Here is a 52,894-nt window from a genome sequence, read left to right as displayed (position 1 = left end):
TATATATATAAACATGCTTAATTATGAATAGAAGTAACACATTTTGCAAATTTCATAAATGGGATTGAGTGAAATGAATGATTTTTCGAACTTCATATTTTTAACAAAAATAGACATTATTTTATTGTCTATTTTAGACAATCATTATCTTTTTAAGGGTTATTTGATTATTTTATAACAATTTGACCAAAAATCAACTCAATTTCTAATAATCAACTAATATTTTTAATGAACGGTTAAAAGTGCAATCACAAAAAAAAAAAAAGAGTTGAGAAGTGCAACGTTTTCAAAAGTATACTCACACTCAAAATAGAGGGTGGCAAAGGTAATTAACCCTATAAAAAAACTAAAAACTCACAAAGGTAAAGAGAGAGGAAAAAAAAAAAAAAGACTATTTGTCACTTACTAGAGCTAAGAACGATGAAGTCTTCGCTTAATAACCTCATAAAATTCTTGAGGGAAAAAACTCAGTGGGTATGATAAAGAACATGGGAGAGAGATTGAAGAAGAAAGAAAGGAAAGAAAGGGATTGAAACATGAAAAGGCAATAAAAACTTTAAAAAGTGTTTCTCTAAGAACAAAAAAACAAAGAAATAACATTATCATACCCTGAATTACTCTTTAATTTATGGTGACCTCGTGACTTGAAGAAATCAATGGATATTAATCGCAGCAATACACAGAATCACTCTTTAATTTATGGTGAAAAGATAATATTACACATAGATCGAATCCTCCACTCTCATCATACCCTGCAGGAAATATATAGTACTACTTCCAAACCATGCACGCATATATGATACAGAGGCCTCCAATGCTTGATTCAGGACGATGAAGCACTTGTATGTAATGATACCAAGGAAGCGTAGACACCATCCTTGATACTCATCAAAGTGTCATGCCTTCCCTGCTCTGCAATCACACCATTCTTGACCACTGCTATAACATCAGCGTTCTTGATCGTGGATAACCGATGGGCTACGATCACAGTGGTTCTATTCACCATAACTTTCTCCAGTGCATCTTGAACTACTCGTTCAGATTCTGCATCCAGGGCACTGGTTGCTTCATCTAGCAGTAATATTTTCGGAGCCTTTATGATCGCACGAGCTATTGCCACTCGTTGCTTCTGTCCACCTGATAATTGGGTGCCTCGGTCACCTACAATAGTATCGTAACCCTGCAATGTTTTCCGAAAACAATCACTCCCACAAGCATTTATGATCATGATTGTTATTATTCCAGTTGACATCATATGGTAAGTAATTTGAACTAATCTTTCCTTGGAAATGCAGCCAATCAATTAGCAGCTTTAAAAATGCTGACAAAAGCTTATTATGACAAGTCTACTTACGAACCTGTTGTAAGCTACTGATGAACTTGTTGGCATTTGCCGATTCTGACGCAGCTAAAATCTCTGCCTCCGTAGCGATTCCTTCCTTTCCATATGCAATGTTGGCTCGGATAGTGTCGTCAAACAACAAAGGCTCCTGGCTGACTAGGCCCATTCGCTGTCTTAACCACTTGATTTGTAGCTTCTGGATTTCAACTCCGTCTAATGTTATGTAACCTGAATCAGGATCATAAAATCTCTGCAACAATGAGATCACTGTTGATTTCCCACTGCCACTTTCTCCAACTAGAGCAACTGTCTGGAAAATGAAATTTATACAATTAGATACAGAAGAGATTATGGTACCATGTGTAGTTCTGGTTCTAGTCTTAACAGCGCACGCTTGGTCTAGAAATGACTGCAATGAAAAACATTGAAGGAAACTGACATAGAGTTACCTTGCCAGAACGGATTTTTAAGCATAGATCTCTGAAAATTTGGACATCAGGTCTTGTGGGGTATTTGAAACTGACATGTTGAAACTCCATATCCCCTTTAAAATTTTCTATTGCTGTCCCAGAATCATCAGTAGAGTCTATTTTTGAGTTTCGGTCTAGAATTGCAAATATAGAAGCTGCAGCAGCCTTTGCTTTCATGATATCAGGACCGAGGGAACTTGTTTGAGAAATACCATATGATGCCATAGTGAGAGCAAAAAATACCTGCAAACCAACAAGAAGTAGATAGCTTATAACTGGTAACTTTAAGGAATCATTTACTTTTCATGTGCTCAGTTAGTGAACGTTGGAAACGGAAACTTGTAAATCCTGTCAGGGCAGAGAAGAGACTTACGCGAAAAACCTCAGAAAATGTTGTGTCGCGAGAATTGACAAGACGGGATCCAGCATAGAAACAGGTAGCATAGACTGCGTAGAGAAAGAGGAAAGATAGTCCAAATCCTATCCCACTTACCAACCCTTGCCTCATGCCTGTCTTCAATGGACCTAAACAAGCCTGTTGGTACAGTCCGGTCACTTTCGCTTCAGAACAGAAAGATGCAACTGTTCTAATATTCCGCACTGCATCATTTGCAACTTGACTTGCTTCCTCGTACATTTTCTGTAACCATCTAATCTTAATTACTGATATTGCGTGTCTATTTGCATGATATGTAGAATAATCTTACAGATTGACTAACCTTTGCATCTGCGCTGAAACCTTTCATGAATTTTTGTTGAATAAATCCATTAAGTCCTAGAAGAGGTAGCAAGGCAAGCATGATGAAAGCCAGTTGCCAACATGCTTGAAAGGCGATAAACAAAGCAACAACTGCAGTTCCAAGATTTTGAACTAGCATACCAAGTGCGTCTCCAACCAGACCTTTCACCATAGCTGCATCTGCGGAAAGTCTTGCACCAATTGCACCACTTGAATGTTCAGGTTGATCAAACCAGCCTACTTCCATATAAATCACTTTCTCAAAGCACATTGATCGAATCCTTTTTATCAATTTACAACCAGCCACTGCAAAAAGATAGTGCTTTACGGGCTGAACAATTAAAGATATCACGCCGATACCAACGAACATTAATGCCCAAAATGCTGAATCCTTTTTGAGTTTATCTGGTGGCTCAAAAAATGTCTTGATCATAGAAGAGACTAGTATTCCGAAAACAGGTAATATTGCACCAGCCACTATTGCAGCCAATGCAGCTAGCATTAACACTGGGATCTCTGGTTTGTTAAGATAGGCTAGGCGAAAAAGTGGGACTTCTGGAAGTGGTTCGGATGGCTCTGAATCAAGAATATAGGGTTCTGCTGTTGCTGTATCTGGAAGATCAATTCCAGTGGGCACACCAAATGCAGCTGAGAATGAGTGACGACTACTGTGTCCAAGGGATGAGCCTCGACTTATTGATCGTGGGAAAGATGAGCGTTTACTTGAATGTCTATCAGAGTCTGCTAAGCTTTCTGGCCCATCTGGATTATTTAGAACATCATTGTTTTTTGCTGTCCTCATTTCCTGCAATCTTATAAGCTGATAATATGCTCCCTCAGGATCTTTGGTCAGCTCCTTGTGGGAACCTGGTCAGTTAATGTGAATCAGGATGCAGTAATCTATGAGTGTGAGAGACAGAGAGGGAGGGGAACACTTTTTTGTCATTCTAAAATAAGGAATACTTATTAATCAAAAGGTGAAATAATCAAGAACAATTTGTTTTCCATTACATTATACATTAATCAAATTTGGTAACCAATTAAGAGAGAGCAATGCGAGCAAAAGCAGTACCTTTTTCAACAATTTTCCCGTGGTGAAGAACGGCAATTGCATCAGCATTCCTTACTGTACTCAAGCGATGAGCTACAACAACTGTGGTTCGGTTGATCATAATCCTGTCTAATGCCTCTTGCACAATTCTTTCAGATTCTGTATCAAGAGCACTTGTGGCTTCATCTAGAAGGAGTATTCTTGGATCTTTTAGAATTGCTCTAGCAATAGCAATTCTCTGTTTTTGGCCGCCAGATAGCTGAGTGCCATTCTCCCCAACCATCGTGTCAAGTCCCTGAAAGCATCTACTCTCGTTAGTTAACAATGACAAATCACCTAAGCACCCAGGTTTGTTGTCTTATAAAGTCTGAAAGCCACACACAATGGTTCCACTGATATTATATTAACTTAAAAGCTTTCTTGGAATAAAAAATCCAAATAAAAGAAAACAAATTTTAATTGCATCTCTATTTAAACCTGAGGAAGTTTATCTATGAACTTGGCAGCATTGGCAAGTTCAGCAGCAGTTTTGATTTCTTCACTAGTTGCACCATCCTTCCCATAGGCAATATTATCTTTAATGCTACAAGCAAACAACACAGGTTCTTGGCTGACCAGGCTTATTTTCTGTCTAATCCATTTGAGCTGGAACTCTTTGAGGTTAACGCCGTCTATTAGAACTTCGCCGGCGTGCGGGTCGTAGAACCTCTCAATCAAACCAATAACTGTAGATTTCCCACTTCCACTCTTTCCAACCAAAGCTGCAGATGTACCGGGAGGTATTGCGAGAGAGAAGCCATTGAATATTCGCTCATCAGGTCTTGCTGGATAACTGAAATGAATATCCTTAAGTTCTATATCTCCCTGAATATCATCTAGTGTCCGTCCGTTGCTGTTGTAAGAATCTATTTGTGACTTTCTATCAATTACCTCGAACAACTTAAACGCTGCAGCTCGCCCAGCAGAAAATGCACTTAAGCAAGAAGATGACTGTCCTAGAGACCTGACAAACAAAAAAATCAAAATGATTTAAGAAATAAAGTAAAATGTTCTTAACACAACTCATGAGAGATCGATCTTTCAGAAAAATGAAAAAGATGCAGACTGAAACTTACATGGAGCCGGTCAACACTGCAAAATTTACATTTACAACATCTCCTCCATTATATCCATCATTCAGAATCATTTTAGCACCGTACCATACAGCCAAAGCGTAAGTGGAGAATACAATAAGTGTAACCACACCAAAACCGACTCCTATAGCCAAGCCCTCTTGCACTCCAGTTTTGACAGCTTCGGTCAAAGACTTGTTGTATTGAACCACAGCTTGCTTCTCCCCTGTAAATGATACAACCTGCGTTGGAAATGGCCATCATGACCGTGGTTCTGAAATGAAGCGGCAAAGAAACTATTTCTTATCCAATTGCGCATACCGTTCTGATGGAACCAATTGACTGGTCCACGACATTTGCTGCATGTGAATAAGCAGTTTGCCCACGGGATGCCATCTTTGACACAGTAATGGCCATGACGGCACCAGATAGGACAAGAAGGGGGATGGAAGATGCCATGACAAGAGTAAGTTTCCATCCCTTACTAAAGGCTATGACAAAACCAGCAGTGAATGTTGTAAATAGCTGCAAGAACTTTCCCACCTGCAACAAAAATTAACAAGTAAGATGATACATCAGATTCTATTTCTAGCATATTTCTAAGAAAATATATGTCCATACCTTCTCACCCATGGCATCTTGAATGAGAATAGTGTCACCCGACATCCTCCCAATAATTTCTCCTGTGTTAGTTTCGTTATCGAAGAAGCCGATTTCTTGCCTGAGAATGGCTCCCAAGTACAAATTTCTTATTCGCACAGCCTGTCTCTCCCCGGTGACCATCCAACAAGATACCTCTGATACAAATCAAACTCAGGTATTTCAGTTCTCAATTTAGCTCTAAGCCTCTAACAACTTTTTTAAGGATGGAGCCATGACTGGTGAATAATAATGTGGACTTACGAAGGAATGCTGCAACCATGGCACCAAGTCCCAAGTAAACAAACTTCAGAGCTACCTGAGGATATGGAATATACGGATTGAGTTACAGCTAATAATGGGTTCCATAACAGGATAGGAATACATAGCGATCATCTTCCTTGAGGAGATTACCAGGCAATAGGTAAAGTTGGGTAGTATTACCAAGCAATAGGTAAATGCAAATAGTATTAGCGAGAGCAAGTTCCTTGAAAATCCAACCAGTCCAAATCACAAGTAGTGGTTAATCTACCTTGGAACAAAATTTTCTACACAGAATACTCACCCTCAGGTTGCAGAATGTTAGTGTGGAAGTAAGGTCAAGTTAAAGAACATAAATATATACTGCAATTTCATATGTATCAGATGATGCATCGATATGGATGAATTGTGTTGTTAGCAGAATATAGTTTCTATACCTGGGAAACTTCATGAGTCACTTCTTCAATGTTGTTACTAGTACTTCCAAACGCATTTACTACTTGTCCAAATAGTATCGTCATGATGGGCATGCAGGTTCCATTTCCAATTGCAGCAATGGTGCCGACAAACATTAATAGATAATCTGTGGGGTCAGCAAAGGAGAAAAGCTTGTAATATGGCACTACATTAGTGCTTTCCTTTTTCTCCTTGCTCTTTTCTGATTCTTGTTCGTTATCATTCTTTTCTGCGGCTTGGATCTCTGACTCCACAATTTCTGAATGGCTCGTTGTTGCTGCAGCCTGCTCAAACTTTCTATCTCCTAGCAAACCATTTTCATCAGCCATGTTGTCTCCAATGATTCTTTGCTATAGTTGACACGGGGTGCTTTGAAGAACCTTTATGGTCGGATTAGAGCTGCAAGAGAAACAATATCAAGTGCCTCAATTGCCAAATTCTTGATAAGAGCTAAAAGATGAATTCATTCCAACAATGCCTGACAAATCTTTATTTTCTGGAAGCCTATATCTTCCGAAGCACTATTGAATTTATGGAAAATAAATTATTTTGATTTGGAAACAAAACGCTGCAGCTGCTTAAATCCTAAATGTCAGAAAGGGAAATTCTGTGAAAGTTGTCACTGCTTAAAGCTCAAGCAGACAGGTATTATGAGAGCGGTAAAATAGAATGGAACCAAGCTGATTCTAATGCCAGAGAACCTCACCTGCCAAAAGATTCGAGGACAACTATGAGGAAAGGTTTTCAAACGGAACCAAGAGGCAAACCCAGGTAAGAGAAGAGAAAACAACAGTCAAGACCAGGTCAGGTTGCCACAGTCCACGTGGAAATTAAAAAATGCGGTTATATGAATCAACCCCATATATGCCATCCTTCACTGACTCCACTTTATAAGCAACATGGGCTCTATCAGAATATATATGCCAGGTCTGAGACTATATGGTTGAATTTTAGCTCGCTAGGTTTTCAAGATTGAGGGAATCATTTTAAGTTTTACGAGTAATAAATATATTCAAAGTGTAATATCAGAATTCGATCACATCCTGTGTCACTAGCCATTCTATTCCAGCTTGCTCCATATTTTGTCTAAATGCTTCCGACTACATTCGAAAAGATGATAGCTAGTTACCTGGGGGACCGCATGATATATATATATATATATATATATATATATATATATATATATATATTGATTGCGATCTTCCTACAACCTCACCCGAAACACTATATTTATCTATCTGTATAAAGAAAAAGACTGGTTTGGAAATTGTTCTTATCATTGTCCTATACATTGATCATAGCACATGCATAGTAGTTGATGCCCTCACATTATATACTTATATATATATGATCAATGTAGCACTGCACATGCAGGAGCTAGATAAAATACAAGAGCAAATTAATGATAATAAGAAAAGAATTAATTAGTCAAGAAGACATGGCCAGTGAGGGAAGAGATACGGCAGCGATGAGGCCAGCAGATTCGAATCTGGGATTATTCAACGAATTAGCATATTTTTAATGTCTATGCGGCCAATAGCATTGTTGCGTCCCATCATCATCAAAAGATACAGCATATATAATGAATTCTTAATTTTAATTACCATGGAGTTACGCAATAAATTTGCAGTTCAACTCTCTCTGTAGCCTCATTTGCAATAACCTAGAAGCCAATTTAGAACCTTGGATTAGGACATTAAAAAATAAAAAAAAAAGGAAGAAAGAAACACTCATCAGTATTAAATGGCAAACTCACTCTTGATAATGTCTTCAAGTTAATGGGTAACACATGGAGAGAGTTGCCGGGTTCTGAAGCCATATAAATGGGGAGCGTGTGCCTGAAGATTGAAGCCATAGATATGGGGAGCATGTGCCTGAAGAAGCTCACTGAGTATTTCAGAAAAGGATAAAGAGAACCTGGCAAAGGTTTAGCCAAAAACATTCCCGCATCGGCAATATTTTTGTCTTTTCGTACAACAGAATTAGAAGAAGAATCTGTTTCTATTGTTTATACGGATTTCTTACTGGCCGTCCGTCCTTTTTTTTTTTTTATTATTATAATTATAACATATACGGCTCAGTCTTTCACTGTAGACTCCAAAGTGGAGTCTACAGTAAAAAGAGTGAGCTGTTTTTTTTTTTAAAAAAACTGTTTTTTTTTTTAAATTTATTAATATTAATTTTTTTATTTAATTATCACACTCTTGACAAGAATCTTAAATTTAACGGGTTAATCTGATTTGATAGGTTAATCAAATTGATTCAATTTTTTTTTCTTTATTAGTTTTTTTTTTCAATTTTATCTTTTAATATTATAATTAACCCACAGTGAAAAGGCTAGATAGTTTTTTTTTTATTTATTTTTTAATGGATTTTTTTTTTGTTTAAATTAGTTTGTTAATGTTAAATTTTTTTTCTATTTAGTTATCAAACTTTTATGACACAGATTTCAGGTTTGACGGGTTAACTCAAATTATTTTTTTTCTAGTTTTTCGTTTGATTTAGTTTGTTAATGGTAATTTTGTTTTCTATTTAGTTATCAAACTTTCATAACACGAATCCCGAGTTTAGTGGGTTAACTCGTAAATGTTTTTTCCTATTCAATTATCAAACTTTCATGACATGAATTCCAGGTTTGACTGGTTAACCTGGTTTAAAGGGTTAACCCAGTTAATTCAGATTTTTTTTCTTTTTTTCCATTGGTTTTTTTTTCTTCCAATTTCATCTTTAAATATTGTAATTAACTATAATTAAAAGGCATCAACAATTTTTCTTCCAATTTCATGACATGAATTCCAGGTTTGATGGGTTAAACCAGTTGATTCAGATTTTTTTTTTCTTTTTCTTAAGTAGTTTTTTTCTTTGAATTTTATCTTTTAATATCAATTTGATTAAGAATTAAACTTTATGATTTGTTTTGTTTACTGTTCATTAGATTATTATGATCTCATGAGGGGATTTTATTATACCCCTCCTTGCAAAACATTATTTATCGGAATAATACTTTGCTTTACATATTTTTTTTTTCAATTAATCTTTTTTTTTAAAAAAATTTATTTTGTACTATTAATTTTTTTTCCTTTTTAATTATCACATTTTTATAGCACAACCTTGTAGCCAGACCCATATCTAAGGCTCTGGGTTTGATGTTGCAACCAAACTCATTTAAATTTGGGTCATGCAAGTTTAATAATATTATTAATAGTATAAATATAACTTTTGGGTCAGGCGTAACAGACACACCCAATACTCTTAGGTATAGCTTTGCAGAAAGATATAACACTCTTAGATTTTAATTGTTTTTTTGATATTTTTTATGTAAAAAAAAATTGACCCGCAGCATAGCGCAGGTCACGTTTCTAGTTCTATTCTTTAAAACGCCTTGTAAAAACACTATGTAGGTATTGTGTACATAGATTTATTTCACTATGAACCACACACTTTATATAGAGTGTTTGTACTGTGAACGACACTGAAGCACCAAGAGAAACGTTTTCTTTTCTTTCCAAAGTTGTTGGGTCTAGCCACTAAAGTAAATCCAAGGCTATTGGGTATGGATTGACAACCCGACCCAATGTTATCGGGTCTTGGCTACCCGATCTAATGCTATTGGGTCTGGCTTAACTGTTAAATTTTTTAAAAAAAAAATAATAAAAAAAAAATTAAACTCGTCAACAAGCCTATGGACTTTCTAAAAGTTAAACATACTTTTTTTTAGAAACTATTTTTTAACTATATGATAAAAAAAATGATCACATAATCAAGTTCAATTAGAAAAAAAAAAAAAAAAAAAGAGGTTCCCTGCCAAACCCGTGAACCGAGGCAACTAGGGTTACCTCGTTAAACTCGCAAATCAAGTCATTGACTCCATAAAGTTTGATAATCTAGCTTTATTTCTAAATCAATTTTTATTTAACTAATTTCTTTTTAAAAAATAGACTATACAACTATATTAAGATTTTTTTATATATAACAACTCGATGTTAGGATATTTTTTTGATACTGCGATAATTATATAAAAGATAAATTAAAATAAATTATTAACTCTAAGTCCACATAAAAACTGAATTAAAAAAAAAAAAAAAAAGATCAAAAAAACAAAAAACAACACTGTAAATTGTAATCCAAGTGTTTCCCCTTCTTTTTTTTTATAAATTGTCAACTCTGAACACGCACCCACCTACATACCTACGCACCCACCTTTTAGCTTGATAATTATACCTAATACTTAATTAATATACGATTTGGTTACATGGGAGGGTGCATTTTCAATATTATTGAAATAAGCTACAAGTTAAGAAGTGGAATCTTGAGTGCTTTAATAAGTTGAGATAATCAAGTTAGCTAACTGACAATTAATGCCTCAGGCTAATTAACTAATAAACTAAAAACCTAATTTCATGAGATATGGGTTGAAATTGTGGAAGAAATATAGATTGAAAGATAAAGGATCAAATTATAAGACTTGAAAAAACATGGGCAATCTCAAATTCGGGAAAGAAATGCTTTCTAGTTCATCTATTTTTGCATTTCATTCATTTCAGCCCTGCATTTTTAGGAATTTTGTTTTCAATCCAAGATTTTATTTTATTTATTTTTTAATCTCTAGATTAGAAAGAAAGAAAAACTCGTTGAAAAACGATGAAAAAAAGAGTTGTCATCTACCCACCTTCTAGCAAATAAAAATATGATCTTTGTGCCAATAAGTTATCTTTTTTAAATAAGATAAACAGAATTATTCATTTTTTAATTAGTATTTGATAATTATGTTTTCATATTTATTTTTTCAACGAAACATGTTTTTGTCTTCCATAAGTATATGTTTCTTGTATTTTAAGACACTAACTAAATGGATTTAATGGGGGGTTACAAAACCATGTATGTGTAGTAGCATGAAAGTCTTGAAACTTGCAGAGAGGTTTTTCAAATAAGTTTAATTATCATTTGAATAAGCAGTTTATCATCATACGAATCCAATAAAATAAACAAATTAAAAGAAAATGATATATTTGTTAGATTACCAGAGATTTTGACAAGATTTTAAAAAAGGATAATTCTAGAATTGAGTGAGGAGGGGAAAAGAACAATGACCATTATGACCTCCTGGTTTTTCCATGACAAATTGGTCAGTGAAAATTATCAACGGCGATGCTAGAAATTGTAGTGCTGCAGCCTGCAATTTTTAGGTGGACGATGCAATCTGGACGACGTGTGTTGCACGCATATTTTTTTTAAAAAAAGCTCCTGGGCTGCACATGATGTCATCTTTTATTATTATTATTATTATTATTATTATTATTATTATTATTATTATTATTTTGGTAGTAAAAAAAATCAAAAAAATGGATTAAATTCAGAAAATTGAAAAAAAAAAAAAAAACCAAACAATAGAACCAAATCTAAACAAAAAAAAAAAAAACCGAATCAAACCGAAAAAAACCGAACCAAACCGGTTTAGAACTGGTTTTTGTCCTAAAAAATCTAAACTGAACCAAACTAAAACTGGTCGGTTTGAATTAGTTTCAGTATTTTTATATAAAATTTTTTTTATTTATTTTTAATAAAAACTGATTTAATATCATTTTTTATTCTAAATAATTATGGTTTTATTTTTCACACATCCTCAAAGAACAATTATAGTTTTTGTTTTTATATAAAATATAATCATGGTTATAAAAAACAATGATTCTTCACGCAACCTTATGAAAAAATAATGAATAATTCTCAAACATTTTGACAATAGAGGTTTGATATTTAATAATCAATAGATAGATAAGACGTAAAGTTTTAGGAAATTTATGGACGATACGTCTGGCTTAGCCAGGCCTAAGCGTCTGGCCTTCATGTGTTTTTTCCCCTATAATCTCAATTAAAGTCGTGGCTTAACAGGCCTAAGCGTCTAGCTTTTATTTTATTTTCCTATAATTTCAATTAAAATTTATTAAAATAAGTTAATTAAAAATATATGTAGGAAAGGAAAGGGCACAATTTTTATATTGTTGTTTTTATCCATGTATCTATTTTATAATTATATAATTAAATAAAAATAGATTATATAAATAAAGTTATTAAATTTAATTAGATTTATAATTAAATTGACAGATTGATTAAGGTTAATCTAAAAGGTTATTGTGTTAATATTTATTAGAAAAAAGCTAATATTGTGTTGAATTTTTTTCCAATCAAACCAAGTTTAAATCGTGTCAAGGGGATCGTGTTTGGACATATTAAGTTAATTATATAACATCAGATCAACTCTACTTAATTTAATTTGGAATCTAAAGTAGGTAAGGGAACAAATTAAAAGGTCTCTAAATTAACTTTTGGGGCGGACTCGAGTTTAATAACACCATCAAAATATTCCCCACGACAATATACGAATAATGTATTATTCTATTTTTTATATATATATATCTTAGGAACATGATAAGATATTGTTTAAGAAATTAATATTTTAGTAAAAATTTCCAAAAATATTTAGCGTATTGATAAGATAAATAGGTTTTAATTAAAGAAATGTATTTTTATTTTTATTCCAAATGGTCTAAATTTGATTTGTTTTGCTTGCTTTCAATTTTTATTAAATAAAAAAATCAAACAAGAAAAATATTTGTTTTTGTAGATCTAGGGATAATATATATATATATATATATATATATATATATATATATATATATATATATATATATGAAGTTAAAGATTAAAACCGAAGTTTTTCCCTCAAAATTTTAATTTTTAAACCCTAAAAATGTTATGTATTCTGTAGTTTTGTAGCTTATTTTCTTTTAACTTGGAATGATGATTTCAATGGAATTTAATGGATATCAATCTAAATGAGTATTGTTCAATGATGATTTCAATGGAATCTAATGGATTGATGAGTATTGTTGAATCTAAATTTATAGATAATTTAATTTCAGGTCGGATTCGGATAAAATCTGAAAAGATAAGATTGGGTTTTAGAGAAGGTAATGGATAATGTTCAATGATTCCCACTGCCCTACCAGTTATGCAAAGGGTTTTATATTTTTCATCTCTCAAAAAGTAAATCTACTTGGAGAAATTCATTTTTTACCATGTGCTTAGGATTTTGAGACCAATCTACTCGGAGTAACAATTGTTAGAGCAAGTGAAGCAACTACTATCTTAGCCTATCATGTCTGTGACGGCGGAGGTTTTGGCCAAATTCTGGTTGGCGCAGCAGAGAGACACCCGTTGTGGTGCTCCATTGTCCAATTCTCCTCTTTTTGTCAGACCCATGTTTGCAAATACCACTAAAAGAGCTCGGATGATGGTGGTGTGCCGTTGCAGTGTTGGAGACCAAATCTTCTCTGTCACACCCTCAACTAATTACGAGTTTGATTATTTAGGACAGAGCACTAAAGGGGATTTGAATCTTAACTTTGACCATCTTGACACTTTTGGTAAATCTCTCTCTTTTGCAAATTCCCATGTAGGAATTGTTGTCCGCAAACAATGTCTGATTGCGTGTTTCTAGTGGAAATTTTTTTTTTTTTTTTGACTTGGTTAGTTAAAGCGTTGCACTTTTCGTGTTCATTCCATGCAGGAATGGATGGTCCGGCAACTTTACAAGGTCCAATTGAGGAGGTTGCTATGAAGGAGGCAGAGGAAGCTGAGGATTTGCTTAATGACTTGGGCATTTCGGTAACCCTTCTTTCGCTACCCTCTTATATTCTGTTGCTTTTCCAATGAAATGATCATAATTTATCCTCAAGTTTCTCTTTATTACTGTTTTCACATTTTTGTTTGCTGCTTCTTGTGCTCAATCTTCGATTTTGATTTATTTATTTGTATTAACCCCTTCTGCATTACTGAAATGTATTTACATGTGGTTTCTCAATCTAATTGAGAACAGCGCTTTGCGGTTTCAATATGTGAACTTCAATGCTCTTCCATTCCTGTCCTGGATGTCTACCAACTTTCGAGTTTCTCTTGTTAAGGTTCGTTGTTGTGATATCATCAGATGTTTTTCAGAGTCCCTCTTCAGCAAGGAATTCATCCCGAGGTATATTTTGCAGCCGTACTTTAAATCTGAGGTCAATTAGTGCCATTGGATATGACATGGACTACACTTTGATACATTACAATGTGAAGGTGAACATCACTTCTTCTCTCAACATCTATCCATGATTAGAGCATCAATGAAATAAAATTCTATCAATTCTACTTGTTTAGTTAGACTCGTAGTATTATATGGATTTGATCATTTGAGTTCTACTGGTGTGTATTTATTTATACTACTGCAGGCCTGGGAAGGGCGGGCTTATGATTATTGCTTGGGAAATTTACGAAGCATGGGTTTTCCAGTTGATGGGCTTGCATTTGATCCAGACTTGGTAATTAGAGGTCTTGTTATAGACAAAGAGAAAGGCAACCTAGTTAAAGCGGATCGATTTGGTTATGTAAAAAGGGCAATGCATGGCACCAGAATGTTGTCTACTCAAGATGTCAGGTGTGCTTTGAACTTTAAACCTCTTCATTTTGATTATTGACAATCCTCTTGATGGCATCCAAGGTGTTTGTTATATTGCAATGATGGATTCAACTTCCCATTCTTCACCTACAGAGTATAATGTTCTCTTCTAATCACACACCTCCTGCTAACATATAGGACGGCGAAATAAGCTTTTTTTGAGCCCCTTTTATCCCTGTACGTAGTTGAACATTGCTATTTGATGGTGCATATATAGCCTGCACTGCAGTCTGCTTGACCTATGATTTAGCTTCTTCAACATTTTTTATTTGATTTGGTATAACTGGAAAACACCGGTGTAATATTTTCCATAGTGGTGCTTAACTTTCTATTCATGGAAGTGAGATGTATGGGAGGGAACTGGTTGATCTGCGGAAGGAGAATCGATGGGTGTTCTTAAACACACTGTTCTCTGTTTCGGAAGCTGTGGCATACATGCAGGTGGGCTGTTTCAATCCATAGAAATTTTTGCCAAACTATAATTCTTTTCGTTTACATGCCATTGAGATGTTTTGTGGCAAATAATTTGTTCTTTCTATTCTGATGGATCTTTCTGCTTCCAACTATTTCTGTTGGTTTTTCTTTCTCTTGACTAGGTAAACAATCATATAATTTAGTTGGCAAGGTTTTTCATTTAGCATGTATACTGACATTTAAAGCAAGCTTGCATGAGTATGTGACAATGGTTTCTAATTTTCAACCCACATTTTAAAGAACTGCCAAACTTTTAATAAAAATAGTTGGAAATTCATGCAGAAAATGAGAAACTTTTTGAACTTTCAATTTATCTTTGATTAATAACTTAAACATTGGTGTAACAGGAAAGGAAACGAAAGGAGTAGAGAGCACAAAACAATTAGCCATCCAAGATGAATTAGTTAGACCGCAATTTCTTAAATTTTAGTGGTGAGAATTCTTCAAGCACAGACATAATGTACTCTGGTGCGTCACACACCCTGTTGTGTTAGAGGAAAGCTGTATGGAATTATGAATTTCCAGCTGACTGACAGGGCTGGTGTTTGACCAGAAATCTTATTGTATTCCATAAATTTCATCATTAATTGATGCCCCAAAAAAAGTAGCCCCTGAACATGGAGCATAGGGTAAAATGTGCCCTTCTATGGTTTCTATAACTAATTTTTAAATTTTTAGCAAACTATATAAACCATGAGACTGTTCGATTAATCCTTGTTCTTTTGTGATTTTGTATATTTATCATGTCATCACTTCGAGAGCTAGAGCATTATGTCAAGAAAGGCCAAAATGCAGTTTCTCTTTTCGAAGGGGGTCCCACTAGTTCTACCTCCGTTATTGTTACTGTCACTTTCATTGTCTTTTATGAACCTTCTAATTCACTGCATGCAACATTTCATTTGCTTGCGACAGCATGTTAATCTTTGGTAGCCTTGTCTGATTCCACTTCCAGATGGTTGTTAGATATGATGAAGGAGCTATATCAGCCGAAATATGCCCACCTGACTATAAAGGACTTTACAAGGCATGTTTTGTAGATTATCAATTGCAACAACTAAAGTGTCATTAGGTATTTGCGTACTTTTTTTTCATACTTGACATGATTTTCAGGCTGTTGGAAAGGCTCTATTTCGGGCACATGTAGAGGGTCAGCTTAAGGTAAATATTTTAATGGGAATTCATTTTCCATTGCTTTTGGTATTTTGGTCCACAAACATTGTGCTGATTGATGGCATTTATACAGAGTGAGATAATGTCAAAACCTGAATTGTTTGTGGAGCCTGACCCAGAATTACCTTTAGCACTGTTAGATCAAAAGGAGGTATTTCTTTGAACTCGCCATCTTTGATTAAGCACAACATTATTATGATCTTGTACTGGGTTCTGAGATTTTTGTGTGACAGGCTGGTAAAAAGCTTCTACTCATTACAAACTCTGATTATCATTACACGGACAAAATGATGAAGCATTCATTTAACAGATCCCTACCAAATGATATGGGCTGGCGAGATCTGTTTGACATAGTGAGTATGCCTTATTTGTCAGCCTTACTTCATGGCAAGTGACTGCTCTCTTCTAATTCTCTTAACAGAAGGCTCCTTAAAGTTTAAGGAGTAACTTGTACTAGACTTTCTTTCTTCCTAACAACATAGTATAAGTATCATTGGCATGACCAAAATTGAAAGATTCTCACCACCTTCCTTTCCCTTTTACCATACCAGTCCTAGGCGTAGACTTCTCGAATTGTTTACTCACAACACTAAATCGTTTTCTTGTTTGATTTTATGTTCAAGATATGGATCTTCTACACTTTGATGAAACCTTGGGTCACTTGTTAATTATGATTTCTTGTTATTCTCTACTTATGTAGGTGATAATATCTGCAAGAAAGCCAGAATTCTTTCAAATGTCTCGCCCGTTGTATGAGGTGGTGACTGGCGAGGGTTTAATGCGCCCATGCTTCAAAGCTTGCAAAGGTGGTTTATGCTTTGTTCATGTCCTTGTTTTATCACTATCCCAGTGCATTCTGTATGGTATATTTTTGTTGGATGAACAGATATTCCATAATTGTGTTCGGATCCTGTGGTGTGCACAAACACATATGCCTGTGATTTTGCTGCAAATACGGCCAAATATTGATTATAAGCAGGATCTTGTGCCTATGGATTTCAACAGCTATCATTAATTGATGCCGGACAGCTTAGGGGAAGTCCAGAATTTTTTTGCTGCAAATACATCATTGTTGGACAGGAAGTCTAGAAATTGTCCTGTCCATCGTTATTTTTGTAAGAACTAATTGTTCTTGTGCCATGAACCGACAACAAGACTTGTATTATTGCACAGTTCAATGGCCCTTGATCAACAATTTTATAAGTTTGTTATTTTCTTCCACAGGTGGATTGTACTCAGGTGGGAGTGCTCAGATGGTGGAAAACTCCTTAGATATCCATGGGGACGAAATATTATATGTAGGTGATCATATTTACACTGATGTGAGTCAATCAAAAGTCCACCAACTATGGCGAACAGCATTGATTTGTCAAGAGCTGGAAGAAGAGGTTGGAGTTGAGATTTTCTTGTACAGAAATTATAGATTGACTAAAAAATGGTAATGAAACTATTTTTAAAATCAGTAAAAGCAGCTTTTTCCGGGGTTGAGCCACAAGTAATGTATCATGTCACTTGTATAGTTTTTGTTTTAAGAACCGAGAATCTTTGGCATTTCTGATATCCCTGATTGATCCAATACTGATAAGTGTTTCCTTTTTGTTGTATTGAATTCTGGATCTGCAGCATAATGCTCTGATTCATAGTAGGGGTCATCGGGCCACACTGATTGAGCTAATTAATCAAAAGGAGGTGGTAGGGGATCTCTTTAATCAACTTCGGCTAGCTTTGCAAAGGCGAAATACAGGACGTCCTGCTCAAGTGAGCATGATTCCTTGCTTAAAATATTGCTCTCGTACTTTTTTAAGCATGTTTCAGTTTATATGTGCTGCATATAGATTCTTGTACCTGTAATGCTGTAATGTTTTGAATTAAAAAAAATTTAGAAAAAGGCAACCAAGTCCTTGGTGGTTTAGAAGTAAGTATAATTGAATAAGGGGTATTATTGTAATTGAATAAAACTTGATAAATATAAAAAGAAGAAAGAAAAAAAAGAAAAGAAAAAGAAAGAGGTATCTGATTTTGAGAGAAAGAGAGTTGCGGGAGAGAAAGGGAAAGAGAAAGAAGAAGAAAAGAAAGGAGAGAAGGATAAAGGAAGGAGAAGAGAAGTAGATGAAATAAGTTTAAAAGGTAAGATTTATGGTTTGAAGTGTATAATATGTTATTTAAACTTTAAATTTCGGTTTTGATTAATTTTAGAGTTTTGAAATTTGTGTTTTGAGTTTATTGATGAATTAATTTGAAGATTAGGGGTTAATTGTTGTGGGTAATTAATTATTAAATTGAATTTGAGAGATTGTAGATAAAAATGATGATTTTGAGTTATGGTTTTGTTTTAATGGTGAATTTGTGTTAGAAATCAGGGGATAACAGTAGGTAATCTGTGAAAAATTCTGGGTTTGAGGTTGAAGATGACGAAAATTCAGTTTGGTCCCTCAAATTGTGAAAATTACAGTTTAGTCCCCAAACTTTGGAAAATTACAAATTGGTCCCTGGAGCATATTCCGAGATTCTGAACAGAATAACATATGAATTATGGATGGAATTACTGTATAGATAAGAGAATTTAACACTTTCAATTTAGTCCTCTAATTTGACAAAAAAATACAATTTGACCCTAAAAAATTTGGTAAAATTCCAGAATGGTCCCTGGAGCATAATGATACATCCTGGATAGAATTGAGGATTAATTAAGGTCAGAATTTCAGTATATTCATTGATTTATGATAAAATTTAGTTTGGTCCTCCATTAGATGAAAATTACAATTTGGCCCTAAAAATATGAAAAAATTTCAGATTAATCCATAGCTGTAATATTAGCTTTTGCAGATTAGTTTGATGAATAATTAAGGGTTATTAAGTGAATTATTACCAATTTTATTAGTTGTTTTTATTATGGATTAAATTTCGAGAAAATCGTTAGATTTTTTGGTTTTTAGAAAAATAACTAGTTTGTCACGACCCGATTCCCAGATCCATGACCAGCACATAGGCAAGGTTCCCTTCCAAGGTTCCAAACCTATACGAACCCAAACTTACATACAATCCTATCCTTTCAAGAACTCAATCAGAGTTTAACGCAGCATTAACAACAAACTAACTTCATAATATAATTTAATTGTCTTAATACAAGAATTAATATAATTCATAGTTTTGGAGCACTAACTTGACATAAAAGGAAGGTACAAATTACAACCAAAAAGCAGGTTCGGAAGGTTCAACAAAAGTAACCTGCTATCAAGCTATAAGCCTGAAAAGAATAATAATGAGAGGGTGAGTTCAACAACTCAGTGAGTATATAATAATCAATATACACACACGAGGTAATACAACAATGAGAATATATATACAATTATGGCTCTAGGTTATTATAGGAGGTTTCTCAAATAGGCCATAACAAGAAGATCATATGGTAAAGTTCGTTAGAAAATCAAAATGCAATGAGCATAAGGCTCTGTACTGTGAGATGATCAGTCCAGACAGGTTGGTGACTCCCCCGACCAACTAGGATTCAGATACGATGTGCACAAAGACTAACACTACCCTGTTAGCATGAGTATTCTGACTGACATACCATAGGTTCATAATCATAATTAAACAAACATATTCATATCTTAAAGCTCAACTCATGACATCAATCAAATGAGGAGCTATCAATTCAGAAGTCAATTCAAAATATATACTGGTTCATATCAAGAATTCAGATTCAATAATTGATCATGCTTTTATCATAAGGATAATAATCAACATATATATATATATATATATATATATATATATATATATTATCAAGAAGCATGATCCAATTCATATTAACAAATCAAATATTTATAATATTTCTCATGCATATGGAAAATTATCCACTCACCTGACTTAAAAAGCAAACAGAAGCCAAAAGCAGACACCGAAGAAAATTCCTACGACATTCTGCCAGTAGAATATCAGGAATTATCTGAATACAAAGAGATATATTCAAGAATGACTCAAAATAACATTTAACCTATTTAATACACTTAACTAAGGGTGTATTCTGTAACCCTAAATGTTTTTGAACTAACTAGTTAATTTTCTTAAAAACCCAAAATTCAACGGTTTTCCCGAAATCTAATCCATAATAAAATAACTAATAAAATCGGTAATAATTCACTAAGTAACCCTTAATTATTCATCAAAATAATCTGAAAAAGCTAATATTACAGCTAGGGACTAATCTGGAATTTATTATACTTTTAGGGTCAAATTGTAATTTTTTTCTAATTGGAGGACCAAACTGAAATTTATCATAAATTCATGAATATACTGAAATTCTGACCATAATTAATCCTCAATTCTGTCCAGGATATATCATTATGCTCCAAGGACCATTCTGGAATTTTACCAAATTTTTAGAGTCAAATGGTAATTTTTGTCAAATTGGAGGACCAAATTGAAAGTGTTAAATTCTCTTATCTATACAGTCATTCTTTCCATAATTCATATGTTATTTTGTTCAAAATCTCGGAATGTGCTTCAGGGACCAATTTGTAATTTTCCAAAGTTCGGGAACTAAACTATAATTTTCACAATTTGAGGGACCAAACTGAATTTTTGTCATCTTCAACCTCAAACCCAGAATTTCAACAGATCACCTACTGTTAGTTCCAGATTTATAACTCAACTTCATCATTCAATTCAACCATAACTCAAAATCATCATTTTTATCTACAATCTCTCAAATTCAATTTAATAATCAATTACCCACAACAATCAACCCCTAACCTTCAAATTAATTCATCAATAAACTCAAAACACAAACTTCAAAACTCTAAAATTAATCAAAATCAAAATTTAAAGCTTAAATAACATATTATACACTTCAAACCATAAATCTTACCTTTTAAACTTATTTCCTCTACTTCTCTTCTCCTTCCTTATCCTTCTCTCCTTTCTTTTCTTCTTCTTTCTCTTTCCCTTTCTCTCCCGCAACTTTCTTTCTCTCAAAATCAGATCCCTTTTTCTTTTTCTTTTTTTTTTTTTTTATATTTATCAAGTTTTATTCAATTACCATAATACCCCTTATTCAATTTTACTCACTCTTTAAGTCACCAAGGGCTTTGTTGCCTTTTTCTATTCCTTTTAATACAAAACATCACAGTATATATTTTGAATTGACTTTTGAATTGATAGCTACTCATTTGATTGATGTCATGAGTTGAGCTTTAAGATATGAATATGTTTGTTTGATTATGATTATGAAGCTATGGTATGTCAGTCAGAATACCCATGCTAACAGGGTAGTGTTAGTTTTTGTGCATATCGTATCTGAATCCTAGTTGGTCAGGGACTGATCATCCCACAGTACGGAGCCTCATGCTCATTGCATTTTGATTTTCTGACGAACTTTACCATATGATCTTCTTGTTATGGTCTATTTGAGAAACCTTTATATAAGAACCTAAAGCCATAATTGTATATATATTCTCATTGTTATATTACCTCGTGTGTGTGTATATTGAACATTATCTACTCATTGAGTTGTTGAACTCACTCTCTCATTATTATTCTTTTCAGGCTTATAGCTTGATAGCAGGTTACTTTTGTTGACCCTTCCGAACCTGTTTTTTGGTTGTAATTTGTACCTTCTTTTTATGTCAAGTTAGTGCTCCAAAACTATAAATTATATTAACTCTTGTATTAAGACAATGAAATTACATTATGAAGTTAGTTTGTTGTTAATGCTGCGTTAAACTCTGATTGAGTTGTTTAAAGGATTGTATGTAAGTTTGGGTTCGTTTAGGTTTGGAACCTTGTTTATGTGCCGGTCATGGATCCAGGATTCGGGTCGTGACAAATGCCTTAGACAGTGTTATCTGCACATGACCTTCAGTTCCTTGCAATCCAGTGCAAATGAACTTATCAAATGCTTGCTTGAATGATTATATTGTACGAGGTCGCACCTGCAGAGTACCCTAAATCCCTAATGTATCTGCATGTTACCTTTAGTTCCTTGCAATCCAGTGCAAATGAACTTATCAATTGCTTGCATGAACGATTTAGTGTACTAGACCGCACCTGCAGAACACCCTAATCCCTAATGTAGCTGGTGGCTCTAAGAAGCAATTTTAGTTTGAGTGGAGGTTTTTTGACTGAACAAGTTGAAAGGAACCGCTGATCATTGGCTGACTTATCTTGCTTCATTTTGTGTACTTTCAGACCCTTGCTGCAACTAACATGGATGATCAAGAACTCACAGAAAGCATGAAAAAGCTATTAATTGTTATGCAAAGACTAGATGAGAAAATTGCTCCAATGCTAGAAGCAGATGGAGAGCTTTTCAATAAAAGGTAAGACTGGCATGGATGGTTGAATTGTAGAACCACCACTTATCTGCCCACTCACAAGACCATTGGTTAGGTTGCATCTTGGATATCCTTGGTAAGTTTGTCTATCAATGAGCATCCTCCTCCTCCTCCTCCTCCTACTCCTAGGTAGCCATCATGTGAAAATTATGAGCCAGTTTTCTTTGATTCCTGTTAAGACATGCTTGAACAAAGAATTCTCATTTTGCAACAGGTGGGGATTTCTTTCACGTGCAGGTCTGTGGGATAAAAGCCACTTAATGAGACAAATTGAGAAGTACACACCTCCACTTCAAAGTCCTCCATATATTTTCTGCATTCTAACTTTTCTCACTTTTCAATGTTGTTGAAAATGGTCTGCATAATTTTAATTGCAGGTATGCTGATATATATACCTCCAGGGTCTCAAATTTCCTCCACTACACCCCTTTCATGTACTTCCGTTCACAAGAACAGGTATGGTGACATTCTTCATCGTGTTTTCTGATGGTTTATTTATTTATTTTGGTAAATGAAGTGACCCTCCATATTTCATTTCCAATCGCAGACGTTAGCTCATGATTCGCATTCATACTACCAGACACAGATTAATGGATCTGCCGTTGACAGCCAGTGCTAATTAAGACTAATAATTTGAATTGAATCTCTGCAAGTCGTGTTGTTAACAGCTACAGTAATGCTGATGATATTATGTATAAATGTTGTTCTATACACTGCACTTATTTCAACAACAACAACAATAAAACCATGGTTGTGTTTTGCAATGTCTTGTATGTTCGTATGGTTTGGCGGTTGCCATTTAATGGCCTTCTAAAGTAAGCAATGGTTATGCTGGTCATCTTTGACTCTAAAAACCTAAAAACTGTTTTGCTTGTTTTTCAAAGAATGTTTTTTAATTTTTTTTTTGGTTAAGGAATACATTAAACTAATATATTTTTTATTTTTTAAAATTTATTTTTAATATCAATATATCAAAACTATTATAATAATAATAATAATAATAATAATTTAAAGTAAAATAGATAGATAAATATTTTTTTAAAAAAAAAACTTTAAAATAAATGAGGCTTAACTGTAAAGTTGTTAGTGTGTTTTTAAAAGAAAGAAAAAATCTGACTTGAGTTATAGACTTTAATATTAAAGTATGAAGAGAAAATGAAAAATAAAAAGAAAAAAAAATCACTTTGATTCAATTCAAGCTAGTATTGCAAACTTGTTACCTGAATTGTGAAAGAATGACATCTTCATAGAAATTATATAGAAAAAAATAAATAATAAATAAATAAAACTCAAAATCAAAGGTAGAAATTGATAAAGAAAGTAGGTTTAAGAAAATATTAAAAAAAAATCAATATTAACTTGGGCTTATATCTCATACCCGTGACTCGGTCATGAGACGGGATGATTGCTTCGAGAAAAATAAAGACATACAATCATCAATAATCAAATATTAAATGATAAAAATAAAATAAAAAATTAATTTTAAAAATGTGAAAAAACAATTAAAAAATGAGAAAAAAAATTATATAAAAATAATAAAATGATGTAAAAACCCTTAACAAATTTGAGATAGCATGACAAATGTATAACCCGAACCGTGAGGCTAGGATATCATCATAAAAAAAATATGCTTAATTTTTAATTAAACTCAATGATAAAATTAAAAAATAAAATTGGTAAAGAAAAGGTAATAATAAAATATTGATATTGATCCAAGTTCAATTTTTATACTCATTACCTAGGTTATAAATTGGGATCACTACATAAAAAAAATAGCAAAGCTTAATTTTAAAAAATCAAATATTAAAAGGAAAAATTAAAGGAAAAAAAACTAATTTAAAAAAAGAAACCAAGGAAAAAAAATTAAAAAAATAAAGGTCAAATCTTAAATAAAAATTAAATTAAATCAAATGATAATGGATGAAATTAAAAATAAATTTAAAAAAAATCAAAAAAATAAAGATCAAATTTGATATAAATACTAAATAGGACAAAATGTTCAAGGGATGAAATATAAAACAAATAATAAAAAATAAGATTCAAAATAACTAGAGTGCAATTAAAAGAACGGGGACTGCAATTGAAATAAGAAGAAAATGGAGGACAATTCTTAAATTTGGATGGGTTGGCACATTCTTAAAAGAACGGGTACTGCAATTGAAATATATATATAGATATATATAAGCAATGCAATTTTAGATTAACCCATTTTAATTCGCTCAACTTGTGACCTGGTTCTTGGACTGACCGGGTTTAAGGTGTTAAAAACGACATGTCGTCCACGGAAAGACTTGGAGGGGTTAAATACGGAAAAAAATCACAAGTTGTAAAAAGAGTTGAAGCAGTGATAGCAGAAACCCCCCAGCTGTGGAAGGTAGGACACACAAAAATCAGAGAAAGGCAATGAACAAGCTAAGATGGGCAATGGATGGAGGGTTTTGGGATCTGGACAGGTCCACACCCAGAACCCTTGAAGGAGAAGGACGGGCAGTGCCAGGAGAACCACTTCCATTGGGTGTTTCAAGAGGTACAAGATTATCAAGACCCAAGCAGATTGACTTCTTTCAGCGTTTTATGTTTGCCCCTTTCATCCCTTCTTATTCTGCTTCCTCCCATGGCTTCTCTCTCCAACGTGTTCTCGCTCTTCCTCTCACTGAAAACTGGTATAATTTCACTGCCCCTTTGAGAAAAGATTCCATCCTTTTTGTTTTCGTTGATGATTAAAGTAGATGTTTGGTTGTGATGTTCTTAAGGTCAAAACGTTTAAAAAAACATGCAGGTTTGCTACATTACTAGCTCAATTCAATTTGCAGAAGTTTGTCTCCTCTTTTAAAAAGAATGGAGCCTTGCAATCTTCACGCCTAGAGAACATTAGGAAACATCTTGAGGATAAGTCCTTATATGCACTTGGATTTTGTTCAGAGCTCTTGTTAAGTCCTTGTGATACACTTCTCTTGAGCTTGGATTTTTATGGTGATGATAACAATAAGAAACCTCGTAAGAAAGCAATCTTTCATCATAAGGCATGTGTTTGTTTGTTTGTTTGTTTTATTTAATTTTTGCCACTCTGCTTTTCACTTTCTGCAATTTTGAGTGTTATTTTCATGTGTTTGCAGTTCCCAAATCACAATTTAAATGCGGAGGCAGTTTGGCCTGGACTTTACATTGACAAGGCCGGTAATTATTGGGATGTACCTTTCTCCATGGCCATTGATCTGGCGTCTCTTGCTTCTGACTCTGGTGCTAGTTATCATTTCTGTATGCATCATAGTGCCGGTCAGCCTATGCAGCTTGGAGGTGATGAGACCGTTGAGGTTCCTGCTACACTACTTCCTGGTATCTCTTTGAAAAGTGCTTTTTCCTTAAAGAAAAATGTTGAGATTTGGAGAAGCAATGCTCAGAAGTTGAAGATGGTGCAGCCCTTTGATATTTTTCTCTCCAATCCTCACATTTCGGCTTCAGGGGTCATTGGTAAATTGCAAGTTCTTAACTTATTTTCTGTATGCTAATTATGAACCAGACTGGATGAGTGGCATGGGGGCATCCCTATAAATTATAGGCACTTTCTCATTTTCTCTATTCAAACAATTGTTTCCTTAAATATACATCATGAAAATGACCTGCATTTGCATCATTATGAAGTTTAGAGGCTTACTGCAGATGTAAATTTGAGTTCTGTACATATCTAGTAATGAAGCTAAAGCCCTATCTTTGGTTGGAGCCTTGGCCAAACATGCTATGGAAGTTGTTGTAGGCTTTTAGCAGTTATTGCTTCATAGTTTCGGCTCCCGTCTGCCATTTCAAATGTAAATCATTTATCTGTATCTCTTACTGATATTTGAACGCATACAGGTGCTGCTGTGATGGCCTGTTTTGGGGATAATTCAGTTCGGCCACAAGTGGTAGATGAATCTCAGCAGTTTGAAGGCTTCTGTCTTCGTGCTCCTGCTGTAAAATCCACCTTATTAGTGGATGCATTTTCATCTGTTTCATTTACTGCTCAGCACGGAAACTTCCAAAGACTATTATTAGATCTTACTCGATTTCATGCACGCCTGGATTTCCCTTCTGCTTCCAAATTTCTTTCAGGTGCCACCAGATTAGCACAAGACTTTTGTAATTCTCAACAGCCAACCATGGAAACAGTTCAGGCAATTTGCCCCAAGGCAACCGTTTCTTTTCAGCAGCAGGTAGGTCTTAGCTTCTAGCATGGCTGTCATTTCCAAAATACGTTGGCATATTATTAGCAGATGAAACTAAAGGCAGCAAAAGCGAAGTTGTTAAATCAAGTGTATTCTTTGTTATTTCAAGATTTGCTTTAAGGTCACTGTTTTTCATAGGAACTTCTTTTAGTTGTATGTTTCTTGTAGAAGCATTGAACATGTACTACAGTCTAACAAGTTAATGTCAGCACTTGCATGCTTGTCAACTGCTTTTTAAATATTAGCAAGAAAATATCTTCATGTTTCTCATTTTCCTCTTCCTTCATGCACTCCTAACCTCTTTCGTGGAACTATATCTTTCCACACTGGTTGCAGATTGCAGGACCTTTCAGTTTTAGAGTTGATTCTGGAGTTGAGATTGATTGGAAGAACAAAGATTGGCATATGTGTGTGGATGATCCAGTATTTGCCATTGAATATGCTTTGCATGTCCTTGGTTCAGCAAAGGCTGTTGCTTGGTATTCACCAAAGCATCGGGAATTCATGGTAGAACTTCGCTTTTTTGAAGCCTAACTGTCTCTGTACCACCTAAGGATGCTATATTTCCAGTATTTTCTGCTGAATGCATGGAAATTTAGTTTTTCTCCTCGTGTTACTTGGTTCATTTAAGAAGGCAGTTCCCATTGTAAACTTTTGCCACCATTTATCAAAGTTATGAAGAAGACTTCAATGATTCACGTTTATTGTTGAGTAATCCAACTCAATGAAAGTTGTAAATTCTGCTTTTCATTCAAGACAATACTTTCCAGAATGAATAAAATACTGTTTATGTCTCCTTGGAACCTTCTATGGTTAAGGCTTTAATGGAAGGTCAGTATGTAAGGTCTCTAGGACTTGAATGGATTAGTGGAAGCTCAGCACTTCCTTTCTTCTCTGGCCAAACATGAAACAAATTTCTTCAGAACATGCGGCAAGTATAAATGCTTCACATTTAACTAAAAGATGGTCTGCAAGATTACCTCTCCAGTGAAATAATGATTGTAATGTCCAATGGCTAGAGCACTATGACCTGCGACATGGAGAATCACGCAGCAGTAAACCATGGTTTCTCCTCAGGGGCTGGTGACCGGTGTTCCACAGAAGCAAGGATGCATTCTTGAAACCTATTAATGGAGCATTGCACGGTTTCTCATTTGACCTCCTGCAGAAATTTACAAAATCAGAATACATGTGTGTTTGACAAGATATATAACTGCCTAATGCTCCAGTAAACTATATGGCAATGGAGAAATTGCACAAGCATAGTTTGTGAAATATTGTTTTGAGATTTCACTTGGAAGCTTGAAACGGGCCTTTTTCAACATCAGAGACAAGCCATGGTTCCAACTCCCATGATGTCCATGGCGCATCAAGTTCTTCAGAACTCAGTAAAATATGGATTAGTCTTAGCTTACATGATGTCTGATTTGCAATACCTAAGTAAACTTTTTTAGAAACAAGCACTTAAAGAGCTGTTTTGAATAACAGAATTAGATGATCAAATGCCTACAAACAGCACAAATCTTCACTAATTTTTCAACAACAAAGTAGAATTGCATTCAATATTGAACAATTTTCATTTCCTTCTCTTCCCCTTGCAGGTGTTTTGGTAACAAACAAGTCTTGAATCTTATGCTGTGATCACCACCGAGACTGGTTGTATGGCAACCTGAAGGAAGCCGCAGATGCTCTTCGTTACACCTAACGGCTACAAGACAGCCCGTGAGGTGGGGTGGGGCAGATAGTGTGTATTTAGCGGAATCTTTGGGACAATATCAGGAGGAATTGCTTCCTTTCCAATTTGGAGCAGCAGCAACCTATAAAATTGATCGACAGAATATGGCCTGTCAATTTTCAGAAGCCATATCCAAGAACTAGCTCATACTGACCTCCCAAAAACTGAGCAGCATTCAAATGGAAAAGTCCTGATAACTACATTCAAACATATAAAAGCTAACTTCATGATGCAGACTTCTAAGAAATACTATGATTTACCATGTTTTTCCGCACTTGTCTTGTACATGAAACCTGAGCCTTCGACTTCTTGCAGGAGCAGAGCTCCTTTTTACGATTATGATCAAAGAGCTCAAAAGGAGATACTCAAGAAGAGCATGTACAATCTGGGATCCCAACAAAGAAACCAACCATCTTCACTGGATTTGCCATCCCATCGTTGCGTGATGAATTGACGGAAGCAGAGAGATCGTGGGTTCCAATAAAATGATTTGCCGCTTCTCTCACTGCAACAGCATTGAGTTTACGAGTAAATGGTATGCGTATGATCCGATTACATAAATTAAGTATAACCTGCTACCAATAAGTTTTAGAAATAGAATATAATCTACACAAGTAATTACAATCTAGATTTAAAATAAAAATTAATTATATAAATTTTAAATAATTATTTTAAAATAAAATATATAATATTTTACCATAATTTTGATTAGGTTTTTATACAAATTCTATAATTTTTAACACAATTGTGAAAAATAACATAACTCAAGAGATATATTTCAAAATTAATAAAAGCAGGTCGGATAATGCTATAATTAGTGGTTTGCGATAATCCAATAAATTTAATTATGAAAAGAATTTTTTAAAAGATTAAAAAAATAATTTTTTTTTCTTTTACATAATCTCCAATTAATTAATGGGATCTATAAAATACTCATAAAAATTAAAAAAATATTGTTTTTACATTGATGATTTCAGTGAAACCTAAACAAACAAGAGCATACATTATAATAAACACAATTGAAATAACCAAAGAAAAAATGAGACAAAGGAAGTGGTAATAGTGCTCCATTAAGCCCGCCTCCCCCCTCTCATGCCTTCCATGTTTTATATGATATAAGCACATTTATACATACTATTAGGTTGCATGCATGTATTTAGATGCTTTTAATTGATGATGTGAAATATGTTTTTTTGATGGTTGGATTATAAATTAATTATAGATTCTAACAAGATAGTTTATTTTTTCATGGTTTATGAATCTTGTAGCTTGTTGTAAAAAGCCTATAACCTATAAAATAATTTTTTTTGTGGGATTTAGTGATTCTTAAATGATAAAATCATTAACCTTTAAACAAATATTTACAATAAATAAGAGAATAAACATTTATTATTAATAACAAGCTTACAAGAGTGTTTGTTCTTAGTTTTGAAGTGATATATGCTCTAAAAAAAAAATTATTTTTATTAATAATAAAGATTGTAAACCCTTTATCTAAGTGGTTTAGGAGTATTCATAACCTCTTAACCTTGTTATTTTACTGAAGTGGAATGGTTAGAAAGTCATTTTCTCATGATAACATTAATGAAGGATAAATGTCTCTTACACAATATTAACATGGGACAAATATCCCTTACATAATATTTAATAAAGGACAAATAATCCTTACACGATATTGATAAGATGAGAATATAGTTGGCCTTTAAAAGATTTTTATACACCTATAGGTGTAGAGAAATGAATAACTTTGACATTAACATTTTATGGCCCAACAGAGTTTTATGACCCAACACGGAGCATCTAATGATCTCAAGACTTTTAGTCATTCATGTTTGGCACACGACCAAGCCTATGGTTGATAAGTCTGGCAATGAGCCTAGACCCATGTCCATTTGGGCTTGGCACGTAGGTGAGCCCAAGGGCATTGGGTTGGGTAGTTTGTCAAATCCATGTTCATTTAGGCTTATCATGTAACTGAACCTAAGAATATCTAGTTTGGTAGCTCGTTAGATCTATATTTATTTGGGCTCAACACATAACTGAACATAATAATATTTGGTCTGGTAGCTCGTTAGACCCGTGTCCATTTAGGTTAACATATGATTGAACCCAAAGACTTTGGGTCTGACAGCTCTCCAAGCATGTGTCCATTTAGACTTAGCACGTGGCTAAATCCAAGGACGCTAGGTCTAGCAACTCATTAAACCCACAATTGTTTAGGCTCCACACATGGCTATACCTAGATCATCATATAGCTAAATTCAAAAATATTAAGTATGGTAAATCATCAGATTGATGTGCTTAAGCTCAACGCGTATCTAAATTTAAAATTGTTCAAGTTAGAAGTAAGTCAAACCCATATTATTTGAGTCTAGTATTATGCTAAACCTAGATATATTAAGTTATTACTATGCATTTGACACTATTAAGCATGGATTTAAACTAAAAAATAAAAATGTTAAAAATACATTAATACATCGAATATATAAGTTATTGGATCAACTAGGCAGTAGCGTCTAGAACCGAGTGGTTAATGACACTCCCCCCCTCCAATTTATCCGTCGGTAGATTGGATAGGTGTCTCGGATGAGAACAAGAGTAAGAAATTTTCAAAAGGGTAGCCTTACATTAAGAAGCTGACTCGTGGCACACTGAGAAGGACACATGTCAATCACGTAAACACTTGGCATATTCTTGAGTCTCCACGTTGCATGGCGTCTGTCATCTGATCAAGAAGCTCCTCAACTTGTCCCTTAAAAAACCCCCCCAGCCCCTACTTCTACTTCCACTTCCAATCGTGCTCATTATTCAGTTTTCATCACTTCCCTTCCTCGCTGCTTGCTTTTTATTTTTATGATCTTCCTCGTTGCTTGCTAATTGCTATAGTGTGTTGTTTTGTTATACCTGATATAGGAGAGGATAAATTAAGTACTGTACTGTTGTGAGTGGTATCTTTCTTTGATTTTCTTGATGATCATGCCTTCCAAGAATGGTACTTGTCGGCTCTCGGTTTTGTTTGTGGTGGGGATACTGGTGATGATGTTTGCCATCAGTTGTAGCTGCTCTGGTGCTGATCGTTCTTCAACCACAGCAGAAGAAAGCCAAGATTTTGAAGTGGTGACGGATGGAATGAAAGAAGCAAGAGGTAAGACAGGAGAGAAGGCAGAAGAGGATGGTAAAGAAGCCAAAGAATCCACCGAGTCATGGGCCGAATGGGCCAAGGAGAAAATCTCTGAAACCATTGGGCGAAAGCAGGATGATGCCATGGAGGCTGCTAAGAGAGCTTCTGATACAGCCTCTGACACTGCTAAGATGGCCAAAGACAGAGCATCTGGTTAGTTAATTAGTGAATTGATTACTCCTCTTATGAGCAAGAACGTGCAAGTTTTGGTTAAATGATTTCTTTTGGAATTTGGTTTTCTTGCTAATCCACGCATTCCAAATTAGCGATTCTTATATGTGTTATTCTAAATTTGAGCAGAAGCCACTCAATACGGTGCAGAAAGGGCAGGTGACATGAAAGATACTGCGACAGAGAAGATTAAAGAAATGGCAAACGCAGCCAAAGAGAAGGTTAGCGAAATGGCAAGTGCATCGAAAGAAACGATTGCTTCAACAACGGGTGCAACTAAAGAGAAGGCAAGCGAAGCCTCTGGAGCAGCAAAAGAAAAGGCCTATGAAGCAGAGGAGAAGGCAGCGGAGAAAGCAGAGCAGATAAAGGAGAAGACAGCTCGAAAGGACGAAGAAGCCAAAGAGAAGGCTAAAGAGAATTATGAGACTGCGAAGCAAAAGACTGCTGAAACTCTGGAGGCTACAAAGCAGGAGTCACAGCATATTAAGGAAAAAGTAGGTGGTAGTGGTAAGGAAAGGGATGGAGAGCTTTGAGATATATCTGTGCATTACATTTGCAACCAAAGTTTTATGGATCTCTCCAATCCCATGTTGTTGTTTTGTGCTTTTAATTCAGATGTATGAGCTTTGTCTGTAAATAAGAAGAGATCCATCTGCCTTCGCTTCCCATCTCCTGTCAGAACATGGGAGTAATGTCCTTTCGAGCCCAACTCTGCGGCTTTGAACTCCATTTTGATGAACACGATTTATTTAAGTTAAAGCCCACGTAAGAGGACCCAAGGGACCTGCTCTAGCTCTTCCACTTGATTTCGAAACACACAAGAGGCAACTTTAAAATTACATTACCCTAATTGCTGTCTTGATTTTATTGGACCGTATTGCATCCATCTTTGAATATAAATTATAAATAACCGAACATTTTTTAACGTTTGAAAATATATATTTATTGTGAAATTAAATAATAATAATTTTACGTGGTATTCACACTAGAGGGAGGATGATGAAGCAGCAATAATAATAATAATTGAAAGATAGAGAAATCTTCAAGAGTCTCATGAGTAATTAATCTCCATCATTGTCAATCAAAGTGCTGCATTATCCTCATGATCTATGTCACCTCTAATAACAACTTTGTTAAGAAAAATAAAATTAAAAATTAAATGGTTTAGACGTGTTTTAAAAGGCTTGAAAATATCAAACTGATATTTTTCTTATAAAGATTTCCAATGATTATATATGATTATCAAATATCAAAAAATAAAAAAATCTTCTTTTCCAAGGAAAAAAGCAACATTCGTACCATACACACAAATCAAACCCTTTTTTGTTTGGACATATTGCTTGCATTAATCTACAAGGTTGCATGAGCACCCAAGAACAGGAGCCAGAACCCAGATGTGGATCTCCATTTGTGGAGTCCCGAGCAAGAATGCGAGCTACAGTAGAGAACCCTGTCACTTGTGAAAGTGGGATTCATATTTCCCCATCAATTAATGCTTGAAAGTGGCTTGCTGGCCTGTGAATTTCCCATGATTCTTGTCATTTTCCTTCACCCGGATGAGTACTCAGTAGGTATGGAAATTATTTTGTCCTCGATCGAGTTCGTGAACAGAGTAATTTGTTCATCTGCTGCACGCAACAGAGAGAGAAAAAAGGCAGCATATACGCATAGCGTGCACACGTAAGAGAGAAGACTTGTACTCCTCCATGTTCGTTCTTACCAAGTTTTTAATATTTTGAAGGATTGATCTGATTATTATTCCTTGCTCCATATAACGTGTTAGCTTCGTCTACATACCCTTGCTTAATTGGCCAGTGAAAAAGAAACGTAGGGAGGGGAGATTGGATAGTTTACTCACTACTGCCTCTTTCCTTGATTTTTTAAGCCAATAAATGGATATGTCTGAGCTCTCTTATCTTGGGGAAATTTGACTTTTAATCTCATCTCTCATCAGGGAAGGGAAGGGAAGGGGAGGGGAAAGCACTCATTAATCTAGGCTACTTATCTCAGACTGCCCTCGTTGATTTTATCATCTTTGCTTAATTTGGTCCATAAAAAACTCAATACTTGCACGAAATCTAATTTTGACCCTTTATATATATATATAACATTCAAGTGTGCTTAAAGAAATGGGAGAACTCTTGGGTTAATAAGGGAAGTGAATTAAGCTGGTTGAGCAAAATTTAAAGAAAATAATTGTTTAAAATTAATATTTTTTTTATGTTTTTAAATTGTTTTGATATGCTGATTAAAAATAAATTTTTTAAAAATAAAAAAAAAATTATTATTTTAATATATTTTTAAATAAAAAATACTCTAAAAAACATTTACTACCACACTCTTAAATGTTCCTTAAATCTTGCAACTCCACCATTTCTTGCTTAATGGAGTGACATCACCATAAAATTATACAATACTCAATAAATAATTAATAGTATCTTATCTTATTAGTTACTCTATCTATTAAAAAAAAAAAACACATATAAAGAGAAAAGAAAAGATGAAATTTATTCATAAAAAAATAATAAGAATATTTATTTATTTTAATTATATCTATTTCTTTTTAAAGTAAAACCAAGAAATATCTAATAAAATATAACTATTTACTTCCTTAAATATCATAAAATTGACCCTTTTTATATATATATATATTAATATTTTGACCCTTTATAGTTATATATAATTTTACCCTTTATATATATATATAACATTCAAGTGTGCTTAAAGAAATAGTAGAATTCTTGGGTTAACATGAGAAGTGAATTAAGCTGGTTGAGCAAAATTTTAGAAAATTAATATTTAAAATTAATATTTTTTTATGGTTTTAGATTGTTTTGATATACTGATATCGAAAATAATTTTTTAAAAAAAATATATTATTTTAATGTATTTTTGAGTAAAAAACACTTTAAAAAAACATCTATTATCACACTCTTAAATATCCCTTAAATCTTGCAACTCTGCCATTTCTTGCTTAATAAAGTGACATCACCATAAAATTATATGATACTCAAAGAATAATTAATAGTATCTTATTAATTATTTTATGTATCTATCTTAAAAAAAAAAAAAAAAAAAAGCACACAAGGAGAAAAGAAAAGATGAAATTTATCCATAAAAAAAATAATAAGAATATTTATTTATTTTAATTATATCTATTTTTTAAAAATAAAACCAAGAAATATCTAATAAAATATAACTATTTACTTCCTTAAATATAATAAAATTGCTCGACACCTTTCTCTTAGACGCGGCCCAAATTACGCGGAGTGTTGACTGTATTTCATAAAGGATAATGTTATTGTTTATTTACTATATATATATATATATATATATATATATAAAAAGACAAAGAACATGTGATAGTTTTGAGATTTTTTATAAGAAAGATATAGGAAAACGTGATCTTTTTGTATCCACTGTTTATATTTATTTATTCTTTTGTTAATAACTAAACAATCCTTTATACGAAAATTGAGAATTTATTTTAAATTCTGAATTAATATTATCTAGATATATAAATTGAATTAGAATTTATCCTTAAAATCTTTGAAAAGCAAATTTTGTTTTTTTAGATATATGAATTAGCTTAAAGATATTTTAACCCATAAGATAATATTTATCTGCATGATCATGCTAATAATTCTTTTTTATTGAAAATATTGTTACAATATTAAGTTGGAATATAAAAACATTATTTTATAATTGAGAAAGGATATTCTCTTTTCAATGCCACGTGGTTCAAGGTTATTCCATTTTATGGAGTGGAAGCCATGTATAGCCCGCCACGCCATGTCGTTGCTTGCCTTATATAAGCACATAGCACATGGCAATTATCAATTAATTAACTAACAATAATGTTTAATTACGTAAGGTAGGTGAGCAATTGGGAAATTAATTAAAAATGGAAACGGTCCAATAAATAATTGATACATTTATGAAAATGGGAAACATCCACGTTAGATGTTGAAATAGTCCACGAACTCGTTGTTATCATTAAAACTTTACATCTTTGGTTTTCGAATTACAATTAGTAACATGTGTTAAATTATTGTTTTAATACCCGGCTCCACATAGCAGATTGACGTGTGACATGGACCTATATCAGGTTGGATTTTAATAAAAACAAAAATAAAATTAATTTAGTATAACTCAATAAGAAATACTTAGATTAATTCATAACATGATCAACATGGAAAAAACTATGTCAAAACATTAAATTTTTATCATTTTTTAGGTTTTTTAAATGATATTATTTTAATTTTTTTATAAAATAAAAAAAATTAGATTGATCTAAATTAATTTAGATTAATTCATCTAATTTATGATCCAGAATTCTTAATAAGTTGGTGAAAATGATTGTTACAATAAACAAATGTGTGAAATTTTATGTATAAAAAGGAAAAGATTTGTGAAGATTCTGTAAATGATAGGTTTGGTGACTAAGAAAAATTATCCAAAAAAAACTTATTTTTTACTGATATTCCTGTGTCCTAAAAACATATATCACTATTTATTATAATAATATAATTATTATATTACTCCTTTGATCATTTATCTTTTATCTTTGTTTTAAGAATAAGATGGTCTTTTCACCGTAAAATAAATATTTTTTAAGAATTGTATAAAGTTATTTTGGTAATTGTGTTCTTTGATGCATGGTAAAATTACTAATATAACACTTAAATAAAATAATCTAATATCTTCTGCACATGAGTAATTTTATATATTTTTTTATTTTTGGTTGAACAATAAAATTATTGCATTACCCTTACCATTCAATTTTTTAACCTTAGCTTCAGGGGCTTATTGTAATTTTATTATGGTTTGTATGTTATTATTATGGAATTCTATGGCACTTTTGGTTTTATACAAATAAAATAAAAAATAAAAAAGCTACTAAAGCGTGTCTCGCACACACCAGCCACTTATCACCTTTAAGCAGCGCGTGCAACTAGCTTTAGTGATTGTAATTGTAATTCCACTGTATCATTTGATTTGTTCCAACATCCTTTTCTCCTAAGTGGTGTCTATGTAGTGGTTTAATATGGTTTGACCCAAAATTGCTTTTATTTTCTTCTTTTTTTCCTTTTTTTTTTTTGGATTGTGTGTTAGGTTTGCCATGTAAAAATCACACTAGCCCTTAATTTTTTTTATTCAATCCCTCTTCTGTATTTGTAATTTTTTATTTACATTGATTATTTCATATTGAATTTTATTTTCGATTTCATCCATGGTTATTTGATTTTATAAATTTATTTTTAAATTTGATTTTTTTTTTTAATTGCTATTTATTTTATTTTGAATCATTTTCTTGGTTGTTTTTTTTTTTCAATTCCACCTCTAAATATTTCATTTTCATTTAATATTTCATGTAAAATTTGATCCTAATTCTAATTGCTATTTTCTTAATGGATTTGTTTTTTACAATTCCATCCCTATAAATTTCATTTCAATTGATTTTTTCCTAAACATTTAATTTCATTTATTTTTTATATTCAATTTAGTTTTGATTCTTTTAATTACTATTTTTTTCTTTTTTTTTGCGTTGTTTTTTATTAATTATATTTCAATTTCATCCTTCAATATTTATTTAATTAAAAAATCTTGCATATTTGTTATTTTAGTTTGCCATTAATAGGATTATCCTAATTTTATAACCCAAGTAATAGATTTGAAGGATTAGCTCGAGTTGATTTCTATTTGTTTTAAAGCATTTTTTTGTGAATATTTTTTATTTTCACTTACAGATAAGAATATTTTCAGACCAATTTATACATCAATTGAAATTAAATCTTTATCTAAATTATCTTAAGGAAATATCTTCCATATCATATAAATATGAGGTATATATCATATAACTATTATAGTTTGTTTATAGTAATGTTTTGTGTTTTTTTAACAGTTATATAATAAACTCCATAATAAAGTTTTTTTACTTTTAATTTAAAACATCGACTAGAAAACAGGAGTTTTTTTAGATGTCATCTAATTTGAAAAAAACATGTGAAAATACTATATTTTAAGAGTAATGTTTTAAATTAATTTTAATTTAAAAAATTGATTAGTTTTTTTTTAAGTAAATATATTTCAATAATTTAATGAATTATATGTAATTTTCTTAAAATTACTATTGTTAAAAAAATTCTTAATATTCAGCGAACCGAGCAGGCAACGTACGGACGGACATCTATAAAAACACTAACAGAGTTTGAAATTAACGATAATAACGAACAGCTCTGTCATCCTTATCCCACCCTGATAATTGCGAGAGAAAACAGAGGAGAAAATCACGCAGAGATATATATATATATATATATATAGAGAGAGAGAGAGAGGAGGGAGGGAGAGAGGGAGAGAGAGGATATAAACACCCGCCTCTTTCATTTGATTTCGTGGGGTGTTTGTATTTTTGGCAGAGAGAGGGAAACCAGGAAAACGAAGAAAAGTGTTTTGTGTGTGAGAGAGAAACTGTTGGTGAATGGTGAGAAAGGAGGAGGAGAAGCAGAAGAAGGAGAAGGGAATGCAACTTGGAAAATACGATCTGGGAAGGACTCTAGGCGAAGGCAATTTCGGGAAAGTTAAACTGGCGAAGAACATTGAGACTGGCCAACCTTTTGCTGTTAAGATTCTTGAAAAGAACAGAATCATCGACCTCAAGATCACCGATCAGGTCTTTCACCTTTAATTTCTTCTGGGTTTCTTCTTCCGTGTTGCAATTACATCTCTCTGTTTCCTGTTCTTCGGTCTTCTCATTCTGAAACAAACAAAAAAGTATTCCTTTCTTTACACGTTTTCTTTTTTAAAAAAACAAAGCAAGAAATGGGGTGGGAATATGGCTTTCTTGTTAATAGATTGTTTGATTTTCTTAGATCCCATCCTAAATTTTCATGGGCAGACAAATTGCTGTTTATAATTATTATTTACGCATTCTTTTGAATTGTTTTAATTATTATCATTATTACAGATTAAAAGGGAGATTGCAACTTTGAAGCTCCTCAAGCATCCAAACGTTGTCAGATTACATGAGGTATGTTTTATAAAACATCCACTTTTTGTTACTCAATTCCCTTATTAGAAACGGAAATACAAGGAGTTTTTTTTTTTGTTATGGCTTGAATTTTTGAAGCCTGTAATGAAGGGATAAACAAAAGACTTTAATTTTACTAAAAAAACCTAAATTCAACCAGCCTTCCATGGCTGCGAAATTGCAGCAACCAGCCAGGCAAGAACAATTCATAGGAGACGTGTCCTTAATCTCGTCTGTAGACCGATCTTTGTTTCACTGGTGTGATCCTGCCCGTCGGATCAAGTCAATGGTCTTTTAGTTGGTTTTTGGTGAAGGGTAGCACAGATCCTGACTCTCTAATGCATAGCACGTGAGAGGGTCCCGTCAAGTCAGGTCTGGTCGGGACCATGTAAGGTTGTCAATGACCGGAGAAGAAACCTGCAGAACAACAATTGACTCCGTCATCTAACCTAGGGGTGTTAAAAAAAACCCGTTACACCGGTAAAAACCTAATGAACCAGCTAATCAAAATCGAATAACACGAATAAAAACCTAATAAATCTAAAACTCGTTCAACCACAATTATGTAATCTGCATTAAGGAACACCTTTTCTTTTCATCTATCAATGTCTTTTCTCTATTTCCCTCCCCTGGAATAAAAGATGTTACAGGTTACACCCCATTGGCTGGCCTCGTTGCATTGCAGCAGCTAGTGGGAAATATGGGACCCCTTGCCTCCATGATTTGAGGACAAATCACTATAAAGATAGATATAACCATTCATTTTTTCTGTTGTGTGTGTGTATCATGTGGATATGATTAAAATGATGCCTTCATGCTTGGCTATTATTATTATCATTATTATTATTATTATGGTCTGGGTTATGTTGTTGCCGTGCCTGAGACTGACCGGCCAATTATAAATAGCCGCTTGCGTTTAGTGGACGAGGAAGACTCTCTAATGCATAGCACGTGAGAGCGTCCTGTCAATCAGGTCTGGTCTGGACCATATGAGGTTGAAACTCGCACCGCCCAAATTATATACACCCCATTGGCTGGCCTTGTTGCATTACAGCAGCTAGTGGGCAATATGGGACCCCTCGCCTCCATGATTTGAGGACAAATCAATATAAAGATAGATATAGCCTTTTGTTTTTTCTGTTATATATATATGACGTGGAAATGATTAATATTTCATTTTCCCTTTATCTAGTAAGTCAAACAATGGCATGTAGACCTAGTTTAGTGAAAAAGGTTACATCTTTTGTTGTGATTTTAGTATTTTGATAATTACATGTGACTGATGTTGTTTTTTAAAATATTTGAACACTCGTATGATGATGAATATCTCATCTTTTGTTCCAGCACTACTGCATGGAACACGTTTGTCTGCGATTGTGTGTGCTGACTTTGTGCTAATTGTGCTTTCCTTTCCCAATGCAGGTCCTAGCAAGCAAATCCAAGATTTATATGGTCCTTGAATATGTAACTGGAGGGGAATTGTTTGATAGAATCGTGAGAATTAATCTTTACTCACATTTGATATGTCTAGAGCTCATCAACCTCATAAAGAGTAATGTTTCAAATTGATAAGGTTCAAGCTTTGTGACATATTCAGCTGCGTGTCTCCTGTAGGCATCAAAGGGCAAGCTTCCAGAAGCGGCGGGCAGGAAGATGTTCCAGCAGTTGATTGATGGTGTCAGTTACTGTCATAACAAAGGTGTTTTTCACAGGGATCTTAAGGTAAGCAAACATATTAGCTATCATAACATTTGTTTATGCTCTCTGAATGCGACGTTTTTGTCCGCTCGCCATTCTAACACGAATGCGGACTCAACTTGCAGCTAGAGAATGTTCTTGTTGATGCAAAAGGAAACATCAAGATATCTGATTTTGGACTCAGTGCTTTGCCCCAGCATTTTAGGGTATGCTTCTCTGGACATTAAACATGTATATATGTTTATATCTTCTTTATTTTGTGTTATCTAAACTCTTTGTGATGCCATAGGATGACGGGTTATTGCATACAACCTGTGGAAGCCCTAATTATGTTGCGCCTGAGATTCTCTCGAATAGAGGGTATGATGGTGCTACATCGGATATATGGTCGTGCGGTGTTATTTTGTATGTAATTCTCACAGGGTACCTGCCTTTTGATGATAGAAATCTTGCTGTTCTGTATCAAAAGGTACTGACATTTTGTTGTCGATCTTGTATTTCTTTCTTTATTTTTTCTCTTAAAATGTCCCATCTGTTTCATTTTCTGGAAAAGAACTCCAATGTTTGATTATCTTGATGGACTCCAGATCTTCAAGGGGGATGCTCATGTACCAAAATGGTTGTCACCGGGTGCTAAAAATATGATAAAGAGGATTCTGGATCCTAACCCTGTTACCAGAATAACAACAGCTGATATCAAAGCTGATGAATGGTTTAAGGTGGGCTATACTCCAATGGATTCTGCAGAAGAACAAGATGATGTATATATCGACGACGCAGCTTTTTCGATTCAGAAAGCGGTAAGAAGTCGAGATTCTCTTGTCTTTGTTGCCACTTTTTTATTGCTTTAGTGTTATTACTGAGAAGAGTTTTCCTTCGGTGTAGCCATCAGAAGATGGGAGTCCAAAATCACCCAACCTCATCAATGCTTTTCAACTAATTGGGATGTCCTCATGCCTAGACCTCTCAGGTTTATTTGAGAAAGAGGTGAACAAACACAAAGCACTAGCTTTATACCTTTTTTCAACTAAGCTTTGTTCATCATTTTTCCTCCAGCTACACATTTGCATATACACTTTGATGTCTGATTGCATCTGCCTCAATTTAGGATGTTTCTGAGAGGAAGATCAGATTTACATCCAATCATTCTATGAGCGATTTGCTCGAGAAGATAGAGGATATTGTGACGGAGATGGGGTTTCGAGTCCAGAAGAGAAATGGAAAAGTTAGTATTTTTTTATCAGTAATCTCTCATGTCTCTACCAGACTTGAGGAATCATGCCATTTTAACACTGGGTTGTAACTAAGAAATTGCTGTGCACATGCTTTTGCAGTTTCAAGTGATTCAAGAGCACAGAGGAAAGAAAAGTTCGGGCAGTCTTTCTGTTGCCACAGAGGTAACTCCATTCTCAGATTTCCTTAATTTGTACATCGTGTTTGTGCCGCAACCAGAACCTATCAATACATTTTCTAATGTTTCAGGTGTTTGAGATTAGCCCATCGCTGTATGTAGTTGAATTAAGAAAATCTTATGGAGATTCTTCAGCATACAGACAGGCATGCCTCTCTCTCTCTCTCTCTCTCTCTATCCTTTCGTGATGATGATATTACCACTAACACTCGATTTGCATATGTTGTTGTACCTGCAGTTATGTACAAAGATATCAAAGGAGTTAGGTGTCCCCTCAAGTCCAGGACTGTTGACCACAGAAGTATGATTATCTCGCCATGGCCATCCATCGTCAATGGCTCCAAGACTCAGCACAATGCATGAGTCCGGCCGGCCGGCCGGCATCGGCGTCCTTCTTTGTTTGTTGTGAGGAGTCAAGAAACATACAGAAGGTGGGATGCCTGTAGATTCAGAGTTAGAGTAGTTATTCATATGTGAATAATTAATTTCATTTTTCTGTCTCTTGTAAAAAAAAAAACATATTATTTTTCCACTGCCACTCGGTGTTTCTCGCCTCGGCTTTAATATTGAATTAAAGAAATGGGTTATCGGGTCTAGGGTTGACTTGATCGGAAAGTTCCTCGACTCTTGTGCCGTGCACGAACCAATTTGATGAGATGCTTTAAAAGGAATTTATTTTCATGGAATTATAAAATCATGGATGATATTATTGTAATTATACATTATGAAAGACAATTTCATTAATTGAGAGTTATTCAGTTATTCAAAAAAAATTAAATATAATGACAAACTCCTAATGTTAACTGTTCATGTATAGAGCTCGGGAGAAAAACTGTAATTTCTTGAATCTTACATTAAAAACAAAAAATATATCAAAGCATGTGATGTTTTTTGTAATTATCCCAAACATATTTGAGATTGTAAAAAAAAATTTGAAGTAAGGTTGAGAAAAAAACTGAAAAATCGATTAAATCAAAAAAATAAAAAAAAATTACCGAAAAAACCGGAAAAAAAATTCAAGTCAAACCGGTTTAAACCTGTTTTTGTCCTAAAACCAAACATAACCGAACCGAAACCAGTTAGTTCGAACCGGTTTCAGTTTATTTTGAAAAAAAAAATTTCAGTAATTTTAATAAAAATCAAACCGAATAAAAAATAATTACCCTTAATTTAAAGAAACCAATTCCAAAAAATAAAAAGAGATGCAAACAAAAAAAAAAACTTGGATGGTTCTCCAAGCCACGTGATGAAGTAATTTTTTTTTAATTAAAAAAAAAGAAGAAGATGTGGGGTTGTTAATGTTTTTTTTCACAATAAAGAAAAATTTTAAAACTAAAATTTTTTTAATATATACATTCAATAAAAAAATCAATAATTATATGTGTCAATAAATAATTTATTGATTCCAACTAAAAATTGAGTAGAAAAGCTAGGATAAAAATAAATATTAAGTCATATGATTTCATGTTACAAGCCACGTGATAAAGTAATTTTTTTTAATTAAAAAAATAAAGAAGAAGATGTGGGGTTGTTAATGTTTTTTTTTTCACAATAAAGAAAAATTTTAAAACTAAAAATTTTTTTAATATATACATTCAATAAAAAAATCAATAATTATATGTGTCAATAAATAATTTATTGATTCCAACTAAAAATTGAGTAGAAAAGCTAGGATAAAAATAAATATTAAGTCATATGATTTCATGTTACAAGAAGCTCTTCAATTTTTTTTTATTACACAACAATTAAATTGTTTTTGATAAAAAAAAATAATTTACACTCAACTAAAAAATAATTCTAGTATGATTTCTCTTTTTTTATTAATATAATTTTTCAACAAAAACATTTTTTTTTTATCAAGGGTTCTTAATTTGATAAAAAAAAAAAACTAGAATGAATATAAATCATAAACACTAATATCATTTGTTTTGATTTGGTTGTTAAAATATAACTAACCAAAAACTTTCTCCGAGGAGCGTTTGAAAACATGGGTCATCCCGCATTTCAAAAAAATTTAATTTTTTTTATATGTTGTAGATTGTTTTGTTACGTTGATCTCAAAAATGATTTTTAAAAAATAAAAAAAAAATATCATTTTGATATATTTCAGAATGAAAAGCACTTTGAAAAGCAACCGCAACTACACTCCTAAACAGACCAAAATCAAATTGAAAACAAAAGGTCAAATGACCAAAAAAATTAATTTTTAAAACATGGGCCAACCCGCATTTCAAAAAAAATTTAATTTTTTTTTATTAAAAATTAATTTTTTTTATATGTTGTAGATTGTTTTGTTGCGTTGATCTCAAAAATAATTTTTAAAAAATAAAAAAAATATCATTTTGATACATTTCAGAATAAAAAGCACTTTGAAAGCAACCGTAACTACACTTCTAAACAGACCAAAATCAAATTGAAAACAAAAGGTCAAATGACCAAAACAATTCAAATGGCAAAAAAAAAAAAAAAAACATAAAAGGCTTCAATTAAAAAAAAAAAAAACCAATAAAATTGACTTTGATTTTGTCAAATTAAGCATCTACATATAATGTTTAATTTGTTTCCGAACAACATAAAAATCTTATAGAAAGCCCAAACAAATCATTTGACCCAACCCTAAATTAATCTAATGTAAACAAATAAAATTAAAAAACAAAAATCAAGTGACCAAAAAAAATCAAATGAAAAAAATAAACAACCAATTAAGTTCACTTCATTTCATCAGTTTTTGAACCCAAATATTTTAATGTTTCTAATATATATATATATATATATATATATATAGAGAGAGAGAGAGAGAGTGATAATATGGTGCACAGTACTTTTAATTAAAAATGTATTAAAATGATGTTTTTTTATATATTTTTGACATTATTACATCAAAACAATTCAACAATACCTAAACTAGCATTCATTAGATGTTTTTTTAGGTAAAAAGCAATTTGAAAATCAAGTTATAACACAAAAACAAATACTCATGACATCCAAACACACAAAGTTTAATCATATTGTGATTGAAAAGTGCTTTGCGAACCCAAAGGTTCATGCAATAATTTAATGCACCAAATGATCATGGAAAAGCTGGCTGCCTTTGACTTGGGAGTGTGTGTCTGTATATTACAAGACAGAGAGAGAGAGCTGCTATAAATCTCAGTTTTGTGCTTTCATTTATTTATCTACTGATGTTTAGAATATAAAAACAGATACATAGTGAGAATGGCTGCTATGCCTATGAATTATGATCATACAACAAGGCACAAGCAATAATATACAAAGTGATAGTATCGGGTCACCTATACATGAATCATCATCTCACTCGTTAAGTATTAACTTGCAAGCCTGATGCCAAGCTCTTTACTGTATACCTGAATCAAACCACTGTCCTCTGCCATTTGAAGTTTCTCATTCAAAATGCTTCTGTACTGATGATCTTTGTCCTCTAAATTATGCATGAATTCAACCTGTAGAAACAATATACAATTACAATGGTTAAAGACAAATGGAAATACAGAAATAAGTTAGGGAGGTGTTCGAGCTTCTGATACAGGCCAGCAGGTGCCTCCCATGTAACCAAAGACACGCACACCCTAATGTTCAGTGTTAAGGCAGCATTCCTTTTGAAACTCCTGAGCTGAATTTCCCAGTGATTCAGCCAAATAAAAGGTAGACCCATCATGCTTAGTAAATAATCTTTAACAGGCCACTTTCTATATTTGTCCCAAATCAAAGCCAAAGTAAGAAAATCACTTTACCTGTTTCTGAAAGGTATTGAATTCATCAGGGCTTAGAGAGCCATCACTATTTGAATCAAGGAGCTGCATCATCTCCCGTGCATCTTCTCCAGGGGCACCCAGCTCTTCCATAACTTCCATAAGTTCTTCAATGCTAATCCGTCCATCACCGTTTTTATCGAGAAGCTGAAAGACTCGATCTCTCTGATCAATCGCAATACCTTTGGCAGATGGGAGATCTTTAAGACGCAGTGCTGCAAGTTCAGCTGCAGCCATCATTATGGCCTTGAGCCGCTTTGCCTGAGCACAAGCAACTAAATCAGCTTTTATCAAGGTAAATCTCATCCATTCCAACACAAACTATGCAGATGAACGAGCAGTTCTATTTTATGATTCTAAAAGAAAGTAAAGTGAAATAGAAAACATTGGGTCTCAAGTATGTTTAAAGCTCATTGGCATAATTGGATGAAGCTCAGGCTTTAATCATCATTAATTGGGGGGGGGGGGGGGGGGGCTGGTTGAAAACAGACTGAACCTGATTGCATAAACAGAGCACAAACCTCATCAGGATCAGCAAGGCCGCCTTTGTACAATGAATGGGATGCCGTCCCACCAACTGCCAGCAAATCCATCTCTACAGTCCTTATCTGAATTTCCATTAGTGGTCTGGTCTTGCCATTATCACTCACATCAACTGCCATGTGTAAACTCCTATACCCATTTGCTTTAGGCCTGGCAATATAATCTTTTGTTCTGTGAGGGATTTCATTCCACAAAGATCGAACAATCCCACACGTCCTATAGCATGCTTTCTCACCTATTTCTCCAGACTTAGGCTTCAATACAACCCGCAAACCCAGAACATCATTCACTTCTTCAGGCTTCCGACCATCTTTCAAAAGCTTCTTCATCATACTATACCGACTCTTATACCGTCCCTTAACCAAAACATCCTCCACCATATCAGCCAAAACAGGATCAGCCTTCAAAGATTGTCTCAACTCTTCCACATACATATCAATCAACGGCCTCCCACCCGTTACATGACTACGCAACCACGTATCCACATATAAATACGAATAAGGAAACAAATACCGAAACGACAAATCTTCCAACTCCAATGACAACCAATTAGTCCCTACAGCATGAGCTAACGGAGCATAAATCTTCATAACTTGAAGAGACAGCATTTGCTGTTGATACCTCGGCAAGTAATCTAAATGTCTCATCATATCAAGCTTAGTACCCAATTCCAAAATTACAGCACGAATATCATAATAAGTAAGACAAAACTTTCTCAATGCATAAGCACTATCATCATCCAAAACCTCAATTCTTGTAGGACTGTTTTTCATTCTCCAGCTTTCGTGTAACAAATGTGCCGTACCACTACCTATTTTATCCCTCACTTCACGAATTGTTATCGCACTAGTTTCAAACAATTGCATCAATATTCCCGCAGAAATTACTTCCGCGTCCATCTAAGCCATTAAATTAAATTAATCAATCAATTTCAAACAATAAAAGAACTAATTTATTAATTCAGTAATTAATAATATTTTTTACCTGAAGATCGGCGAGGAGGAGAGCGAGAGACAAGGCTTTATTGAGAGGAGAGCGGTGATCAGGAGAGAGAGGTAAGTTCTGTAAAATAGGAATGGAAAGCTTTAGAGCTTTGAAGAGTATTCTAGAAGAGCTAGTTGAAAGCACATTCATTCTCTCCGTTAGCTCATTGAATGCTCCTACTAGCTCCACCACCATCTTCCCTCCCGCCTGCTCCAACGCTGTAGTCTCCGCCGTCGCTCTCAGTGATATCTTCCATCTCCGCTGTCTCCGTCTGCAACTCGGAGGACTAGATAAGCTTACAATTTCATGTGTTGGAGCTCTGCGAATTCTCTGGATTGGAAGGAGTTGAAGAGAGGTGAGCTCCATTTCCATGCGATACTGAGAGCCAGTGACTCCCTCTCTCTCTCTGCTCCACAATTTCTTCGGAGATAAAGTCGGTGATGACGTGGCAAAGTTTCAGTGGTTGCTCTTGTTTTAAAATTGGTTAAAGTATATGTTAGTCTCATAATTTAAATACAATTCAAATTCGGTCCCTATAGTTAATTAGTTAATGAAATGTTTTCTTCGAATAAAGAAAAAAAAAAAAAGAGTTGAATGATATATTTACTTACACTTTCTTTTAACTGCACTCCCTCTATTTAAGATTAAGTATTTTAATAAAAAATATAAAAATAGGTGTTCATTTTACTAAAAAAAAATAATCATCAACAAAATAGTTTAGAATGTATTGTGTTAATATAAAGAAAATGTGCTTTTAATTTTTTTTAGAGATATTAAATTGAGTTAACAAGTTTGGAATATACTCTATCTTAAAATTATACTTTTTTAAAATTTATTTTTCATTTTAAAGTATTTTAATTTTTTGAAGATATTAAATTGAATTAACATATTTCAAAATATGCTCTATTTTAAAATTATATTTTATATATATATAATTTTCTTTTCATTATAAAGTTTTAAACATGGTAAATGTGATAATATTAAAAAACTAATTATAAAAGATGAACTCTAGGTTTTTAAGATTTGTTTGGTAATATTATGAGATGTGGTCGATATATATTTTGTTTTAATTATTAATTTTATATGAGTCACATAAAAAATTTAAAATTTAATTACAAAAAGCTATAATCTATAATTTTTTTAATCATATATTTTCAAATCACAATTATAAAAATTATTATAATACCAAACACACATAAAATTAAAATAAAATGGTTAAATTTCCCAAGAAACTATAATATCAATATTTAAAAGTCTTAATCACATTGATCGAAGTGGCGTATTTCTTAATGTAGAGGGGCTAAAGTTATAGTATAGGAATAAAAATTTTGGGCTGCTTACCATACGGTGCCGTTTGTTTATCTCCTCCCCGATCCCAAAACCCTACACTACAACAGCGCCAAGCTCCTTAATCCCCATTTTCACTTCACTCTGCTTCAAGAAAAACGATTCTCTCTTCTTCTTCTGCTTCTTCCTCCTCGTCTTCTTCTTCTCTGCTGAAGAATATTTGATCTCTTTATAAAGTAAATATTAGCTAGAAATAGTAAAACATGCCGGCTTTATCGAGAGGCCTCATCTCTCGTCTCCATCAGATACTGTCACTCAATTCGAGAACAACACCGTCAGCTTCACCTCCAATAGCAACAACACAGTTGTACCTCTTGAGAAGATTTAGCAGTGATGCTCTGGTTGATGGTTCTGAGATTCAGTACCAACAACCAAACCGGATTATTGAAGCAAAACCGGGTGTAATGACCCCGAATTCAAAGCGAACCGGAGTGATTGCGGTCAAATGTGGAATGACTGCTCTTTGGGATAAATGGGGTGCTAGGATTCCCATTACTGTCTTATGGGTCGATGATAATATTGTCTCTCAAGTTAAAACTGTTGAAAAAGAAGGCTTTTTTGCTTTACAGGTACCATCATTTACTTAGGTTTTTATTTTTTGTTTTTGTTGTTGTTAATCGGAGTTGGCATGGGCTAAGTATTGTGATTATGGTGTGTGTTAGGTTGGTTGTGGGCAGAAGAAAGAGAAGCATTTGACGAAGCCGGAAGTGGGTCATTTTAGAGCTCAAGGTGTCCCCATGAAGAGGAAATTAAGGGAGTTTCCTGTTACTGAAAATGCTCTTCTTCCTGTTGGTACTTGCATTGGTGTTCGACATTTTGTTCCTGGTCAATTTGTTGACGTCGCTGGAATCACTATGGGCAAAGGTTTTCAGGTCTATTTCTATTTCTCTTCTCAGCTTCTTTCTGCTTTCGGTTTTGGCTTATACATTTTCCCTTTTCTTCCTAGTTGGTTCTTGTCGAACCTGTTTAAGTTTGAAAATGAGTTTGCTAGATTCAGGAAGTGTGAAAGAAATTAACTAACGGTTTTCTTTGTCGTAGGGTGTCACTTGATTAACATGATTTAACTATTTAACTATATCAAAATGTTTTCAAGGTCAATGAGGAATGTTTCTCACCTTTTTTTTATTTTTTTGCGCATTGCTATTATCTTAATAATAACCAACTTGCAAGGTTCAACAGCATTAGAATGAGCAGTGGCATCAGTTTCTTAGGTCTAAAGCTTATGGTTGTGACTATGTTTGTGGATGTGTTCTGTCTTATGTTGTTTGTTTATTCCTACTTGTGATGAATTATAGATAGTGTTATGAGAAAAATCCCTCTTCATAAGTTCCAGGAACTATCCTGTTAAAATTCTTGTTAATTCAGTGAGAAAGAAAATGTTTAAGATTTACTTGTCCTGTATATTTATTTTCGTATTTTCTATACAGGGTGGCATGAAAAGGCATGGGTTTAAAGGAGGGCCAGCAAGTCATGGTGCATCCTTATCACATCGAAGTATTGGTTCTACAGGTCAGAGGGATGCTCCCGGGAAGGTGTGTATCTCCTTGTTAGAGTGAACTAATGGGTGATTTGTCCGATCTACCATCATTTTAGACACATAAAGCTAGGTAATGGGCCAAGCTCCTCTGCTAGGACCTTTGGAAGTGTTCTTTCTAAGGGGCCGTCACTGGCTGACTGATTGAAGTATGGCACTACAGTGACATGCATTTTGCTTCAAGTGTTGGCTGGAACATTCCTGCTTGTGAAATATAATGCATCCATTCTTAACATGATTACTGTACAATTTATTTATTTTTGTCACCATTTGTTCTTAACTTCCTTAAGGAGATGGAGATTGGTGATGCAGCTCAAATCAACTGAGTGGTAATTATAAACTAGCTAGGTTGGCTACTGAAACCTCTTCCTCTATGCTGTCCTGCCTAACCGTATTCTGAGAATTGCTTGGTCAATCTCACTTTACTTCTTTCATTTGATGATATAATTTTCAGAATCTGTTCAAGTATGTCCCATGATTATGATTTCTTTGAGTATGTTACCACTTATTTTTGCTTTATGTTACGGTCCTTGGGTTGTAGGGATGACAAACTATTCTCTTCGTGACAGGTATTTAAAGGCAAAAAGATGCCTGGGCGCATGGGTGGAGTGCAGAGAACGGTTAAAAATGTTTGGGTCTACAAAATAGATCCAGCAAGGAATCTGATGTGGGTGAAAGGCCAAGTATGTTCTCTAACTAAATTTATATTTTCCATTAAAAACAAAATGAAAACTGAATAGAAGGTTAAGGAGGCTATCCATGCCTGTTGAAAATGTACTTGCTGGTGGTCTTAGTGCGCTATCTTTTGGATCATACATGTGTGTGGTGTTTAAGGTTGCCAATTTGAAGTTTTGTTGAAGTGATGGTGAATACTATCTAAGCTTCATATTTGGAGAAACAAGGATGGAGTCCACTGTCATAATTTACTTTTCTCATTGTTTAGATGGGTGCCTAGGATAATTGGGTCCATGGTTAATTGCTTTCCTATTCTTTTGTTCAGCAATGCTAATCACATGTTCTATAAGGGAACAAAATTTATGAAATATAGACACTGAAAATTTACTTTAGTAACGTTCTTCCGCTACAATAACCTGGAAGTGGTGTGTTATGTCTCTCTTCTTTAACAATCTTTACAAAGATTTTAATTATTTTCAGGTCCCTGGCGCTGAAGGGAATTTTGTGTTCATAAAAGATTCTGTTTTCAAGAAACCTGATATTCAGATACTTCCATTCCCAACTTACTTTGAAACAGAAGATGATGATAATTCAGAACCTCTAGTTGCCGATCTTGGTGAAGTAGATCCATTTATGGTTGCAGATTAGTTGATAGTAGCAGAAGCAGGTTTCCTCTTGTCAAGTTTAATTGCCTTGCAGTCACCATTTTTTGGTGAACACGTTTAAGCGTGATGGGCTTATTATGCTCAGAGCAATCAACGGAGGCTCTTAATGCAGTTCTTTATTTTTATTTTTTTTGCCGAAGGACTGGAGGTGAAGGGCTTGTGATTTTGTCATCGAGAGGTTTAACACCTTTGTTTTTTATCCTTTCAAGGGGATTTTGTCTCAAATAAATATAGGAACTTTCGGATGCCTGAAATGTTAGTTTAACATTCATTGTAAAACTGTTGCAGAGTCGGCAAGGCATCTTTCTCTGGCCTCTATGATATGACCTCTCAATACTCTTACACTTCACCTTTGTCATATATTTCATACATCGCACCACATAATTGTCATATTCATGGAATAAAATTCACCTTGAAGATGTCTTGGTGATGAAATGGTTAACATCTAAGACTCCAAATCTCATGTTAAAAAGCGTGGAGGTTTGAGTCCTCATCAAGGCATAAAATTGAGAATGCTTATTGAATGACTAATTCATTAAGAGATCTTGGATGGAATTGATATTGATTTCACTTGAGATTTTGGAATTGGAATAAGTTCATTGGATCATTAAATTTTGGTGATCTTTTTTATGAATATGGAATCTGCTCTGAAATTGTCCGAACTACCTATAAGGATATGTCTTCAATAGGAATTGCATAAGGATAGATTGACACAATAGAAACCTAGGTATTCAATAGAAATTACGTAAGGGTAAATTAATACAATAGAAACATCTGGAAAATATCCATTGTAATCTAACAAATAAAGTACGCTACATAATCTGTTTTAGGGATTGATGACTTATCCATTTAGTGATTTTTTGTTATTGAATGCTATGTTTTCAAAATAAAATGCGTACTAATAAGTTTGGTGAATTTAATAATAGATGTTTGTTGGCATTCTAGTCTTCCTTTTCTTTCTCTTCTCATAGCTTGTTGGAAAAAGAATCAAGTACTTCTTGATAGTGAATATCTAAATATGATAAATCATCTAATGAATATATTTCCTTCAAAAAAAGAAATTGAATTAGACATAGTCAAGTGAGTATATTTTTTATATAAGGAGATCTTTCAATTGAAAAGATTCATTTACCTGAGATGAAAAAAAAAGTTTATTTATTTTATTTGGTTATTTAATTAAATTAATAGTTTATTATTTGAGCAAAAAAAAAAAACCACTATTTATATTTTATAAAACTTAGGCTAAACTAGATCTCGGAACCCGAGTCATCTTCTCGAGTAAGGTTAGTTTTTTAAAATAATATTTTTAATTATCAACAAAATTAAAAAAAATAATAATAATTAAAAGGATATTCTAAATTCTTTTTTATTAATTTATTAAATTTGACCCAAACTTGATGGAAGT

At 33.6% G+C, this 52,894-nt stretch overlaps 7 protein-coding genes across 16 annotated transcripts; 5 read left to right on the top strand and 2 right to left on the bottom strand.

Moving 5' to 3' along the window:
* Positions 1-590: 590 nt before the first annotated feature.
* On the bottom strand, positions 591-8,068 carry LOC118057342 (ABC transporter B family member 4). 4 transcript variants are annotated; one of them, XM_035069890.2, is made up of 14 exons: positions 7,827-8,068; positions 7,675-7,733; positions 6,052-6,469; positions 5,618-5,672; positions 5,336-5,511; positions 5,036-5,257; positions 4,718-4,956; positions 4,080-4,605; positions 3,624-3,897; positions 2,532-3,418; positions 2,186-2,452; positions 1,792-2,055; positions 1,359-1,652; positions 591-1,180 (listed from the first exon to the last, which is right to left on the bottom strand). In XM_035069890.2, the coding sequence occupies exons 3-14, from the start codon at positions 6,397-6,399 to the stop codon at positions 824-826; spliced, it is 3,909 nt and encodes a 1,302-aa protein (XP_034925781.1). In that variant the 5' UTR covers positions 6,400-6,469; positions 7,675-7,733; positions 7,827-8,068; the 3' UTR covers positions 591-823. The 4 variants fall into 4 exon arrangements, with proteins under 4 accessions (XP_034925781.1, XP_034925780.1, XP_034925782.1 ...); XM_035069889.2 differs by lacking the exons at positions 7,675-7,733; positions 7,827-8,068 and adding an exon at positions 6,777-7,203; XM_035069891.2 differs by lacking the exons at positions 6,052-6,469; positions 7,675-7,733; positions 7,827-8,068 and adding an exon at positions 5,768-6,036.
* A 4,735-nt stretch (positions 8,069-12,803) lies between these two features.
* LOC118057341 (uncharacterized) lies at positions 12,804-23,343 on the top strand. 7 transcript variants are annotated; one of them, XM_035069886.2, is made up of 17 exons: positions 12,814-13,038; positions 13,157-13,494; positions 13,638-13,735; positions 14,066-14,185; positions 14,338-14,543; positions 14,906-15,005; positions 15,991-16,062; positions 16,149-16,196; positions 16,282-16,359; positions 16,442-16,561; positions 16,909-17,014; positions 17,433-17,596; positions 17,832-17,966; positions 22,398-22,528; positions 22,758-22,820; positions 22,921-22,999; positions 23,091-23,343. In XM_035069886.2, exons 2-17 carry the CDS (start codon positions 13,227-13,229, stop codon positions 23,160-23,162), a joined length of 1,860 nt encoding a protein of 619 aa, XP_034925777.1. In that variant the 5' UTR covers positions 12,814-13,038; positions 13,157-13,226; the 3' UTR covers positions 23,163-23,343. The 7 variants fall into 7 exon arrangements, 4 of the variants coding, with proteins under 4 accessions (XP_073268200.1, XP_034925777.1, XP_034925779.1 ...); XM_035069888.2 differs by lacking the exon at positions 12,814-13,038 and adding an exon at positions 13,947-14,031 and having other exon boundaries at positions 13,450-13,494; positions 14,110-14,185; XM_073412098.1 differs by lacking the exon at positions 12,814-13,038 and having other exon boundaries at positions 13,450-13,494; positions 13,947-14,185.
* Positions 23,344-24,866: 1,523 nt separating this feature from the next.
* Positions 24,867-27,449, top strand: LOC118057340 (protein TRIGALACTOSYLDIACYLGLYCEROL 4, chloroplastic). The gene is made up of 5 exons (XM_035069883.2): positions 24,867-25,206; positions 25,323-25,566; positions 25,660-26,014; positions 26,396-26,733; positions 27,082-27,449. The coding sequence occupies exons 1-5, from the start codon at positions 24,947-24,949 to the stop codon at positions 27,277-27,279; spliced, it is 1,395 nt and encodes a 464-aa protein (XP_034925774.1). The 5' UTR covers positions 24,867-24,946; the 3' UTR covers positions 27,280-27,449.
* A 3,812-nt stretch (positions 27,450-31,261) lies between these two features.
* On the top strand, positions 31,262-32,498 carry LOC118057339 (uncharacterized). The gene is made up of 2 exons (XM_035069882.2): positions 31,262-31,814; positions 31,962-32,498. Exons 1-2 carry the CDS (start codon positions 31,451-31,453, stop codon positions 32,363-32,365), a joined length of 768 nt encoding a protein of 255 aa, XP_034925773.1. The 5' UTR covers positions 31,262-31,450; the 3' UTR covers positions 32,366-32,498.
* A 5,574-nt stretch (positions 32,499-38,072) lies between these two features.
* On the top strand, positions 38,073-42,567 carry LOC118057338 (CBL-interacting serine/threonine-protein kinase 1). The gene is made up of 12 exons (XM_035069881.2): positions 38,073-38,505; positions 38,800-38,862; positions 40,285-40,356; positions 40,477-40,584; positions 40,686-40,766; positions 40,850-41,029; positions 41,148-41,360; positions 41,446-41,547; positions 41,669-41,785; positions 41,895-41,957; positions 42,043-42,117; positions 42,210-42,567. The coding sequence occupies exons 1-12, from the start codon at positions 38,314-38,316 to the stop codon at positions 42,276-42,278; spliced, it is 1,335 nt and encodes a 444-aa protein (XP_034925772.1). The 5' UTR covers positions 38,073-38,313; the 3' UTR covers positions 42,279-42,567.
* A 2,543-nt stretch (positions 42,568-45,110) lies between these two features.
* On the bottom strand, positions 45,111-47,690 carry LOC118057336 (probable GTP diphosphokinase CRSH, chloroplastic). The gene is made up of 4 exons (XM_035069880.2): positions 47,269-47,690; positions 46,263-47,183; positions 45,724-46,002; positions 45,111-45,432 (listed from the first exon to the last, which is right to left on the bottom strand). Exons 1-4 carry the CDS (start codon positions 47,638-47,640, stop codon positions 45,298-45,300), a joined length of 1,707 nt encoding a protein of 568 aa, XP_034925771.1. The 5' UTR covers positions 47,641-47,690; the 3' UTR covers positions 45,111-45,297.
* Positions 47,691-48,636: 946 nt separating this feature from the next.
* Positions 48,637-51,838, top strand: LOC118057335 (large ribosomal subunit protein uL3m). The gene is made up of 5 exons (XM_035069879.2): positions 48,637-49,184; positions 49,278-49,487; positions 50,043-50,147; positions 50,719-50,832; positions 51,305-51,838. Exons 1-5 carry the CDS (start codon positions 48,819-48,821, stop codon positions 51,470-51,472), a joined length of 963 nt encoding a protein of 320 aa, XP_034925770.1. The 5' UTR covers positions 48,637-48,818; the 3' UTR covers positions 51,473-51,838.
* Positions 51,839-52,894: the final 1,056 nt, after the last annotated feature.

The sequence above is a fragment of the Populus alba genome, chromosome 10 (assembly GCF_005239225.2).
Source record: "Populus alba chromosome 10, ASM523922v2, whole genome shotgun sequence".
Taxonomy (NCBI): domain Eukaryota; kingdom Viridiplantae; phylum Streptophyta; class Magnoliopsida; order Malpighiales; family Salicaceae; genus Populus; species Populus alba.
Note: the sequence above shows the minus strand (reverse complement) of the source record. Positions and strands in the feature narration are given on the sequence as shown.

Bases quoted from the DNA above. Each gene is read 5' to 3' on its own strand.
- LOC118057342 (XM_035069890.2), bottom strand. From the start codon at position 6,399: ATGGCTGATGAAAATGGTTTGCTAGGAGATAGAAAGTTTGAGCAGGCT. The intron at 5,258-5,335 runs GTATGGACATAT...TTTTTGTTGCAG, and splicing joins AAGATGCCATGGGTGAGAAG to GTGGGAAAGTTCTTGCAGCT. The intron at 4,606-4,717 runs GTAAGTTTCAGT...TTTGTTTGTCAG, and splicing joins GCAGTGTTGACCGGCTCCAT to GTCTCTAGGACAGTCATCTT.
- LOC118057336 (XM_035069880.2), bottom strand. From the start codon at position 47,640: ATGGAAATGGAGCTCACCTCTCTTCAACTCCTTCCAATCCAGAGAATT. The intron at 47,184-47,268 runs GTAAAAAATATT...TTAATGGCTTAG, and splicing joins TCCTCCTCGCCGATCTTCAG to ATGGACGCGGAAGTAATTTC. The intron at 45,433-45,723 runs GTAAAGTGATTT...TTGTTTCTACAG, and splicing joins TCAATACCTTTCAGAAACAG to GTTGAATTCATGCATAATTT.
- LOC118057339 (XM_035069882.2), top strand. From the start codon at position 31,451: ATGATCATGCCTTCCAAGAATGGTACTTGTCGGCTCTCGGTTTTGTTT. The intron at 31,815-31,961 runs GTTAGTTAATTA...AAATTTGAGCAG, and splicing joins GGCCAAAGACAGAGCATCTG to AAGCCACTCAATACGGTGCA.
- LOC118057341 (XM_035069886.2), top strand. From the start codon at position 13,227: ATGTCTGTGACGGCGGAGGTTTTGGCCAAATTCTGGTTGGCGCAGCAG. The intron at 13,495-13,637 runs GTAAATCTCTCT...CATTCCATGCAG, and splicing joins TGACCATCTTGACACTTTTG to GAATGGATGGTCCGGCAACT. The intron at 14,186-14,337 runs GTGAACATCACT...ATACTACTGCAG, and splicing joins TGATACATTACAATGTGAAG to GCCTGGGAAGGGCGGGCTTA.
- LOC118057338 (XM_035069881.2), top strand. From the start codon at position 38,314: ATGGTGAGAAAGGAGGAGGAGAAGCAGAAGAAGGAGAAGGGAATGCAA. The intron at 40,767-40,849 runs GTATGCTTCTCT...GTGATGCCATAG, and splicing joins CTTTGCCCCAGCATTTTAGG to GATGACGGGTTATTGCATAC. The intron at 41,958-42,042 runs GTAACTCCATTC...CTAATGTTTCAG, and splicing joins GTCTTTCTGTTGCCACAGAG to GTGTTTGAGATTAGCCCATC.
- LOC118057340 (XM_035069883.2), top strand. From the start codon at position 24,947: ATGAACAAGCTAAGATGGGCAATGGATGGAGGGTTTTGGGATCTGGAC. The intron at 25,567-25,659 runs GCATGTGTTTGT...ATGTGTTTGCAG, and splicing joins AAGCAATCTTTCATCATAAG to TTCCCAAATCACAATTTAAA. The intron at 26,015-26,395 runs GTAAATTGCAAG...GAACGCATACAG, and splicing joins TTCGGCTTCAGGGGTCATTG to GTGCTGCTGTGATGGCCTGT.
- LOC118057335 (XM_035069879.2), top strand. From the start codon at position 48,819: ATGCCGGCTTTATCGAGAGGCCTCATCTCTCGTCTCCATCAGATACTG. The intron at 49,488-50,042 runs GTCTATTTCTAT...TTTTCTATACAG, and splicing joins CTATGGGCAAAGGTTTTCAG to GGTGGCATGAAAAGGCATGG. The intron at 50,833-51,304 runs GTATGTTCTCTA...AATTATTTTCAG, and splicing joins TGATGTGGGTGAAAGGCCAA to GTCCCTGGCGCTGAAGGGAA.